The sequence below is a fragment of the Xenopus laevis genome, chromosome 5L (genome assembly GCF_017654675.1).
Source record: "Xenopus laevis strain J_2021 chromosome 5L, Xenopus_laevis_v10.1, whole genome shotgun sequence".
NCBI classification, from domain to species: domain Eukaryota; kingdom Metazoa; phylum Chordata; class Amphibia; order Anura; family Pipidae; genus Xenopus; species Xenopus laevis.
In genome coordinates this window covers 136,598,607-136,670,695 of record NC_054379.1, presented here as the reverse complement: position 1 = coordinate 136,670,695, position 72,089 = coordinate 136,598,607, and the positions used below count along the sequence as shown (strand labels likewise).

The 72,089-nt window shown below is 39.4% G+C and overlaps 2 protein-coding genes across 4 annotated transcripts in view; both read right to left on the bottom strand.

The window, feature by feature from the left end:
* Window positions 1-11,148, bottom strand: part of yeats2.L (YEATS domain containing 2 L homeolog) — a 29,190-nt gene extending 18,042 nt beyond the window's left edge. The window contains exons 1-10 of one of the 3 annotated variants that reach the window (XM_018261634.2): window positions 10,939-11,148; window positions 10,557-10,675; window positions 9,411-9,508; window positions 8,086-8,178; window positions 7,616-7,843; window positions 7,090-7,190; window positions 6,765-6,926; window positions 5,547-5,658; window positions 4,090-4,134; window positions 2,445-2,583 (exon numbers count right to left, since the gene is read on the bottom strand). In XM_018261634.2, the coding sequence (XP_018117123.1) occupies window positions 2,445-2,583; window positions 4,090-4,134; window positions 5,547-5,658; window positions 6,765-6,926; window positions 7,090-7,190; window positions 7,616-7,843; window positions 8,086-8,178; window positions 9,411-9,508; window positions 10,557-10,656 (1,078 nt within the window). In that variant the 5' untranslated portion in view covers window positions 10,657-10,675; window positions 10,939-11,148. 3 annotated transcript variants of the gene reach the window in all.
* A 16,018-nt stretch (window positions 11,149-27,166) lies between these two features.
* Window positions 27,167-58,692, bottom strand: klhl24.L (kelch like family member 24 L homeolog). The gene is made up of 7 exons (XM_018263903.2): window positions 58,371-58,692; window positions 38,352-39,320; window positions 37,131-37,315; window positions 34,127-34,245; window positions 32,108-32,296; window positions 31,619-31,807; window positions 27,167-27,688 (listed from the first exon to the last, which is right to left on the bottom strand). The coding sequence occupies exons 2-7, from the start codon at window positions 39,269-39,271 to the stop codon at window positions 27,488-27,490; spliced, it is 1,803 nt and encodes a 600-aa protein (XP_018119392.1). The 5' UTR covers window positions 39,272-39,320; window positions 58,371-58,692; the 3' UTR covers window positions 27,167-27,487.
* Window positions 58,693-72,089: the final 13,397 nt, after the last annotated feature.

Here is a 72,089-nt window from a genome sequence, read left to right as displayed (position 1 = left end):
GATAACAGTGGAATGTCTTTCATTTCCCAGGAACATCTTAGTACTGGGGTGTTTTTTGAACAAAGATGTTTAGTGAAGCAGTATTCAGTTGTATGAAATTAAATCAAATGTGAAAAACTGACTAAATTTTATAAATGTTGTCATTTTATTGGCAACACCAAATTGGTTGGATTAGCTTGTTAAGCCTTGAACTTCATAGGCAGGTGTGTCCAATCATGAGAAAAGTTATTTAAGGTGACCAATTGCAAGTTGTGCTTCTGTTTGACTCTCCTCTGAAGAGTGACAGCATGGGATCCTCAAAACCCTCAAAAGATCTGAAAACAAAGATTGTTCAGTATCAAGGTTTAGGGGAAGGCTATAAAAAGCTATCTCGGATGTTTAAACTATCAGTATCAACTGTAAGGAAAGTAATCAGGAAATGGAAGGCCACAGGCACAGTTGCTGTAAAACCCAGGTCTGGCAGGCCAAGAAAAATACAGGAGCGGCATATGCGGAGGATTGTGAGAATGGTTACAGACAACTCAAAGATCACCTCCACAGACCTGCAAGAACATCTTGCTGCTGATGGTGTATCTGTACATCGTTCTACAATTAAGCGCAATTTACACAAAGAACATCTGTATGGCAGGGTGATGAGAAAGAAGCCCTTTCTGTACTCACACCACAAACAGAGTCGCTTGTTTAGACAAGCCACAGTCATTTTGGAACAAAGTGCTTTGGACTGATGAGACAAAAATGTAGCTATTTGGCCATAACAAAAATATCAACAAATTCTTCAGGATAATGTTCAAGCATCAGTAAAAAAGTTACGCAGGGGTTGGATATTACAAAAAGACAATGACCCTAAACACACTTGGAAATCTACAAAGGCATTTCTGCAGAGAGAGAAGTACAATATTCGCCGTCACAGTCCCCCGACTTGAATATCATCGAAAATCTATGGGATGATTTGAAGCAGACTGTCCATGCTCAGCAGCCATCAAGTTTAACTGAACTGGAGAGATTTTGTATGGACAAATGGTCAAAAATACCGCCATTCCAGACACTCATCAAAGGCTATAGGAGGCATCTAAAGGGGGGTTACATTTACAAAAGGAGGCTCAACTAAGTATTGATGTAATATCTCTGTTGGGCTGCCCAAATGTATGCACCTGTCTAATTTTGTTATGATGCATATTGCATATTTTCTGTTAATCCAATAAACTTTATTTCACTGCTGAATTACTACTGTTTCCATAAGGCATGTTATATATTAAAAGTAAGTTGCTATATTGAAAGCTCAGTCAATGATAAACAAAACTCCAAAGAATTAAGAGGGGTTCCCAAAACAGTCACCTCCCATTCATTTCTATGGCATTTGCATGGAAACTGTATAAACTTCTGTTTGTGGATAAAAAAAAAACAGGGACAAAACTAGTATTACTCTTTTTTTCGAATGGTAGTTTATTGAAGAAACAAGACAAAATATTCCCAAACTATTTTTTTTTTTTTTGTGGAAGAAAAACCTGTGCCAGTGAGAATCTCAGTGTCCCATTCATTTTCAATGCGTCTAATAATCACTGGCTGGATAAAATGAATACATTTGTCAGAAAACATTCCCATTGACTTCTATACAACCTTGGTAGCTTTCACTTGTAGAGTCTTTTGTGGCAACTTTTCATGGCTTTATTCTTTAATAAACGACTATTCGAGGTTAGAAGATAAATATTCTCAAGTATATTCAAGTATATTCAAGTATATTCGTACGTGTCATTTCACTGCATTTTTTCTCGAATCATGATTTTTGATAAGTTGGCCCCTTAAACGAATACCAATTAAACAAAACTAATCTAATTATCAGAATTAGAGCAATCTGTATCAAAATCCCATAAGGTTACAGCACCATCTTGTGTATATAAGGGAAGCTGCACCCTCAGGGCTTGGCTGCTTGTTACCTATAGCTGGGTCTCTAGCTGTCTTGGCAGGCTTCTCTACCCATTCAAAAATTTCCTCTAACAAACTGCACATATGAAGAAGTCTTTCCCACCTTGCTGTATGCTGCTTTCCTTTATTGTTATACTTCGGGAAGTTAATATGGATTTTTTTTGAACCATGGACAATTGGTCTTGGACTAATATAGTACATGGACTATACTTGTGTATACACTTTTCTAGGATATATGAACTACCTGTACTTCACAAGCATACACAAACTAGGATTGTTAGGAAAATGTGCACATGCAGTAGCCATGCACCAGATGGCATTATCCATGTTTGTATAACCGCAACTTTTTTGCTAAACTATTACTGGACAAAGGACTTTTTTTGGCTGAAAACAATGTATATTAGCTGCGTCTATAGCACCTCAAACATGGAAATCAGTTGGTGAGAGAAAGCATACATTGTCTTTGCTCAAAAATAAATCCACACATAACCACACAAAAGGTGAACCAGTATCTTCTTTACCTTTATCTGCTGATTCATGTGTTGCTTTGTGAGGGGAGGAGGGTTTTAAAGATACATCTGATTGGCTACATTCATTAGATGACTGAGAGCCCAGGAAATCATCACCTAAAGAATGCCTGTAGATTTCAACTTCCACAACCTGGCAACACAGGAACAGTGCTCAACGTACATTGTACATATTCATTGTATGTTGGATACATTCTATTTTAAAGGACAAGGAAAGTTAAACTAAAGAAGTAGCTAGAAATGTTGTACATTATGTTTTGGACTTCTGTACCAGCCCCAGGCAACCAAATCCCTTTAACAGGGAAGATCTGTGTCTCCAAAGATGCCCCAGTAGCTCCCCATCTTTTTTTCTGCTGATTCACTGCACATGCTCTGTGCTTCTGTCACTTACTGAGCTTAGGGACCCACTCACAATATACAGTACACATAGAATAGAAATGTCACAATATAAGGCTGATTAGTAATTAATACAGATAATTACTACATGGCAGCACAGAAACCAGTGCAATTAGCATCAGAATTTAATAATCAGCCCTGTAGCATCAGCTTATATTACAGGCCAACCTCATTTTCTGCTTGATAATTTGTGACGACCCCTAAGCTTAGCTTCTCAACAGCTGCTCAGAGCCCACTGAGCATGTGAGTGTCGTGACCCCCTGTGACAAGTTTGAAGTCCTGGATCATTGTGGCTATTGAGAAGCTGAAACTTTAGACTGGTGCAATAAGTTCAGTATATAAAACATGACATTTTTAGCTCTATTCATTTATAGGGTTTAGTTCTCCTTTAACAGCCTACCACAACATTGACTATGCCCCCTTGATACTCTGCCTGCTTATTTCACAGGCCAAAGCTTGTATTGGAACAGTGTAACATACAGCAGCAGTGCTTTATTTGGCAAGATAGCTCATTGGCCAATAAGAGGATAGCTGTAAAGAGGCGGAGCACTGTTTGTTTATTTTCCATCAGTTCTGATCCTGAATCAGTAAGTGCATTTCTACATGTTGCTACTATTCTTTGAGATAACAATGGAGGATATGCCTGTCCCATAAAGGTCTGGCCACTAAACTTCTGCAATATACAATAACACAAGAACTTCCTCATAAAACATCTTAAGTTTGTGACAGCTCAGTAATGGTCTGGTAGTCTATCTATTCCATAGGCATTAAAATACAAGATATTTGAGATAAAGGATTGAGGGGTTAGTGGGACTTTAGGGTAATAATATCTGGACTATGTCATGCAAAATATGGTTATGTTTGTTTTTAGAGTTTTTGTAATAAGCACAAAATAAGCACAGATACCAACACTTTTATATAATATATATATTAACACTGAATTTTAGCTATTTATGTTATGTAAGAAATTATTCATATATTGAATGTTGCTGGTATTCAGCCTTACTATGAGTTAAATTTTGCACATGATGTCACAGGCACTTGCTCTTCATTGTGGGTGGAAATTATTTAAGGGAGAGTTTTCTATGTAATTTTACCTTGATAAAGGTCCCAGTCACTTTTTCAAGACACTGGAAACCTATCCACAGGTTTATTTTAAAATCATAATTTTATTCAGGTAATTAAAAAACATGCGCTGTATTTTAATACACAGCACAAAATATAAATGAACAAATAAACATACCGTTTCTGCACCCAGATTCTGCAGACCAGTGTACGTTCGATCCAACTGCAACACAAATGCAAATAAATAGGGTAATCTCTGCTTCTAGAAACAGTATCTATCAATTGTGTTCCCTAAAGCATTTAAAAACAAACAGTAGCTTAGCTATAGAGAAAGCAGACCCTGCAGCCACAGGGGAGATAGGGGAAAAGGAAGGGTTGAGTCTTCTTCACCCCTCTATTTTTTTTTATGCATTGCAGGTGACCAGAAATATTTTGCACTCCACAGGTGCACCTTCAGGTGATAAGGGGGGGGGGGGGTTTGCCTGAATTTATGCCACTGACCATGAACTAGCAAGCATAAGAAACTATTCCTCAGTCTGGAGGGACCCCTCCATTTTTGTCTCTATCCCCTTTTGTTTTCATGGGCTTGGGAAGTACTTTTTTTGTATGGTGAAATAAAATAGATATGTGATTTTATCTGTATAATTTGTGGAATAAATTGCTATTCATTACAGAGGGGTTAAAAATTGTCATATATATATATATATATTTTTTTTTTTTCACTATTCTTTTTTGTGGTCGCTCTGAACCAACTCTCTTCCTTCAATGTTCTATTTTCGACTCCAGCAGCGCTTTCTTATGGTTCTACTTACTTTTGATTTTCTCCCTTTCTAAACCCCCTTGAGTGGACGCATTCACTCCCGAATGGATACACTGCGCTACATAGTGTCTCACGTTTCCTGCTCTTCTTTATTCTATTATCTACATTTCCGTGTTATGAAACATTGTTTTGTATGGCGTTACACGTTAGATTGGTAAAGGCAAATACCTGAATTTTGTTTTACCCACCTTATGTGATCAGTTTATAGATGTTATTACGGCACTGTTTATTATTATTATTCAATTACATTTGCTTCAAACAGAAGATTTTTTTAATTTCCCTTAATTATTCTAGTATTATTTATTTATTTTATTTTTTATCCCACAAGTCTAATTTTTTCACGTATGTTTTTCTTTCCACGTATGATGTCACAGTCACATCACCTCCTCTGATTTCGGTTGTGTTCTTTTGTTTCCCGCCACACAAGGTATTTATTCCGTTTGTTTGATCCATTTTTCACTTTGAGAAATGCTGTTGTATCAGCCGAAACGTCCGCGATTGTCCACAAATAAAGAAACCATCTATCTCTTCTAAGACCTGCGAGTGCGATCTCCATTTTTCCCTTTACCTGACTTCACTATCGTGAGTGCCAGTTCTTCTTACTAATAAATATATATATATATATATATATATATATATATATATATATATATATATATATATTTATTATTAACTTTGTTTGCAATAACATTTTATAAGTATACTAGGTGTGGTTTGTGAAATGTTTCTGAGAGATTCTTATTGGTTAAAACATCTGGGAAGGAATGAGCAACTCAACAAGTAAAACGAGGGTGAAAAAGAATATTTATATGTACCTTTAAGTTATGGATTATATCGATCCTCTTGTTCTGGCTGTCCTTGAAATGAATCTGCACCCTTACAGGAAATTCTCCCCAGCCTCTTCGAGTTAAATGGAATGGAGGCTCACTGAAAAAAAACAACTTTCGAAATTCAATGCAAATTACATCCTTTGTCCAAAAAATCAAAACAAGTCTGAATGCAAAATCAACATTGATCAAATTTAAAAAATAATTAAAGGGATACTGTCATGGGAAAACATGTTTTTTTCAAAACACATCAGTTAATAGTGCTGCTCCAGCAGAATTCTGCACTGAAATCCATTTCTCAAAAGAGCAAATAATTTTTTTTTTTATATTAAGTTTTGAAATCTGACATGGGGCTAGATGTATTGTCAGTTTCCCAGCTGCCCCCAGTCATGTGACTTGTGCTCTGATAAACTTTAGTCACTCTTTACTGCTGTACTGCAAGTTGGAGTGATATCACCCCTCTCCCTTTCTCCACCCAGCAGCCAAACAAAAGAACAATGGGAAGGTAAACTGATAGCAGCTCCCTAACACAAGATAACAGCTGCCTGGTACATCTAAAAACAACACTTAATAGTAAAAGCCAAGTCCCACCGAGACGGATTCAGTTACATTAGATAGGATAAATAACAGCCTGACAGAAAGTAGTTCCATCCTAAAGAGCAGGCACAAGTCACATGACTGAGGCAGCTGGGAAACTGACAATATGTCTAGCCCAATGTCAGATTTCAAAATTGAATATAAAAAAATCTGTTTGTTTTGAAAAAAACATGTTTTCCCATGACAGTATCCCTTTAAATACAGGCTATAGAGAAACCCATTATCATGAAAGCTCTGAATTATGCGAAGGCGATATACCATAAACTCCATTTTAATAAAATAATTAAAAATTTTTTTTAATTATTTCCTTTTTCTCTGTAATAATTAAACAGTACCTTGGTATACTTGATCCCAGCTAAGATATAATTAATTCTTACTGGAGACAAAACATTCCTATTGGGTTTATTTAAATAAAACCTATGGTATGGAGATCCAAATTACAGAAAGACATAAGAGGTCCCACACCTTCATCATTTCATGCCCACAGCAAATTTACCTAAAAGATATTCAAGTGCAAAGCATCACAGTACATATGCTAAAAAAAAACAATTAGGTATTTACTCAAACTTTTACATAATTCATGTAAAGTAATAAAGTAATAGTTTATACCTGACTTCCACAAGGTCATTTGGTTTGTAGCTTGGGTGCAGAAAGAACCAGACCTTCTTTACAAAATGATCAATGCTTGGTTCTTTCCTAGAGCCTCTTACATATACCATCCATTTATGGGTTGACTGGTCATTTTCTTCTCTTTTGTCAGGTGGGATATACCTATAAAGAAAAATTTGAAACAAATGAATTATAGAACAATTTAATGGTAAAGAAGAACTAAACCCATCTTATGTGCAAAGGTCTCCCACCCCAATCACACAAGGCTAACGGGAAGGCAACATTGGAAAAAAAATTACAGATATAGCTGATATAGATCACTTACTTTGAAACATTGCCAACCACAATGGTTTTTTTGACAAATCGCCAGGGACCATCTTCAGTTTTTGCAACCTGCCGTTCCGTGTTTTCATTTAGAGATGAATCCTTCATAAATAAACATACATAATTAATTTTGCTGTGAGATATTAATTTTCATTTTCTTAACTTGTCTGGTATGGCTTTGGCTAAAACGTCAAAGTTCAGTGCTCATTATGCATTAATAAATATAGAAAATCTCTCTAGTATATGATATAAACTTCATGTCCTCAATCTTGGAGTTTTAGTCTATATATGAAGGGATCAAACCATTTTAAATGAATACAGTATAGTTTACATTGACATCAATGGAATGTGACTGCTACCTGTCATTTTCACCAATGTTATAGAGAGTAATGGTGAACAAAGCTCTACATAAATCAGACCAAAAAGAACATTTCATGCTTAATTAAAGCTACAGTAGCCTAGATGCCAACATAGAGAGTGTCAGGGCATAAGCCATGTAGAGATTACAATGAATTTACGACTGGTACCTTGATGGTATTCCCTTCAGGTCGAAGTGCCTTGTTTGCTGCTGGCCCTTTTACATCAAGGCTGACATCTTTATCCTCATTATTGGTACAAACAGAATCTGTTTCTGAATTGGCCACTGATGGAGTTTCTGATCGCTGATTAGCAGGTGATGAAGCTCTAGATGGAGATTCCAAAAACTTCTTAATAGAAGGATGGTTTAATACAGTTGCATCACACCCTGAGGATCCCTGAATAAAAGGGGAATAAAAAATATATTAATATACAAACCTTTTACCTACATGGCACTAATATTATAATTATATATATATATATATATATATATATATATATATATATATATATATATATATATATATATATATATATATATATATATATATATATATATATATATATGGGAGATGAGGGAGATAAATCGCTGAAGTCACTGAAATGCAATGGTTAAGCTTTCACAAAAGTCATGATTTACCTCCTGGTTTTTGTTAAGTGCCGCAGAAGCATAGTAATTAGCCACTATACACGCCCGTAGTTTATCCATCATACGCCTGGCCTCAGTAAGCCTCTGAAGAAAAAGGAGACAATTCCAAATTGAGCAGTTTTTAACTTTATTTTAGGCTAAACTGACAGGTTACTTACACAGCCATGTTTATTTTGAGAAAGAAGCGGAGTACTATCAGTAAGTGCAGGTAAAGTGTCTGTGGCCACCCAAAACTTCAAACAATTGTGACAAGACTTTGCCACAATTAGAGAAGTAGTGGATACCTTGATATTTATAGGATAACGCTATACAGCCATCCAATGAAGGATGTCACCTCCTATGCACAGTGTGCACTCAGTATGCCAGCAATGCAGCTAATGTTGTATATTATTAGGCACTTAAGGAATGCCTAATAATATACATATTCACAGCATTTACAACTGTACAAGCAACTAGACTGTACATTCTACCCAATGAATTAATATATACACAATCTGCAGGATGAACACCCGTGGGCTACAGCAAGGTTTCATTGTAGTGTCACTGCAGGATGAAAATAGGGAAATCACTAGCAAAGTGTTTTATTTCTCTACAAACAAGCACACACGTCTGGCAAAACTCCTGGCTACTGGGCAAAGCACATCTAACTTTAGTTATATAGCAATATTTAGGCATTTCTGTCACTGCAGAGTGCTTATTTCCAACTGTGTGTTACAATAATCATTAAAGGAGTGCATCCAGGAGTTCTAACTGGAGTATCGAAATGGCTCTCTGGTTGCAAAAAAGAAGACAGGATAGAATGAGCCAATGGATTGGAAAGGAGTCATATTTACCGCAAATATGCTACAAAGGTGGCATGTGTCCCTGCCACTTTCATAGCCAACACAACATGGTTTATTATAATTTCTTTGATCACAGTATAAAAGCAGGGCCTTCAGGGAATGCGTACTCTTGGCATTTTAAAGTGTTCTCACTTAGCAAGACTTAACGTTGTGTATGAATAGTAAAGGAGTGCTTTTTTATGGCTACAACCTGTGATACTGAGACATGGACAATCCATGGTGTATTCAACTTAACGGGAACATAATATTATGCAAAAAAAAGCCCCCCCAAGCTCACGAGTTTAACTGCATCTCTACAAACTCAGGCTGAACAGTGATAAGGAGAGTTTTATTACAATGGCTTTGGCTACACTGCGTTTCTTGTCAATGAGCAACCGCATGACCCAAAATGCAGCAACCTGTCTTTATGCAGCTTGCATGCTCTGGTTCCAACATGATTATAGGATACAATGCTCCCTCCAAATGATATCCAACCTGGTCGATAACTTCAATCTCATGTTCTTTATTCTTTAGCTCTGTGACAAACTGTTCTTTAATTATGGATTCTATCTTCAAGACGGTAGCATCCCGAGCTGAGTTAACAAAGAAATAAAATGAAAATCAATTAATATCTGTGGCACGATCAGAACTTAAATCGAATCCAATATATTTAATGGTAATATATTGACGCAAAATTAAAACTAATGATAACTAATCTTCTTCAATCAGTGATTAGCTTTTCAAAACCAACTGCAAGTAGAACAATGAATGCAGCAATCTGATTGGTTGCCATAGGTTACAGCCCATGGGCAAATTTGCCCAGTGTTGATAAATGACCCCCCAATGTTTTCTCCACCAACATTTTATGCAGGTGGAGAAAACACACTGAGGCTCATTTATAAACACTGGGAAATAACAACAATTAGCAACAAATTTTGGTGTGATTGCAGGCCAGGGCACAGACTAGGATGTACTTTCATAAAATAAAGCAAAAGATTTCATCTGGAATATCAACCAGAGCAAATTCATGCAAGATGTATGGGTAATATGGGTAAAGAAATTAGTCCAGCACCCACAGTTTTAAATAAAACAGCCTTTATTGGTGCAAGGGCATGGCAGCAACGTTTCAGACCGTATGGTCTTTTATCAAGCTTGATAAAAGACCATATGTATCAAGCTTAATAAAAGACCATACGGTCTGAAACGTTGCTGTCATGCCCTTGCACCAATAAAGGCTGTTTTATTTATAACTGCGGGTGCTGGACTAATTTCTTTGTCAGTATTGCCAGTGGAAAATGGCCATTGGAGGACGTGCACCCATCCAAGGAAGAAAGTGGAAGTCATGATGACTACTAGTCTGCTAATGGGTAATATGGGTAAAAATGCAACAGGAAAACAAAGTGGAATTATTGCCAATGCTCAGATGAACAACTATAAAGGGAATATGATTCAACTAAAAGGGAATATGTGAGCAGCTAGCATTCGATTCAGCGCTGCTGTTCCATATTGCAATAGACTGGGGGGGGGGCAGATTGTATATGTATCCAGGTTATAAGTGGGTGTGTGTGAATTGGGCTTGCATGGTATATAAACTGAGCCACAGATGAAGGAAAAGATGGCAAGAGAAACCAGGAAACATACCAGTAGTTTCTGCAGACTTCTGCCGCTTGTTCTGATGCACAACAGAAATGTCCTCATAGTCGGGATCTTTATCTTCAGTTGATCTCTTTATTCCAGACATGTTTCTTCACTGCACACCGCTAAAATGGATGTGATAGAGAAGCCTGTTAGCGCTTCCAACTAGAAACATTACACTGATGTTATGGAATATCTCACTACAGCAACGCAGGATTTGAGCTCATAGTCACTTCAGTATCAATAAAGGACTTCATAAAACTGTTGCTTCAATACAGCAAGTCTAAAATACCACATGCACACTGAATATTCAGGCTTTGGACTGGGAATTAGTAACAGGGATGCCGACATTTTACCCAACCCGCTCTAAAGTGTCAGGGGCATATACCTCCCAAGTGTCCCGATTTTACCTGCCTGTCCCGGATAGCAGGTGAAGATGTCCCGCAGTTCGGATCTTCCTTGCTTCTTCCGGGTTTTCTCGGCAGTTTCCGAAGGGGGAGCAGTTGATACCTTCGGCTCTTTCCGGCTTGCTTGCTTCTTCCGCTCACGCTGCAGATTGATTCTCTCCTTCCGGTGGGTGGTGCTTAGTCAGTGACGTCAGTCTTCTCAGCATCAGGACTTCACGCTAGCAGCCGATTGGATCGTCTCTCTGGAGGATGGGCCAGCAGCTTGATTGACGATCACTCCCTCGGTCCTCTGTCTGGCTTTCTATTCTGCTGCTGTGCTGTCTGTCAGGCTGTTCTGCTGCTGCTGCTGGTTGGATTAGCTCAGGCGCCTCAGCACTGTGAAGAGTGTCCTTGCTGCTGCTGCTGCTTTGTGATGATGACTGAAACTTTTCAGTAACTTCAAGACTGTCGTGAGCAAAACCAAGAGGGCCAGATTTTTGTATGGGTTTACAGTTAATGTCATTTTGAAAGGTAAAAAAAAAATAAGAAAAAAGGGCAACACGAGTTTGTTGATTAATTTCCCTTTTTTCTTACTTTTTTTTTCCCTTTCTAAATGACATTAACTGTTTGCTGACCTTGTTCTGGGCAGTGAAGCACAATTAATGGATAGTGTAAAAGGTGTTAAAGTGCAAAATAAAAAATGTTTCTAATATAGTTAGTTAGCCAAAAATGTAATGTATAAAGGCTGGAGTGACTGGATGTCTAACATAATAGCCAGAACACTACTTCCTGCTTTTCAGCTCTCTTGGTTTACACTGACTGGTTACCCTGGTTACCGGGCAGTAACCAATCAGAGACTTGAGGGGGGGTACATGGGTCATATCTGTTGCTTTTGAATCTGAGCTGAATGCTGAGGATCAATTACAAACTCACTGAACAGAAATGTACCATGTGGCCCCCCTTCAAGTCGCTGACTAACTCAGAGTTATAGAGCTGAAAAGCAGGAAGTAGTGTTCTGGCTATTATGTTACACATCCAGTCACTTCAGCCTTTATACATTACATTTTTGCCTAAGTAACTATATTAGAAATATTTTTATATTTTGCACAGCCTATCTATTTACACCGTTTGTTTTGTCGCTCTGAACTGTTCCTTTAAGGATCTCCCAGCATGCCAGGCACTTAAACTCTTTTGAGGCAGCCCTGATACAGATGTGGTGTAACTAATTGCCCCCACCCCCTCCCCCAAGTAACTTCAGCAAGAACAGCACTATAATGAATAAGCAGGGGGGGAGGTTCATTGTATATTCATTATAGTAATGCTCTTGCTCAAGTTACTAGGGGTAAAGGGTGGAGGAGGAGGGGGCAATTTTACACCACAGCTGTATCAGGGCTGCCTCAAATGAGTTGAAGTGCCTGGCAGTGCGCATTCCAAGATTGGCATATGACGAGTAACCTATTCTAAAGGACAGCTGGGTGTTTTACGAATAAATGCTAATTAAACATGTATGTATGAACATTTTTTTTTTCCAAAATGAATCGGTTAATAATGCTGCTCCAGCAGAATTCTGCACTGAAATCCATTCCTCAAAAGAGCAAACAGATTTTTTTATATTCAATTTTGAAATCTGACATGGGGCTAGACATTTTGTCAATTTCCCAGCTGCCCCTGGTTATGTGACTTGTGCCTGCACTTTAGGAGAGAAATGCTTTCTGGCAGGCAGGCACAAGTCACATGATTTGGGGCAGTTGGCAAATTGACAATATGTCTAGCCCCATGTCAGATTTCAAAATTGAATATAAAAAAATCTGTTTGCTCTTTTGAGAAATGGATTTCAGTGCAGAATTCTGCTGGAGCAGCACTATTAACTGATTAAATTTGAAAAAAAATGTTTTCCCATGACAGTATCCCTTTAAATATAACCTCAACCTGGGTCAAAGTGTACTTTTTTATATGTAGTTTGTAGTTATGGCCTCTATCTATAATAGTAGTTGGGCTGTTCTTAGTCTTGAATATGTGGTGTAGCAGAGTACAACTATGATATGCGAAGGTTTGTCAGCATGACTGACATATAGCATAGATATATAATTTGGCTTCCCCCACCCCAGATATATTAAAGAGTAAACACATGTTACCAGGCTGAGGTTATATTTGTCCGTTTAAATGGTTCCACCTACTGTTAATTTAGCAGTGACTATAATGGTTGGTATTGTTTTTCTTTCATCCCCCAATGATAGCTTTTACAGAGTAACTACTAACCACTCACTAACAGAAATGGCTGATTACTCAAGAGTTACCTATGAAAAAAGCTAAAAGGCTCTGTCTGTTTAAAGATAATTGGGGAAAGAGCACCCATTTCTGCAGAAGTCAAGGCGAGGCTCATCATATGCTTTCTGTGAGCTTTGTAGGGCTGACTTTACAGTGGGTCATGGTGGTTACAATGACGTAACAAGACATATTGCTACTGATAAACACATTGGGTCTGCAAAAGCTGTGACATGCTCCAAAGGATTAGCATCAATGTTCTCTGACCCAGGAGCTACAGAAAGTGTAACTAAAGCGGAAGTGTTGTTCACTGGTTTTCTAGTTGAACACAATATTTCCTTAGCCAGTAGTGATCACATCAGCCACTTATTCAAACAAATGTTTCCAGACTCTAAATAGATGCAAGCTCTGACCAAGCTCTGGGCAGCCAATGTATGCTATTGGCTGCCCATGTCATTTAGTCCATTTGATGGCTGAGCATGCAGCGAAAATGCTAACAGTAAATGTGGAAGACTTTATTATTGAAGTGTATTACCACTTCCAAAAAGAGTGGCTACTCTTCAGGATTACATGTCATTGTGAAACATGTTAAGACACGTTGGTTGTCATTGGAAAAGCAGTGGAACGGACACTGCTCACATGGGATGCACTTAAGTCCTATATCATCAGCACATTTGAGCAAGAACAAAGTGTTCATCTCGGTGCCAGAGAGAAAAGGATTCTCCAGACAATACAAGACCCCATTTCCAAGTTATACTTTTTATTTTTGCACTCTGTATTTCCAATATTCAATACATTTAATGTACTTCTGCAGACAGAAGCTCCGATGGTACATGTCTTGCATCCAGCCATGCTGACATTATATAGGGACCTGTTAGTGAGATTTGTGAAACCATCAGTAATTGCTGGGGTACAGGACATAACTGACATCGGTTATCATGATACAGCACTACATCTACCAGCAAATGAAATTATGCTTGGTTTGGAAACCATGAATTATGCAAGGAGAGAGAATCTGATTGACACGTTCAGGTTCAAATCATTTGTCAAGGAACCTGTACATTTTTATTTCATTGATTACATGAAAAAGGCAATGCCTCTGGAGGACCAGGTTCTTCAAAATATCTCCTTCTTAAATCCCAACACACGATTGTCCTCTACCTTAGAGGAACTGCAGACGCCAATATCAAGCTCCCAGGACATGGACAGGTTGTTCAAAGAATTTAGGGAGTATCAAACCAGCAGTCTTCCAGCATTTCCAAATGAGCGAATAGATGAATTCTGGCAGAAATTATCCCTTGTCCAAGATCCTGCGACTGGCCAGCCTCAGTACAGAATCCTTTGTAAACTTGCAAAGTTTATATGTCTGATTCCTCATAGCAATGCTACATGTAAGGTTATTTAGCACTGTCAGAAAAATAATAACTGACCAACGAAGTTCCTTGGAGAAAAATCCAATAACCTGGACCAAACGTCTATGAGGAAGCAACTACTGTACATTATGTGCGATTCTTGCTTCCAAAATGAATCTGTGCTCCCAAACAAAGTGTCACCAGTGGAAGCCTTCCCCTCACCTACTGAAAAGTGCTAAATCGGCCACTTACATCAGTTTGTCCAGTCGTAGACAGCCTTCCTCTTTATCTAGGTCAGATCCATCAGCGGCTGAAAGTAGTGAAAGTGTAGCTGGGCCTAGCAGTGAAGCAGTGACTTCTCTTGGAGAATCCACTAACTTGTTACTCACCTCTCTGCGCAGGTCCTGTCCACGGAGCTCACAGGCGCCATATTCTCCCAAGCGGTCTTTATTCCTGCTTTGATCGGCATCTTCTGGCGCATGGGCAGTAGTAGCATTTACCGATATGGATCTACTGTGCATGCGCCGAATGTCACGAAATGAAATCAGAAAACTTTGTGACTTTTGGCGCATGCGCAGTAGATCCGTACCAGTAAATGCTCCTACTGCGCATGCGCCAAAAACCCCGATCAAAGCAGGAAGAACGTTCACTTGGGAGAAGATGCTCCGTGGACAGGACCTGCGCAGAGAGGTAACAAGTTAGGGGCATTTGCCCAGCGGGACAGGTAGGCCAGGGGGGAGGAGGGAGGGGGGACAACACAGGGGAGGGGGGAGGGTTTTTGCGCCCAGGGAATTTCCTTCTCCTTTAAGGGCAGGAGGTATGCTTGTTAATTGAAAGCAGCCCCAGCCCCAGGGTTGATCAGGCTAGAGAGTCCTACTAACTACTGCCCCCCCCCCAAATGTATAAGTTAAAGAAGTGGGATCACTTTCCACAAAAATGAGAAACTTAAGGTGGTGTGCAGGGTGAACTGTAGTAATCACATGAAAGAAAGAAGGAAAAAGATTGACCCATACAGCTGCACCCTCCCACCTTTGTGTCCTGACCACTAGATCGAAAGAATTAAAACATAACTTTTAATATAATAATGTAAAAAGGAAAAGTACGTCCAGCAGAGAGATTTGCGCATGGGGGCTCCAAAAGTTTGGCACCTGATGCTCCAGTCCGAACCCTGACTGGATATATCAAAGTAAATACTGACTGTTTACTTAATGAAATGTGTGTCTGCGTACAGTCTGTGCATCTTTAGTTTCTGGGGACATTAAGTACACTGGTTTGGAATTATGTGGTGCAGGTATGGGATCCATTATCTGGAAACCCGTTATCCAGAAAGCTCCAAATTATGGGAAGGCCATCTCCCATAGACTCCATTATAATAAAAAAAACTATTTTTTTAATTATGATTTACTTTTTCTCTGTAATTACAAAACAGAACTTTATACTTTCTGGGCAATAAATAAGGGTTTCTGGATAACAGATCCCATTCTTGTACCACTATGACAGGCTTGGCTTCATGTTCTCATTAGTGATGGGCGAATTTATTCGGCAGGCGCAAATTTGCAGCGAATTTCCGCATTTCGGCAAATAAATTCGCAAATTTGCAGCGAAATTAGTGAAACGGGTGAAAAATTATATAAAACCAAATTTTGACGCCGGCGACAGTTCCGATGCTGGCGACAGTTTAGAGGGCGGTGACAATTAAACGGACGCCCAATAACTTAAATGCGCGTCAATTGTCTCCGGTGTCTAAATGGTCCAAGGCGTCAAAATTCGCTTTTCGATAATTTTTCAACCATTTCGTGGGATATTTGTGAATTTCGTGGTGAAACAAAAAGGGACATTTGCCCATCACTAGTTCTCATTTCTCCATAGTGGGGCAGTTTGTTCCAGTTCTGGAGGACTGAAGGAATGAGTACTGTCAAATATAAGAAAGTCGCACAATTTAACCTGAAGCAGTGTCGGACTGGTCCACCACGATACCAGGAAAACCCCGGGTGTCAGTGGGCCCTCATGCTGCTAAATATTTGGCCTATTTCATGGCCATTTCCTATTTCTATAAGAACAAAAAGGCTAAATAAATGGAATAATTGATTATAGTATGTAAAGAAAACAGAATAGGCAAATAGTGGTTGAGTAAGGAGAGAAAGAATAATAGTGCTGAGAGTGGGCCCCTGGCCTAAGTTTTTTTTGGTGGGCCACTGGTCTAAGGCTTTTGGGTGGGCCCCTGGTGTCCCAGTCCGACAATGACCAGAGCAATGCAAAAAAAAAAAAAAAAATTAATATCACAAAATGATGTTTTGTAAGTTGCTTTAAATCTTTATTGATATCATTCACTCAATGATCATATATACCATATACAGTATTTTTTTTTTTTTTTGCTCAAAGAAAGGTTTTATTAAGACAAATATTCCAACATATTTGTAGAATCAGTTACAGTTATACATGCACATAGGTAAGCTTTAGAACTTTTAAGAACTGTAAGCATAAATCCTTACCAAGATATTCCTAAATTCCCAACCACCTATTCCTAGCCTCCGACAGACATTTTTTATAGGGTTTTCCCTGTACCTTATGTCTCCCCTTTTATAACGTTACATCCCCATTATGTTGCACTTGGTTGTAATGAGTCGTTCCAGTGGTGCCAAATTTGTATATATTTAAGCATTTGACCTCTTGTGTCCAGTATAATTTGCTCGAGATTTGCCAAGTCATCCATGGCCTTTTTCCACTCTTGCATTGAGGGTGGGTTTAGGTCCTTCCAATGAAGCGTGAGCAGATGCCGTGCCGGAAACAATGCTTTAGTAATGAACTGCTCAGTGTGTATATCCAGTGAGTCGCTTAACTCAAGTGTTAGCAAACAGTTCCTAGCGTTACCCACGCCCCAGTCCGGAATGATTTTATTTAACCTTAGGATTTAACCTTAGCCAATAGTGTGGCTGTTTCCCCTGTACACTTGGGGCAAAGAGGGGAAGGCAATGCCTGCATGGCATATAATCTCTGTACCGTATAGTACGCTCTGTGTATTAAGTATAATTGGAGCAAACTATGTCTGTTAGAGTGGGCTACAAGCTTAGGGGTACGCAACACCCCTTCCCATTGGTCATGTGGTATTGGACCCAGATCAGTCTCCCACGCCCCTCGAGCACATATTTCACTGTCTATATATAGAGGCTTACTTAGCAGTTTGTATAGGGTGGATATTTTCCTTCTGTGGTTAGGTTCCACCAGGACTTTAATGATTGGGGAGTTTCCAACAGCTTGGCCTTGTTGTCTAAAGAACTCTGTCAAGGTTGTATTGACCCTATGATGTGCCAGCCGTTGTGTACAGGGGAGGTCCCTAGAGTCATGCAATTGTTGTAATGGTATAATTTGGCCATCCTCCCACACATCGGCTAGGGTTGTCAATTTAAGCCTGAGCCAGATTCCTAGGGGTGCCCCGGCCGCCAGCCCTGGAAACTCCAGGTTTGCCCAAATCGGGGTCTGCGGAGCCAGCATAGTGTAACCCACCAGTTTGTGTGCTATGCTTAAAATTCTGCTCTGTAACGTGGGTAGGGGTGTCCTAGTCTTGCGGGAGTCCTTCCCCAAGAGGAAGACCCAAGGTGTGTATGGGTTATTGGCTGCTTCAGCCCACAGTCTGTATAGTGGGGGGGATATGTCTTGATGAACTATTGGCATAATATGCACCAATTGAGCTGCAACAAAGTAGATATATAAGTCGGGGAGAGCCATGCCCCCCCCCCCTCCTCTCTAGGTCTCATAAGGGTGGCCATTCTCAACCTTCTACCTGTGTTACAACCCTACTTAATCTTCTGGCTAACACCTAACACATACATTTTCACATCAGCTGTGAGAAGTGAGATGGGGGGTCCTTCCCCGGCTTCGGGAGAAGGACTATAGCAGCTTCGTATAAGGATTGTGGAAGGTGGCCCTCTTTAATAGCATCATTATATAGTTTCAGTAACTGCGGAATCAGCTTTTTAGAGTGTCTTTTGAAGAGCTCAATTGGTAGGCCATCTGAGCCAGCTGCCTTACCCTGTGGAAAGGAGTCAACTGCTTCTTGAATTTCTATAGCTGTAAGGTCAGCATCGAGGTATTCCCTATAATCTTGCTGGGAGCTCAACTGTGTTTAGAACCGTTGCGATTTCTGCCTCAGAAACTTCAAGTTTACCAGTGTATGGGTTAGTATAAAAGTCTGTGAGCATGCTCCTAACCCTGCCAGGCTCTGTGTGTAAAATCCCTTGCTTGTCTTTTAGTGCCGGTATAGGGGGTGGGGTATTTTGTGCTTTTGCCAAGTGAGCCAACATGGGCCTTGCCTTCTCTCCCTGCTCATACACCTTTACCTTGCTGAAATAGTGATGGTTTAGTGCTTTGGTTATGAGGCTCTTTAGCCTCCTGAAGTAATTTGAGATTCTCAGGGGTGGGGCCATTGCTGCTTGAGTATCTACCCTTACTACCTGTGTAGGAACTGTTGTGGGAATGTTGGGATTTAAGGCCTGAAAGTCATCAATAATCCCTTTCACTGTTTTGAAATTGTCCAGTATATTTAACCAGACCGGGTTAATAGAGGGACGGGACCTTTCAGTTTTGTGTGGGGGTTGGAACTTAAGTTGCAGTGGGGCATGGTCGGAAATACCTTTGGGAAGGTAGTTAATGCCGGTCACATATGGGACCACTGTTGTAGTTATGAGGCCACATCAATTCTGGATAAGGCTTGGTGGGCAACTGTATGGCAAGAAAAAAGCTTCTTATCCGGGTTGGCTACTCTCCATATATCTATGAGTGCCAGTGATTGGGTTATCTTACTGAGTCCAGAAGTTTTCTGGGGGGGTCTGTTAGGGAGTTTCCATAACCTATCCAACTCGGGGGACATAACTTCATTAAAATCACCCGTGGCTATGACCATAGCATGAGGATACTGGGTAATCTGGTCCGCTAACACTTGCATGACTTGGGTCTCAAACAAGGAGGGGAGAATATAAATGTTGGATAAAAGTATTTCACACGAGTGGATATAGCCATGTAAAAAAATATACCGCCCCTTCGGGTCTGTCTTTATGCTTCCAAATCTGAAGGGGACACTTTTACCTATTAGTATGGAGACCCCTGATGAGTGAGTTGAGTATCCTGCATGGTAGGCCCACCCGACCCATGGCCTCCACAGAGCCAGTGTCTTGGAACCGGTTAGGTGGGTTTCTTGAAGAAAGGCTATGGTGGTTTGGTGCCTTTTTAGAAAATCCATAACTAACCTACGTTTTATTGGGTCATTGATAGTGATATTAATCCCCATTGTACCAGCAATCTAGCAACATCAGGCTATATATCAATTGCCATAATATGCATGTCAATAATTTCCTTTGAGCGATTCTTAAGGACAAAACAGATGATTTATCACATATTGTAAACTTGTGCATGAACGTTGCACCCTTAAACAACCCCTTATTTATCATACCCCCTTCCCCTTCCACCCTCTTCAAAACTGTGGGTAGAATTTATCCCGAAACACTCATTCCTGCCCTCACTTTGGGTTGGGGTCAGTCATGCCACTCCGCACACACCTTGCGGTTCTGATATTAAATTCGCCTTGTGGCTACTCAAGCTTAGATGATCTTGAGGCTTTACCTGATCCGCGACACGACCCTCCGCACCTCCATAAGGGTGATTATCCAGAACAAAATCCAGCAAATGCTAAAAAAAAGGTAGCTCCACCGAACTAGGAGCTGGAACTTGCTTCAGGTTTAACCAACATGAGGATTGTTAATCTCAAGGGGTTGCATGGTGGAAGTTGCCAAGCACTTTCTCATTCGGAACATCAGCATGGTTTGACTAGTGTCTCGAAACAACTGCTATGGTATGTCTTCCCCTTGTGTTACTAATATGGCTTGAGCAGCGCTTAAGTAGAAAGTGAGTGGTATTAAGGCAGTTCAATAAAATCCCCTTGGGCCTATTGTGTTATAACATATGCATCAGAACTTACATATTGGTTGTGGCTGCCGAGTGGGTCCGCCACAGTATTAGCCAGCTTTGTAATCCTTTCAGGGACGCGCACCTCGTGCATCCAGCCAGTGGGTGAGCTTATGTGGCGCAATGAAAAAATTAGTGCTCCCGTCGGCCTGGACCCGCAGCCGCCAGGGTACAGCATGGCGTAGGTGAGCCCTTCTGCACGTAGTTGATTTTTCCCACTGTGGAAACCGGCTCTCTGCCTCTGGACTTCCATGGAGTAGTCGGCGTATATTGAGATTGTGGAGGCTTGGTTGCGCAATGGGTCCTGCCCTCTGGCCAATGCTAGGATCTTGTCACGTGCATTCAGCAATTTTGCTATCAATGGCCTAGCGGGGGCCCCTGGGGGGACTGCCTGGTTGGGACCCGGTGCGCACGTTCTATGGTGAAGGTGGCAGAGAGTTGTGCTGCCCCAAACGTGTCTTTCAGCCATGCTTCAAGAAAGGCCTCAGGCGCAGTCCCCTCTGCCATCTCAGCAAACCCGACAAACCCGAGGTTACTGCGTCGCAGCCGATTTTCTAGGTCATCTTAATCTTAATTTCTTCCGTCCTCGTATTGATGAGGGTTGTGCAAGCTGTGTTAGCTGCTTTGATTTCTGACATCACGTCTCGTAGAGTAGGCTCACCCTCTGGCAATGTTTCATCTGGTGCTTGGGCCCTGTCATCAATTGACTCTGAACCATCACTGTCTGCCTCATTTACATGGTCTTTGCGCCTCGCTTGACGAGTCCCTGGCATATTTCTCCAGGCGGGCCGCCGCCTCCGAAGGACGTTTGTTTGCTTGGTTTTGATTCATAAGTTCTCTCTGCGGTAGCGCCTGACAGTTCCCGAGCTCCAGCTCCATTTTGCAACGGTTTTAGCAGGGTTATCAGGGTTTTAGGCTCCGTTTTCTGCGTGCTATCACATCAGCAGTCAGACCACGCCCCCAGTAATACCTCTTTATTGCACAAGCTGGACACCCTACAGCTCTTGCTTTTCTTAATGTCCCAACAAACTCAGTCAGAAAACCGTAGGGTTGCCAGTCTAGTGAGTACTACAGTGATTCCGGTGTTCCTCCATAAGGCCAAAAATGATATATTTCCCTTCTTTACTCTGTAGTTAACAAAGCTGTCAGTTTAATAATCTTACTAATTTCCAAATTTCCAAACTTTAGCTCTTTGGCTGTTGCTCTGCTACATTTTACAGCAGCAAATTCACATTTTTGATGTTCCAGAGCTAGTAGGCTTGGTATAGGTACAGCATGCTCCAAACAAATGAATTTAAAAATGTGTTAGAATGTTTACCTGAGGACTTTTGCAATTGCCATAAACTTTTTTCAACTTTTCAGGATATTAGCAGTTTTTTTTTTTTTACACCTGTAATATACTGACTTGGCGCCACAATGGCGCCACCCGCTGTTTGTTTCGGCCAACCGGCCAGTAGGCAGAAAAGTAAGTTATTGAGAAGAGGAGAAAGTCTTGAGATGTTACTTTGCTCAAAAAAATCCACTTTTGTGAGCAGACAAGAGCCATCTGATCTGTTATAAGCAGAGTCAAGTCAAAAGAGTTTCCTACTTTCACTAACTTATTTATCTGCTGACTATGGCTGTCAAGGCACGGATTGCTCTGGAAAGCTGATTTACACATTCCCCAAAGGATTCCCACCTCTTATGAGAAATGTTGGCTTAACATAGCATTATATAATTGGCAACTGACTTTGTGAATTAGACTGCCTGTGTGCTATATATAGCTTTATATATAAAGCTGCCATTACACAAAAAGATTTGCTTGATTGGCCAGATCTTTGCTTAATTTGGTGTTACGTAGGAGAACCACGCAGAACCGCTCCCAGAACACTACATATCCATAATCCAGTGCAGTATTAGATTAGGTTATTTTAAAGGTACTGGATCATATTAAAAATAGGGAGTCAGTCGGGGGGCCACGTCGGCAACCAGTCTTGTTTGCATCAACACACTGTTGCATATATATATATACAGTATATATATACAGGTATATATAAGGGATGCACCGAATCCAGGATTCGGTTCGGGATTCGGCCAAATCCTTCTGCACAGCCGAACCGAATCCTAATTTGCATATGCAAATTAGGGTCAGGGAGGGAAATGGCATGACTTTTTGTCAGAAAACAAGGAAGAAAAAAAATGTTTTCCCCTTCCCACCCCTAATTTGCATATGCAAGTTATTCAATTATGCATATGCAAATTAGGGTTCGGATTCGGTTCGGTATTCAGCCGAAGCTTTCACAAAGTATTTGGGGGTTCGGCCGAATCCAATATATATATATATATATATATATATATATATATATATATATATATATATATATATATATATATATATATATATATATATATATATATATATATATATATATATATATATAAACTAGACAACAAAAAACCGCACTCACAGGACTTGTTAGGTGAAAAATAAAAAATAATTTTTCACCTAACAATTCTTTTGAGTGTGTTTTTTTGTTGTCCAGTTTACAAAATTTTTTGTAAGCTGAACCCTGGCAGCTGCCTATTTTTAGTGCTCCAGCTTTATGAATGATTATATATATATACAGTATATATATATATATATCTCAATATCAATCAAAGGGTGAAAACAGGGTTTGCTGCAGGGGAACCCACAGCTCTCTAGTCACATTTATAGTATTTTTAGGGCAATAATTGTCACAGGGTGAACTCTATTTTGCTCAATAACAAAAAACGACCTAGAAAATAGAACATACAATGAGATACGCACTTTCAGTACTTTTTAAATGTAGCTTCGTGGGCCAAAGCCAGTGCCTGTGTACATACGGTAGATCCACAATCTCTGAAGGAGAAGAAAACATTTGTTTTTACTGTAAGAGTCAGACAGGAAAATAAACATTCTAATTAAGGATTGTTTGATTTCGGGCGCTGAACAAGTATTCTAACAGGCATTGTCTACATGAGGTGGTCCATTTCCTTTCCATAACAAGGAGATTCCAATTCCACATTTATATTTAGAAACGGCTGAGAAGCAGAGCAACAGCAGAGCATTTACCAGTCATACGTCAGTGTGACCTTCCCCATCGTTATAGGATCAGGGTTTGATCCAGTGTGATCTTTGGCAGTTAACTGAAACTCTAACCTACATGTAGAATTCCCACATTTTCTTGAAAAAAACAGCTTTCCTATATATTTATTGCTTTCCCTATCAATAACATTGACATCAATCATAATTTTTAACGGCCAATATATTCATATTCCAGTCTCTCATTCAAATCAATGCATGGTTGCTCAGGTAATTTGGACCCAAACAACCAAATTGCTGAAATTGCAAACTGGGGAGCTGCTAAATAAAAAATTAAATAACTCAAAAACTACAAATGAAAACCAATTGCAAATTGTCTCGGATTATCACTCTCTACATCATAAGTTAATTTAAAGGCGAACAAACCCTTTAAGCATTTTTTTCACTGGCTGAAATACACTGGAAAAGAGATGCTGAATTTGATATAAGCCTTATTTTCTCGTCTTATCTCCTGCCTAGTTGAGGCCTATGGCATAGGGCCCTAAATAATAGGCACTGAAGTGGGTCACTTCCCATAAACAGCAACGGAAGAACTGAGTAGCCCTCCACCTAAACCTGATACCTGGAAGATTTTTAGCAATATATTTTATTTAGAAAAAAAGAAAATCTGGGGTATATAGTTCTAATTAGAAGCAACTTATCTGGCCACTGAGTTGAGGGGCAGCTGGGCAGGCAGGGAAAGTAAGGAAACTTACATTTTGGGGGTGACTGGGTATTTGAAACACATGGCACAGTTTGTCAGTTATTTAAATGACACATATCAATGAGGATTAGTTCCCCTGTATGAGCTGTTTGCTGTGAGTGATGGCTGCTATTTTCCAGGAGGATAGAACTTGTTAGTCTGGCTTTGTACATAGATACTCTGCAGTCAAATTTGCTTAACTGAATCTGTCCCTCAGGAAAACAGCACCCACCTCACTACATGCAAATCTTCTGCCGACAGTTGGAAAGGATTTAACCCTTTTACTGTCAGGAATGCAAAGCCATGTCTGTCGCCAAACTGTGTGGCATTGAATGAGATGTTGCCAAAACTAGTGTTTCTCTGGGTAATGGCCGCTAAATAACTTTTTACGCATTTTTTCTTAGAGTGACGTCCACCAGAAGCAATATAAAATAATAACGCCATTTATTTTACACAGCTTTTTACACCGTTTTTTTTGGGCAAATTTAGTTGTACACAGCATAATAAATATGCCCCTTAGTGACATTTCAGTAGATGGGAGGCCTAAATCACATTGCCCAAAATAAGCTTTAGTGAATCTTGTGTCTGGTCACAGTCCAAGTATTGCTGAACTACAGCTCCCAGTAGCCTCTAACCTCCAGAACTAAACTGTTGTACAACCGTCTAATCGTCAGCGACAGGGGTTTTATTTCATCAGTTTCAAACAATAAGTTATTATTTGTAGTTTGGATGCAGCTCACCGCATTAAAAGTTCTATGTACATTACATTTAGCAAATATAATATGCATCGCCCCTTTAATAGATCTCTAGCAATTCTGTCAGACAAAAGTGAAACATTAGTGAAAAGACATGACCCAGGGAACTGCAAATATTGCAAAGCACCAGTCACACATAACAGGAGCAACAATGCACGCTATAAAGTACAAATTTAAAAAAAAAAAAAAGATTTTACTGAACATTTCAAACAAGTCTTAAAAATTATTAAAGTTTGTATTTATTTATTTATTCGTGGTCCTAAAGACATTCTATTCTACAGCAGGCTACCAGGGTCCTTTCACTGGTGCTGAACTGCTATTCCCAGCATCCAATCAACAGCTTAAGGGCTGCCCATCACTAGCGTTCAAAGGTGTATTTCTATGAACTACAGTAGCAGCAGTAACCCACAGTGACCAATCAGCAGGTAGCATTAATTTATCTGCTCTTTAAAAGCAGCATCTGATTGTCTGCTGTGGGTTATTAGATCTGCAGCAAACTCTGCATCAGTTATTACATCCCCCCTGTGTTACATTAGGCAGATTTGTTGTACATGGCTAGCTATTAGTTCTGGTATTAAGGTCAAACCTGAATGTATAGGCCCTAAAATAAACAGTATTCCCTAGATAGCAAAGTTCACTGGCCTAGGTATCCACTGAGCACCCAGAAGGATCCTGTCACTAAATTATGGAGGACATATATGGGCCAGTCTTGTATGCTCTGCAACCAATAGGCCCACAGGGCAAATGGATGTAAAGCATACATATATATATATATATATATCCATACATACAATTGCTGCCTTTCTATTGTTTCAATTGTTTGTACATAGAGCACCAGCCATAGCTCCTCTTCAATTCATCATCTGCCAATGCACCAGACACTGGCCAATATTGATTAATAGGATGTGAGGCCCCTAGGCTACATTTCCACAAGTCCCCCTTCTAAGCTACTCCCACCCCCAAAAGTTTAGAAATATATAACAATTAATGATTGTCACAGATGCACCTAGACACAAAGAGCCCATGATCTACCTTTTTTCAATTATTATTTCCTTTTTGGATCAGTACCTGCTGGGAGAAGATTAGGCAGCCAGACAAGACGAGGCACGTGTGTGTGTGATGTGCGTCTGAGCTCTCTAAGACACGTTGGGTTTGGCTCGTGCCACCTTAGAGAGCTCAGACGTACAGTACACCATACATAAGTATCCCAGGTATCATGCACCTGTCCTCAAATAAGAGGTATGGGATCTGTTATCCAGAATGTGTGAGACTTAGGGTTTTCCGGATAAGGCTCTTTCAGTAATTTGGATCTTCATAGCTTAAGTCGACTAGAAAATCATGTAACTATTACATAAACCCAATAGACTGGTTCTGCTTCCAATAAGGATTAATTATATCTTAGTTGGGATGAACTACAAGCTACTGTTTTATTATTACAGAGAAAAAGAAAATTATTTTAAAAAATTTGGATTATTTGGTTAAAATTGAGTCTGTGGAAGTTGGCCTTCCCGTAATTTGGCGCTTTATGGATAACGGGTTTCCAGATTACGGGCCTGTAATCGAAAATTTCGATGGGCCCCTAATCACTCTGGACCCCTAACCTGGGCTATAGCCTAGGGTAGCCCATTCTTTAATCCGTCTCTGATTTTAAGGTAAGTAAATCTTTACTTACACTTTGTAGGGCTTTTTTGTGCAATTTACATATAGGAAGAAATACGGGGGGGGTGAGAACTTATAACATCCAAAACTCCGACCATATATAGATATATAGGCTTGATAAAGGGCCCAGTGTGGCCCGAAACATTGCCAAACTCTTTTTGATGTCTACTTTGAGCCAATAAAAACACTTTTCCTAGCACTACAAATTGGATCAGTGTGCTACAGTTTCCTTGGACTTCGACCATATATAGATGTGACAAAACTGTGCCTTCCTCAAACACAAGAAAAAAATAGAGAATGCTGCATCTGCTCAGTGTTGGACTGAAGTTCTTTTGGCGCACTGGGGAACTGGACTTCTAAGGTTACGCCTCACAGTTTGCCAAATAAGAACTCCACAGCTCCCAGTGAGGAACTGTCCTGTCGCTCTTTGATAAATATGCCCCTCTATGTATTATACCAGCAAAAGGTTTTTAAGGAGTCCATATGCCATTCTCTGACCCCAGACTGAACGAAAGAAGATATTAACCTACACCATACAATAAAAAAACCAAATACAAACAACATTAATATTGCTTATATAAAAGTAAGAGTTAAAGAAAATTATATTACAGATATCAAACAAGTCCTTCTCCACCTCAAGAATGCGACTGTGTTCTCGCCAATCAAAAAGATGTATGGCTATCCAGGACTCGTGAGTCTACGGCTGTGTGGCCATTCCAAAGGGGTGGAAGCAAATTTTATCTAACCCGACATCAAAATGATCTAGGTAATAATGGTTCACATTTTGAAGGCTTTTTCATTGAATCTGTGGATTGTCACACAGCCATGGTAGGAAACAGGTCTGGGCATAGCAGCTACTCCAGTGATGATGCTGGTAGCAGGATCGTAGCACAAAATGGTGTCCGTAGCTTCTCCGTTCTCGCCTCTTCCTCCCAGTATGAAGATTTTGCCATTGCACACAGACATGCCACAATTCTCCTGCAATGAAATCCTCAGAGTCAATATGGCATCTCTGAATAAAGCAGGTTCAGATAAATATATTGCTCCCCCAAAGTGTCAGGCTATATAGTACCAAGGCATCATCCAAAATTGCACCCAAGCTAAGTTACCTTGCAAAAACTAGCAAACTAGCAAAAACCAACAGGCCTCACATTTAATGCCCTTAAAACTGGCTATACAAGCTCAGATTTGGTTTGGTAATTTGGTGGATTTTGACCATGCTGCCTGACCATTTGGGCATGTATGGCTAGTTAAAGGGGGCATTCAGATAATCTTGTAATCCCACCAGGATTGATAATTATCATTCCAAATGGAATATCTCAATTACCTGGCCAAAAGGAAGCGAAGAGGAGCTCACATCTAGATTTGTTTTGATTATTTGAGCTGTCTGTCCAAACAGAATAGAACACTGGAATATCGGCCATATCATACAGGTTGACTCGTGTACAGGTATGGGATCTGGTATCTGGAATTTGGAAAGAACCTCACGGGACACAGGTCTGCATGAAGTTTTCAGTGATTTATTGAAGCGGAGTGCACTGCAACGTTTCGTGGTCACCCCCTTTGTCAAGCATACGGATTACAACTCGCATATGCATATAAATAGGTGATAAATAATTACATACAGCTGACTTGATTAATTAACCAATCAGTAGTGCTTTAAAATCTCAGCAGTGATTAAAAATGCAAGTAAAACAAACTCCTTGTACTAAACCAATATGTGAAAAAACCAGTGAACATATTCCAATAAAAGTCCTTAATAGGTTAATGAAAACAGGGCTGGTCCAGCAGAAATCCACATAGCCTTTGATAAAGAAAAAAAATTAATACATAACTGCGAATAAAACACATTACCCATCATTCAAAAGTTACTATTACAAACTAAAAAACGCTTACCCTATGTGCAGAAAACAGGAGTCTAGGATAGCTGACCCTGATAATAAATTACGTAGAAAAGTAGAAAATTTATCTGCAAATAAATAGATAGTTTGTTTTACTTGCATTTTTAATCACTGCTGAGATTTTAAAGCACTACTGATTGGTTAATTAATCAAGTCAGCTGTATGTAATTATTTATCACCTATTTATATGCATATGCGAGTTGTAATCCGTATGCTTGACAAAGGGGGTGACCCCGAAACGTTGCAGTGCACTCCGCTTCAATAAATCACTGGAAACTTCATGCAGACCTGTGTGCCGTGAGGTTCTTTCCACATTGCTGCTTTGGGGGGTTGCCGAGCCTCCACCCACGTGCACCAGGCACATCTTCACTTATCTACAAGGTGGGTGTGCTAATCCACACTACATTGCCTGGATCTGGTATCTGGAAACACGTTATCCAGAAAGCTCCAAATTACGGGAAAGCCATCTCCCATAGACTCCATTATAATATAATAACTCAAATTTTTAAAAATTATTTCCTTATGCTCTGTAATAATAAAACAGTACCTTGTACTTGATCCCAACTACGTTATAATTCATCCTTATTTTATGCAAAACAATCCTATTGGGTTAATTTAATATTTAAATGTTTTTTAAGTTTCTTAATTTGGAGATCCAAATTACAGAACGATCCCTTATCTGGAAAACCAGAGGTCTCGAACAATCTGGATAACAAGTCCCATACCTGTATGACCACCTTTAGTCTGACCCTGTAATCCACATGATTTTACACATTCCGTGTCTCTTTTTTTTTTTTTATGCAAGTATTTTGCCTAGTGAACAGCACAGAATTGTAAACTGTCTCTAAAATAAGCTTAAAACAAATTCCATAGACGTCAGGATTTTAATAAATATTTAAGAACCCACGACTCTGCTATACCATCAGCACTCTTTAATAAGAGACAAAGTGCAACTGCACAAAACAAAATATTTTAGCTATAAGTTGAAACCCTTGTTTCCTAGAAAGAATGCACAGATTGTGATTTGCACAACTCCATGGGATATGAGGGGGAGTATTTTATGTAAAAAATGCAAGATGTTGTTGATGGTTCTAAACAAAAGCAAGATTACTGAGTCTGTTTCCTCACAGCTCAGCATGCCCAGTTACGAAAAATACAGGCACAAATGTAATACAGTCCAGGACGATAAAAACGGAGCCAGTTATAATTTTATATATTAGAGCCAGTCTCTAATATATTACAGCCTAGACTTCATGGAATGTATGAAAAAGTGGCTAGTATTAACAGTGTATAAAGGGATCCTTTCTGAAACAGACATTGTTTAAAGAAGTGGTAAGAGTTCTTTTGCAGCCAGTGGGCTAGACACATACAGTAAACAATCCTTGTCTTAAAGGAGAAATAAAGCTTAACAACGAAGCAAATGCTACACAATCCCTCATATGTAATAAAAGGCACTAGGTTTGCCCAGAGGCAGTAACCCACAGCAACCAATAAAATGTTTGCTTTTAAACAGGTATGGGTCCTGGGCAAATTTAATGCCATTTATTACATAACCCCCATTATGTTTTGAGGTACGGTACTATCCCATGGCAACCACAGCCCTTTAGACGTAAAGATCTGTGCCTCCAAAGATGCTTGTAGTAGCTCCCCATCTTCTTTTTTGCGGATTCTTTGAGCTGCTGCCAGTTACATGAGCTAAGGGACCGACTCACAATATACTGTATATTTATAGACACAATACATGGCTCATTAGTAATTAGAGACAACTCAAAAACCAGGGCAACTTGCATGAGATTTTAATAATCAGCCTTTTGGAATCATTTATATGATATGCAAACCTCATTTTGTGATTGATGATTTGCTTAACTCTAAGCTTTTCAACAGCTGCCCAAACCACACTGAGCATGTGCAGTGTCACTGACACTTCTAACAAAATCCAATCATTACTCTGATTCTAAGGGGCAAATTCACTAAGATTCGTAGTTGCGCCAGCGTCCGCTTCGCCGCACTTCGCTAGGCGTATATTCGCCAGCGCTACGCAAATTCACTAAAATCCGAAGTTGCGCTCAGGGGAAGCGTAAGGTTGCGAAGTTGCGCTAGCGTTAATTCGCCAAGCATAGCGAAGTTACGCTAGCGATGCTTAATTTGCATACGGCGCCAAATTGAAGTTACAATGGAGGTATATGTAGCAGCACTACACAAGCCTGGGAAACCTTCAAAACAGCAAATAAAATTTTTATTTTGCCCTACACATGTGCCCACTGTATAGTTAAGGTGCCATAAGTTAGGAAATGTAGGGGGGAAGGAGGGTAGCCCCCAAAAAAAAAAAAAATTCGATCTTTTTCAGCCTATCACCCATAAAAAAAGAAAAAACGCCAAAAATTTTTTAACTTTTTTTGAAGCAATCCCTATCTACTCTATTGCACTTCGCCTGGTCTGAGGTGGCGAAGGAAGTCTGGCGTAAAAGGTAGCGTTCAGAAAAATTTGCACGTCAGTGAATTTGCGTAGTTATGTCCATTGCGCAAATTCGCCAGGCGTAAGGGTGCGAAGTAACACTAGCGAATTTACGCCAGCGTCCGTTAATGAATCTGTGAATTAACGAAAATGCACTATGCTAGTGAATTAACGCTAGTGTTAGGCGCTTCGTCCTTTAGTGAATTTGCCCCTAAACCTTTAGGCAGGTGCATTAAGTTCATTTTATACAATATGGTATTTCTAATCATATTTGGTTTTAGGGTTTAGTTCACTTTTAAGGTCATCTATGAGAAACTTGACCCTTACAAATGGAATAGTCACTTGTACTGTGCCATCCTTCAGCCAAACTGAAATGCCCCATGTCCTCAGGTCGCCTAACTCATCTAGATGATTAGTTGAATGGGTTTGTGTACATGGACAGCAGATGGAGCTCTGCGGGTTACCTAGATAGGACGTTAATTTTCTATTCCAACACTTCAAAGGTAAAGGCGACCTTGATTTGAAAAAGGAAGGATATTACATCACTGTTTACCTGTCTGGTGAATGTGTTCTGAACATGGATCCAATAATCCTCCACTGGGTCATAGCAGTAAATTGATTTGGTAAGCCCTCCAGCAACATAGATGAGGTTATTTAAGGACACCGCTGTAATGCACCTCTTTGCTATAGGAATGGAAGCTCGTAGCAGCCAGGTGTTATTGTCTGGATCATAACACTGGACCTGGGGACCAAAAATAATCATACGTCCAGGTCATACTTACAGGATAAGGAAAGCCAAAATACATGCTGCTCAATAAAGTTCCCTTCACCTCTGTCTGATGAAATGCCATGGTTATTTTCCTGCAAATCACTGTAAATGTCAGGTACTACTCTTCTTTGCAATATGCACAAACCCTCTAATCCCTGATGTTGGTGGAATGGCCAGTCAAGCTTACTTACACTTGCTAACCAAGGTTTTTATATGTATTATTATTATTTTTAACACGTGGTACCTAAATATGTATACATTAAGGCCATGTACCTTGTCTGAGCAGGTGTTGTCATCAGGTCCTCCGCCAATCACAAACAGTTTACCAAGGCAACTTGCCACTGCTGGGGAACTCACTGCTTCTTTTAGTGGAGCCACATCTGTCCACCGATTAGAGAAAGAATCATAACTTTCCACACTGCTCAGCCTGTTCTGTCCATCGTAACCTCCCACAACGTACACCTGCAAAAACAGTGACATTTTAAACTAAATATTATAATGCATACCTATAATAACTGCTCCATAGTAACTCAATAACAGGGTAAATGGAAAGATGAATCTTGTGTTCATTTAATTCATCAAAATGTGCCAGTACCACCTACAATATACCGTATACACTCCATTTAAATAAAATATTGGTCTGGGCTACTATTTCAATTCTTTAGAAAATATTTGCCCCAAAACCAACAAGGTTCCTTTCTGGTATTGAAAAGACTGTGGGGCAAATTCACTAAGATTCGTAGTTGCGCCAGGCGTAACTTCGCCGCACTTCGCCAGGCGTAGTTTCGCCAGTGCTTCGCAAATTCACTAAAATCCGAAGTTGCGCTCAGGGGTAGTGTAAGGTTGCGAAGTTGCGCTAGCGTTGATTCGCTAAGCGAAGCGAAGTTACGCTAGCGATGGTTAACTTGCATACGGCGCCAAATTCAAATTTCAATGGAGGAATACGTATCAGCACTACAAATGCCTGGGAAACCTTCAAAACATCAAATAAAATTTTTATTTTGCCCTACACATGTGCCCACTGTCTAGGTAAGTTGCCATGAGTCAGGAAATGTAGGGGGGAAGGAGGGGAGCCCCAAAAATGTTTTCGATCTTTTTCAGCCTATCTCCCATAATGTAGAAAACACGCCAGCGTTTTTTGGGACTTAGAAAAAATTTTGTCTTTTTTTGAAGCAATCCCTATCTACTCTATTGCGCTTCGCCTGGTCTGAGGTGGCGAAGGAAGTCTAGCGTAAAAGGTAGCGTTCAGTACACTGCGCGCGTTAGTGAATTTGCGTAGTTACGTCCGTAGCGATAATTCGCCAGGCGTAAGGGTGCGAAGTAACACTAGCGAATCTACGCCAGCGTGCGTTAGTGAATTTGCGCAGTAACGAAAATGCCAAACGCTAGCGTTCGGCGCTTAGTGAATTTGCCCCTTTGTCTGGTTGACTGTGTGGGAAAAACCCCAAAACTGGCTTTATTTTTAAATAAATTTGCTTTATATTTATGAACCCTGAACAGAAGATTTCAGAGCTCATTGTTCTATCCTTAACCCTTCAACCCACAGTTACAATACTTTTCATTGTTAGTTTTTCATGACCACATTATAAAGGAATATGGCTCTCTTTATAATATACTTTACCATAATCCTCATCGTTGGTCAGAAGTTGCAACTTTTTAAATTTGTTTTATTTGACCTCCCCCCTCGGTCATAGGTGGTGTCTTGGTATGAAATGTAGGTCAATATTCCATATAATTAATCTATTTTTAAGAACTGGAAACTGAGCAGGCCCATGCTCTTATACAGAAACTGATTGTATCACATACAATATTTCTACTTGGATAGTGCAAACCTCACCTGTACATGATTTGCTTAATCAGATTGAGTTTCTTCCTAAACCTAAATTGTTTTTATCTTGCACCAATCTTCCTTATCATATCTCATAGCCTTATATATTATTAGTTATGCAGATAAATTCCAAGGATCAAGCTCGTTCACATAACTGTAAGCAAACTCATGGTTAACTTATCCAGTAAGGGCAAGAAATCTGTAATGGCTTAGAGGTTATGGAATTGGATGGGTTCCAAAATGATTATTATTGTTTTTGCAGTTCATCTTGGAATACATTGGGTTACAAAATTACCCTAAAACTTTATTAAAATCATTATTAAATTCCAGAATCTATATCAAATGTCCATCAATGTGAACAAAATGTTCAAGAGCACTGTGCAATCCCACCGCTTAATTTTTCTGAGCCAAGGCAAGATACAATAGGACCTGTGTCAGAAAATGTTCTTATGCAAATAATTTACCTTGCCAAGCAGAACTGCCATTTTGTGACGCCATCTCCCCTTATTTAGAGAAGCAACTCTGATCCAGATATTCAGCTGAGAGTTGTAAAGCCAGACATCGCGACTGTTGATTCTGCCACCTGCATAGGGGAGGAAATATTACCTTCTATCCACCCATGTTTTGTGTCTTCTAATATATGAGTAGCAATGTGTAAATCCCCTTGGGTACACTGTTTTGTTGGCCAGAGGTTAAATGGCTCTATCACTATCTTTGCCATTGGCCCTTATGCTATAAACCTTAAAAGTCATCTTAGCTGCTGATGTCCCAACATACTTTGTGCACCAAAAGTTCGATTCATGCAAAGTACTTTTTCCATGAACCCCACAACTGACTCTATCTAAGTTCCTGAACTACTTCATTTTAAATTAACTAATAAGAGATCCTCTGCTCTTAGTAGTGAGCACAACTTTCACTTTTTTGCTGCAGTTCAATAATGTAATATATATGAATCCAGGATGCTATTCTTAACTTTGTAAAACATCTATACTGATATGGAAATAATAAGAGCACGCCCCTGTCTTTTACTTTCTTGTTGTGATGCTGAATGTCATATTTTCACAATACAAATGTATTTGGGTGTCATATACACAGCATATTTTAGGCACAAGCTGTACTTTATCAAGTGTTGCAGCAGGGAACTAACATAATAAAATGTTGTTATGGAACAGAAATTACATTTTGTGCTAAAAGCAAGGCAAGGGGTCACCATAGCCCTATGGACTTCAATCTTTCTTTGCTTCTACACCAAAGCATCACAAGACGGAAGAATAAAAAAAAATCTAAATTTCTTTAAAATATATTCATTTACAATAGTGTAGTCTGCCTCTGTATTAACCTGCCTCTGGAAAGGCTCAAAGTAGCACGTTACCTGTTTCCTATGGTGATGGAACCTGCAAAAACTCTACTCTCTACTAAGTCAGAGAGATATTATTTTCAATGGAGTAAATTAAATTTAAATGTATTAAGCTAGTGAAACCCCATTATTTCAATAGCATTATTTTGAAGTCTACAAAATGAATAGGAAAATATAATTGGCTAGTATTTTCCCAAAAGATCTTTATCCTCCCAAGAAATATAATTGTACAATGTCTGATTTCCGAATGAATTTCAGTAATATTTTTGTAGATGCAGATGTAGAAATTCTTTATTAATAGGGTGATAGAAGTCAAATTTCAAGTGATTTTAGTACTTTGATGCTTTATAAATAGGGTAATTTATGCTTTGAATCATCATCCAGCACAAAGAGAATGTTAATGTGCTGTGAATCATGGTCAGACAGTGTCAATATAACAATTCAAGAACTTTGGGTTCAACATATATGTACAACCAACATTAGTATCATAGTTGCTAGGGTGGCTCCACCACAAACCCTATTACCCGACGCTGTCCAACTGGCAGCCCGCCATTGTGTGGTCCCCAACAGGCCTGGACTGGCAATCTGTGGGTTCTGGCAAATGCCAGAGGGGCTGCTATAAGGTCCAAAAGAAAGTCAGTATTTAGTGGGCTGATGGGGACTGTTTGGGCCTCTATGTGGGCTGATTGGGCCTCTGTGTACCTGAAATGCCAGGGCCTATTTTAATTCTCAGTCCGGACCTGGTCCCCAACATGAAAATCTGCCTGCTGTCACTGCTTACCTTGTGTAAGATTTTTACTGAGATTAACTGGCCCCTGCATTGTTTAAACCTTAAATTCAGACAACAATTTGGCCCTCCACCACATAGGGAAGAAAAATTCTGGCCCTCAGTACTACAGAAGTTGGACAGCACTGCTATAGCATACCTCAAAATATTTTAAAAACGGAAAGACGGTGTTGCGTGTAACAGCAGTTTTTTTGAACATGTCCATTTTATGGCCACACACCCTAAACTTATGCCCATTTTATAAAAATTTGGCAGGTTATGGAATGTTTTAATACATTTCTGGGAGTTCTAGGGCCATGTTGTATGTGTTAATACAGTTTTGCTAATGAAAGTGAATTGCTGTTTAAGCTGAAAACTTCAGTTCTTCCAACAGACCCGCTTATTTTAAGTTGTTGCAAATCTAGCTAAGTGGCTGTGCCAAGTGTTCTGGGTTCTCGGCCAAGAGCCTCTTATTTAAGTAAATTTCAGAAACTTTTTAACTTTGCTTGTAGGAGATCAAAGAGAAACTCAGGATATTTCACTAACAATCTAGGACTCTGGGTTAAGCTGTCAAAATCATGACTGTCCACAAACAAAACTGTCAGTTTGGAGGTATGCTATAGCAGAGGTCAGATTTGTAGGCAGTCTGCATAACAGGTCATGTTGGATTGCGGCATGGTTATGGCCAAAAAACAACCATCTTCTTGCGTGTGTTTAGATTCATTATGGGAGCCCTCACAAGAAAAGCCCTTCTGTATCCCCATGGAAATGCTGGCAAATTAAGGACATTAAGGGGCAGATTTATCAAGGGTCGAATTTCGAGGGGTTAAAACCCTCAAAATTCGACCATCGAATTGAAATCCTTCGAATTCAAATATCGAATTAGAAGGATTTAGCACTAAAATAGCATTCGATTGATCGAATAAAAATAGTTTCGAACGATTTTTAGCGATCGATCGAAGGATTTTTATTCAATGCCAAAAACTTTAAAAAATGCACTGGAAGGTCCCCATAGGCCATACAGCAATTCGGTAGCTTTAATTTGGCGAAGTATTGAAATTGAACGATTTTTAAAGAGACAGTACTTCAACTATAGAATGGTCGAATATTCCAACGATTTTTACTTCGAATCAAAGTCAACGTAAATTCGAAGTCGTAGTATCCTATTCGATGGTCGAAGTATCCAAAAAATTACTTCAAAATTCTAACTTTTTGGACTTCGAAAATTTACTCGAGCTTAGTAAATCTGCCCCTTAGTGAACAGAAAAGAAAACGTACTATAGATAAGGTTGTTTCTCTCAGGATTAGTTTAGAGGCTAATATCCTATCACACAGCTCACATTACCTGAAACAAGAATATCATTTCTGAGGGCGCACACGGCATATTCTGATTTAGTAAACTCTGGTAGTTTTGCAAGCGACTTCCATTCTCCTGTGACTGGATCATAGCATTCTGTATAAGGAAGATTAAAGCCCCCAACTCGCTCACACCCTCCTACCACCACAATCACCTCAGAGTATCCTGTGGACCTAAGAAAAAAAAAAAAATACATAATTATATTCAAAAGGCTCTTCTCTTGTATATGCATAATGAAGAACATTTCTCTATACTAACAATCCTGGCATTGACAGCTAATCACTTCTTGTGATCAGGAGAACACCCTGTGCCCTATTTGGACCAATATATGAGGGGGTCTAAACAGGCTTTTTTTCACAAAAAACTGTAAAACGAAATCATTGTATGTAAAGAATCCAGATCATCAACCACACTACAATATCTTGAACATATTGAGGGTTCCCAGTACTAAGGCAAATAAAAGACTGAAAAAAATATAGAATTTATTGTGCAATAAATGTTTTAGTGCATGCAAGGGTCAATATTATAAATGATGCAATCACTAGTATTTTGCAATTCCAGTCAATATAACATGTTGTGCAATACCTTCAGTGTTTACCAATTTCGTACTCTTTTACCTCTAGGGATTTTGAATTTAACAGTAGAATTAGCAGAACAAGAACAAATAACTAAACATTTGTAGGTATAGGATCCCCTGAAGTCAGGAACATTTATTGTGAAATAGTTCTCGCTTTCTGTCCAGATGTTCATTATAATGTGACAATAACATGAAAAAATATACATAGGATACATGTTAGGGTCATGCCTTTAACAGCATCCATGCAGTTGTTGCTAAACAGAAGCCATAATAATATCTGTATTAACAAGCAATGCTTAAAGGCAATTCAAATGGGTCTATGATATAAAGCACTGCGTATCTTGACAGCGCTATATAAATAAATGATGATGATGATATAAAAGCTAAAATATATTAATAGTAATGGATCAAAACTACAAAAAAGCAAGAAATCACCGTACCAAACATAGTGAGCCCTAGCCCCATAATTTATACCAACCAATCAGATGTTTGCTTTTACTGTTAGTCCGTTAAAACTAAAAGTGCATGTTGGTTGCTACCAATTACAGGGTTAGGGGCTTAGCTGAAATAGGATACAGAAGTGACTTTTTGGGTGACTCTTTGCACATGGAACAGTGCTGAGCGATTCTAACCTGCGAGGCCTGGTCCTTGAGGACATCATCTCATTTCCAAGGATGTGATACCTTCTGGCTTCATGAAGCAGTTGGTAACAATCTGGTGCATTCTGAATGATCTGATCGACCTCCACAGTCTGCACAAAGTAGTTAGGATGCAGCAATGGGAGTCGGACGTGGGTCAGAAGTTCTTGCAACATGGGTCTTCTGACATCTACATGATGATAAACCCAACGCATGACGGCTTCAAATACCATCTCCTCCTTGCTGACAACGAGCTCATCGGTGCAAATATAATCAATGAGCTCGGCTTTTCCCAGCTCCAGAAATTCCTCATGCTGAACCACATCTTCAAAAGCTTGTTGAGCAAAACTTTTACACTTGGTGAAGAGGGTTTTGAGAGAGTGAGTGTCTGCAAAATGTTGGATACCCAGGCAATTGCAAGGGTCCAGCTGCTCTTCCAAGAACTTGGCACAGGCATCCCGTAATACACTGATCTGAAACAAGCTGGAGGTTTCAAAGAGATACTGGACATTCTCAGTTGTGATTTTCACTCTGCCAGTGTATACATACTGCAGAAAACAGTCCATGGCCTCGGAGAAAATCCCATTGATCTCTACCAACATTTCACGACTTTCTCTATGATCATTGCAAAACATGGCCCTGAAGTAGATACTGCAAGCAGAAAGGATGGCTCTGTGGCAAGGGAACTCCCTGCCCTCTACGCAGATAATGACATCAGTAAACAGGCGATTTTCTCTAAACTCATTAAAGACCTGCAGAATGCTCTCAGAGTGAGAGGAGCCAGAGTTGAAGTCAAACACCTCATGACCAGTAAGCTGTTTCTGGTCCATCTCAAAGACCTTACGCTTAGTTGCTGGGGATTCACGTACCCCACCCTCCTCTCTGTTCATTCTTCGCCCTAAGATGAGAACCATTGTTCAGTCGGAAGGCTACGACGTAGCTGAGCAAGTCTTCAGCCTATGCCTACAAAACAAAAAAATATCACAAATTAAAGCGCACCCAATATTACCCACCACAGCAGATTCAGAAATGCTCTTAAGTTCACTTAAATGACCTTATGGAGAAGGAAAAAGAGCAGAATGACATTCACTGAGGGTTAGCTATGCTGCCATTGTCCCTTGACAGGTGGTTTCCAAGGTAAAAGAGATTGGTATTATCATATATTTATAAAGCACTGTACAATAAATGGTTACCGAACCAAATCCTAATTTGCATATGCAAAAATACCAAACACCAAACCAAATGCATATGCAAATTAGGATTTGGTTTGGTATTTGGCCGAATCTTTTGTGAAGGATTCGGGGGTTCGGCCGAATCCTAAATAGTGGATTCGGTGCATCCCTAGTTCAATAGGGCACTTTATTTTCAGTGCAACTGAAGGGGAAAACATTTTTTTACTTCCTTGTTTTGGGACAAAACGTCATGCGATTCGGCTAAATCCAAATCCTGTTGAAAAAGGCCGAATCTCCAACCAAATCCTGGATTCGGTGCATCCCTATATTGAACACGTGTTGGCATGCAGAGGTAAAGTAAATATTATCTACTATAGATCACAGAGTGTGCCAGCACTACAGGTATGGACTCTATTATCTGGGACATTGGGACCTGGTGTTTTGGATATAATCGGTATTACCTTAATTTAAACACCATTCCTAGGCTCATAAAAATATGAACCTTGTTACCTTATTTTACCCTGTAACATTTTGCCTGACCCCACTTTTAACAGCTGCCCATCCATTGGCTTCATGAGAGATGTGATCTCATCTGCACTTATTAATAGGACATGTGCTGGCAGAATCTTCTGGCTGGGTTTCCCAGTTACTGTATGGCAGGAGCAGATTGCAACGTGTTACCTCTCACAAGTATACTGCCGTGCCCCGGTGCGTGCAAACCTGCAGGCTGAAATGTAGTCACTGACTGGTGATCCAGAGCCAAAATCAGTTAAAGGGGAACTGTCATTATGTTGTAAAGATCTGTATCCTTACCCAATATAACCCCAACCTCCCAGCCTCACCCCTCCTTCAGCACATCTTTCACATAAGACAGACCTTTCAGATGCGATTCCTTATTAATAGAAGAACATATGTTGGCAGTTAGATGTGTTTGGACACTTTGATGCCATCAGCTGCACCTCTGCATTTATAAACTTCCTGGCAGACACGGCAATCATTGTTGACAGTACAATACACTCAGGCCTGCTATTGTGTTACACCTTTTACAGGGAAAATGTGCTTACCTTTTGAAGGCAGAGAAATCAGTACATATTTATCACTGGGGGTGAACTGCACCTTTACTTGCTGTTTAAAGGTAAAATATTTGGAATTTAAACATAGGATTTACTTACACTATATTTTTATTTTTGGTAAAATATAAAAAATGTTTCTGTAAATGTTTCTGTGGGGCCTTGACAAACACACTTTGCATTGCTCTAATAGAACCGTCCAACCTATGAAGCTTCAGCTCTTGTTGCACTGCAACCCTCAGAGACCCCCAATAAGGCTGTCTGAGAAAGATGGGTGTATTGTATTACATTAAAAGCAATATGAAACATTCAGGAAAAAAAACACTAAAATGTGTAAAATGCATTGCTTTTCTTTTTTTATCACCAGTTACACATCCCCATAGTGCAGTGTAGCAGAGCAACATAAAGCACTGGCAACTGTACAATAAGGCCCTGGGCACACACAGCTTTTTTACATTGCAACCATCCAGGGGATAAAAACAAAGACAAAATACCCCTCGCCTGTCACCTCTCCTAATACTACTGTATGTAGAGCACCCTGTCTAACACACACGGAGGTATATTAATCAAAGAGTGAAGTTAGACATCACCACAGTCCTCTAGAGCAGGGGTCCCCAATCTTTTTTACCCATGAGCCACATTCAAATGTAAAAAAGAGTTTAGGAGCAACATAAGCATAAAAAAGTTCATTGGTAGCCAAATAAGGGCTGTGATTGGCTATTTGGTAGCCCCTATGTGGACTGGCAGCCTATGTGAGGCTCTGCTTGGCACTATACTTGGTTTTATGCGATTAAAACTAAAAAATTAGCACCTGGTTTGAGGCCACTGAGAGCAACATCCAAGGGGTTGAAGAGCAACATGTTGCTCACGAGCTACTGGTTGGGGATCACTGCTCTAGAGTGAAATTCCTCCTCTCTCTCCATTAATTTCTATGGGATTTTAAAGGGTGAACTTTCACTCATTGATAAATACTCTTTTAAAAATCCCATAGAAATGAATGGAGAGTGGCGGAATTTCACTCAAGAGGACTGTGGCAATTTCTGACTTCACTTTTTGATAAATATAACCCATGGAGGGCAAACAGGCCCCTTTAAGAAGGGGTTGGATTGCTTTTTAGCAAGTGAGGGAATACAAGGTTATGGGAGAGCTCATAGTGCAAGTTGATCCAGGGACTAGTCCGATTGCCATTTTGGAGTCAGGAAGGAATTTTTCCCCATCTGAGGCAAATTGGAGAGGCTTCAGATGGTTTTTTTTTGCCTTCCTCTGGATCAACTAGCAGTTAGGCAGATAAAAAAAAAAACTAAAATGTTGAACTTGATGGACGTGTGTCTTTTTTCGACCTTACTTACTGTGTTACTATGTAAGATACTGAAGAACGACGAGAGCAATATCACCGCTCCAGGTTCATTCTTCAGTTACCTGCTGTGACAACACACAGAGGTGTCATAGCAAATATAAACAAAGGGTGACCTGGATACAGACATGTTCTGACTCATATATACAGTATGTCCCATTCCCTGCCACACTTTATAATAAGGTTAACCTTTAGCACTGCTGCTATTTTCCAACTTAGAGCATTACCTGCAAGAGACACAGTCTACTAGGGCCTATTTAATAATGCAGGTCAGACAAACAAGGGGTCCCTTCAGCGTTAATCCTGGGGCTGACACCGCCCCTCTCCTGCTCCTCGATTTAAACTTTAGCGTTAGTCTGGGTCAAGGGGTGGACACATCATTAATGCAGGGAGTGCAACAGCCATACGGAAATTCGGCTCTTAAAATTACCAAAGGCAAATTTCTGCTCACTGTCTCCTGAGGCAAGCTTCTCATGGCAGACCCTGTGTCACTTACCATGCGCAGGGCAAGGTGCAAAACACACACGCAAAGCAACGTGTTTCAGAATGAAGTGCAGAGACCTGCGTCTGCTCCATGAATACATTGCTGTCTGCAATTGAAAGTGCTGTATTCATGAGGGGCAGGCGAGTGGAAGTCAGAAGGTGTGATTTCATAAATAAGTAAATGACCTCTATAGCCTAAATTTAGACCTCAACCCACCAAAACAAAAATCCTCGAACGATCGGACTTCCCCATCTCCCGACCTGCCACTAACCATTCAGATCAAATAAAGTAGTAAAAGAACAGATCAGCCGATGTCCTGTCCCTGACAGTAATCGTACGAAAGTTATGTCCGACAAAGCTGGTGACAGTCTCCCACTGAAAATCGTCCGATCGGCAATACATGCAGAGATATTATCGGCAGGCGACAGAAATCTTTTAACCTGGGCGATCGACCAAACTACTGATCTCCGTGGGACAAAAAATGTCGGGACTCTCCACGCCGTCCGAAAATAGAACGAATCGAGGATTTGTACAATCGGATCTTTGCGCCTATGGCCAGCTTTAGGCTTAGTTACTACTGATGAAAAAACACATTGGCACTCTTTAAAAATTCATATATTTTTGCAGTTTCACAGTAACAAAACACACAAAAACACACAAATGTTGTCAATATGATTACTACTCCATTATTGCACAGTGTACTCACTTTTTAATAAAATTGTGGCAAATTTTTATTTTGGGTGAAAGAACTGTAGTAAATATACTCAGAGTTCTTTTTATTTGAACATGCAAATTACACTGCTGGTATTTGGCCGAAGCTTTTGGAGGATACAGTATTTAACTGAAACCGAAAGTATGGATTTAGTGCATGCTTATTCTGTCGCTATTTTATTGACCAGGAACATGTGTTCAGTGATGAAAACAAATTGCACTACTGCATTATTGGAACTGGCATTGAAAGGGAACAGCAAACTTAGATTTGCGGTGAGAAAACAAAATATTCAGCCGATTCCAATCCATCATGACAGATTTTGTTTGTTCTGTTTTGTTCATAAGCCTACTCAATAGCACAGAACGAACTCTATTGTAAAAAAAACCTCCTGCAACACAAGTAAATAGACTTTTGTCTCGCCAGGTCTTACACCCTCCAACAGCTCCTAGATAGATCTTTAAAAGCACATTCTATTTGTTCAGTCAATAATGGAAGCGAAACAGATTAACCCATATGGTTCCAGAACATGCTCTCCTCCAAAATGTAGGCATGCTGCCTCACAGCCAGAGCAGGGTGAAAATACTGTCTGGGGTGGTTCCCAGAAGACTTTCTATTGAAGAATATATAATTATATTGTAACAACGTTAATTGGGAGACAGCTTGATCTCTTTTTGGGGAGGGTCTAATCCTATAGTTTTTGTAGAACAGTTTTGTAAGTAAAAGGACGAATCAGAATCACAGTTTGGAACAAACTTCTATCTCCCCAGTCATTGCAAGTTTTGTAATCGCTTTTCACATCTCTCAACCCCCATATGAAGTATTGTGCTTTGGCTTTTCACTCTGTCTCCTTTGATGAATGACCAATCAGTTTCTGGGGTCCAAATTCATTTACAACCAGATTTCATTGAGGGGTGATTATCAGTGGAGTTGCGCATGGATGCTAAATTCAGGGCCAGGCCAGGCAACCCAGTCATCCACAACGTCCCCCAACAGCACTAGCTTCTTCTGCATACCCCTTCTTTCCGTACTGGATGATCTGATTACTTTACTTCTTATAGTATGGAGGTAGGGTTGCCACCTGTTCGGTTTTGACCAGAACAGTTCAGTTAGGTTCTTAGGGTTGTCAGTTGGGTTTCTACTTTGTGAAACCCAAACAACAATCTGACCAATAACCACTTCTGATGTGTTGGCCCCCTCCCCACAAAGGCAAAAACAAAACCTGAAAATTCATGACCCCACCCTCATATGTCACTACTCTGCCCCTGATGTCATCATCCCGCCCTCTTGTTTGGGTTTTGCCAAGGTCAATGTTGGAGGAGGTTAAAAATGGAAGCTTTTCTGGCCTGCTGCTGGAAGCATACCTCAGTTAAATGAAAGAGAAAATAGAAAAATATGAGTGTCTGTGCTTTGCTACTGTATATTCCAAACAGATCGTAGATATAATTGTGGTGCATCTCATGATAAATGCACATTAAATGCTTAGAGGAATCTATATCATCTTTGTTTAAATTATTCAATATTTAGAGAGATATATTAAATAGTTCAAAAACATAAGGGAGCTTGCAGACTGACAAGCACAAGCCAAGTGCATATGGCAAGTAGGCAGATATAGTAAACTATGCAGTATTTTTAATTCCTGAGGCAACACATTCGTAATTTTGACTCATTTTCAACTTTTATTAGTAATCACTGCTTTACATTTAGTAAGCTTATTAAATGTACATGTTCAGTGGCCATATTTTATTAAAATGACGATGTACATTGTACAAAGAAGTCTATGGAAGCCTTTAGCAGATGGGGGGCATAAAATCCCATCTAGCTAAAAGTGTTTCTGCTAGCCTCACATTCTATCTCCAATCTGGTTGTCAGGATGACTGACTTTAGGCAACTGGTATCATTTTGAATATGGAAAGGCACATTATTTGGAAAGGAATAATATGGAAAGGAACAATTTTAACTATATTAATTGTGTTAGTTCTGAGGTGAGCTCTCCCTTTAATTGCCAATTATTCATCGGTATAGAACAACCTCTTTTTGGTAGCATGCTTGCAGTATATGGGCTCTTATATTGTTCCTTGGCTGTTAATATAATTGTTCAGGCAGTTTGTATTTGGGTAAGTTGTTTTTATCCTTCTGTGATTACTATTCCCACGCTTACAGCCAATATTCCAGTGGTTTCGAGGGAGCAGAAATGACTGACAATAACAAACAAGGATATTTTAGGCAAGCGAAACAACAAATCAGAGAGGGCAATAATTGATGTTTCTATTAAGATGCAGAGAAGGAAAAGACAGAAAGCATAATTATAAACATTAAATAAGCCTCCACCCAAAATCAGTTTGTTTGTTTTTTTGCATAATGAAAGAAGCATGTAATTGCTATTAAAAACAGAGCCAAAGAACAGAAAGGGATAAACAAACACTGATTTCAATTTCATATTCATTTTTTCAAAACTTTAAAACCATTGAAAATTTATAGTTAATGTATGGTGGAAAGTTGCTTAGAATAATATTTTCTTTCACTATCTCAAAAACTGTTTTTGGGTGGTTACGATAACATATCAAAAGGATATGCTACTGTGAAAAGAATGTCATTTAAAACTAAATGTGACAAAAGATATTTTTAAATTTGCTGACACCTCAGTCCTTTAAAGCTGCATTCCTCCAATCAACGGCACAGCTAATAGTGCTGCGTTACTACACAGGAATCATTGCAGTCTGCAGATGAATTAAATAAAATATTTAATTAGTACAATACCAAACTGAAACTTTATTTTATTTAGTGCCTAATATTCTTTTAATATTAGTTTCTTTAAATCAATAAATATATATTTGGTTGTTGCTATGTCTTCCTCCAAACAGTTGAAACAGTGAAAGTACTACCATTTTCCAACATCCTGGTTCTTCAGCACAGTAATTGAAATGACCCATTCCCTGTATGTTGAACTCCTCCATATAGGTAAACACGAAGCACTGCTTATAGCGGAGTGATGGGAGGGGCTTGACAAAACATATATTATTAGGCAAAACAAGTGTCCTCCCACTGAAAGGATTTATACCACTGCTCTCTGATCCCAGTGCTGGCCTGTGCTCTATGGTGCGACATTGCGCTTAACTTGTAACTAGTACAACTTTATAATAAGGAAAGTAATTTGATTTCTAGGAGAATGGTGTCTCCTTGTCTCACTTAGGGTATAGGGTTAACTACTGAAGATATAGTGCTGACTAAATAAGTGACTTGTGGGTTCAGCACTGATGGTTTTAGTCTGCAGCGTTAAGATCACATTTTTTGTTTTATGATTTGTTGTAGGCAACAAGGCAGATAATTACACAGATAATTATTGATAATTATAGATGTCTGTTTTTCTCTGAAGTAGAGTCATGTGTGAAGTGACTTGGTAACTCTTCAGAAATATGTTAAAATGCCCATACATGGCCAACTTGGCAACGCTTGATAAGTGCCAGAACCTACTGGCTTGTTAAAAGTCCAAAATGATGACCATCAGATATCTGATGATCTGAGTTCTTCACATATTGACTAGGCAGGTGGATCCTTCTGTTGGCCAGAGTACCACAAGTGCCTTGGATGTGGACCAAGTGTGGGTGTGTAAAGGCCCCAAGAGATCATCATAGTTTGGGTCATCACACAGGGCTGCCAATTTGCTGGAAAACATATTCAGCCTTCCTATATCTTTTTATCTTTCTTTTCTATTGATAATATTGTCATCAAGCAAAGGAGGCCAGATGAGACAAAGATGACCTCTTTGAATTGGAAGAACAAGGATTTTCACCAAAGGCAATGTAAAGGATTTGTGACCCCGACCCCCCAGTGAAAAGGGGGCTATAGAATTCTCTATCTGGTGATGTGAGGACTCATTACTCTAGTGGGTTTAAAGGGGAAGGAAACCTCGTCGGCGCTAACCCCCCTCCCCCCTCCCGTGTATTGCCCCCCATCCCTCCTCCCCCCTGGCCTACCCCTCCCGCTGGGCAAATGCCCCTAACTTGTTACCTACCCTTCTGCGCAGGTCCAGTCCAGGGAGTTCACAGGCGACATCTTCTTCCACGCGATCTTCTTCCTCCTTTAACCGGCGTTTCGGCGCATGCGCAGTAGGAGCATTGCGCCGGTACGGATCTACTGCGCATGCGCCAAAAGTCACGCGCATGCGCAGTAGATCGTACCGGCAATCTACGCCAATTCGCCAGTCTCTCGGCACTATGCCAGATCTCAATGAATCCTGAAAAATTAAGTAAAGAGGTTTGGCAATCACAGAGCTAAGCTCGCTAATTACCCTGGGATGAATACCATCTGGCCCTGGACTTTTGTTAATCTTAACATGTTCAAGTCTCTTTTGAATTTCTTCATGTGTGAACCATGCATCATTAGTTGTATTACTAGAATTGGGAGTGTTAAGAAGGAAACCTTCACTTACTGGTTCCTCATTTGTGTAGACAGATGAAAAATACGAGTTCAGAATCTGCGCTTTTATTTTGTTTTCATCAACCAGCTGACCCCCCTCTGATAGTAAGGGTCCCACCCCTTCCTGCTTCATTTTTTTACTATTAACATATTTAAAAAATAATTTTGGATTTTTTTTACATTAGTCTATCTCACCGCTCAACATCAGCTGCTCCCATATGCATGTCCCTTCACTGGCTCCCAATTGCCTCTAGAATCAAATTCAAATTACTTACACTCACATTCAAGGCCCTTAACAATGAAGCCCCTCCCTATATTTCATCTCTGATCTCCAAATACACTCCTTCACGCAACTGTCGATCTGCTTCTGACCTTCGCCTCGCTTCTCCTCTCATCACTTCTGCCCATTCTAGTCTTCAAGACTTCTCTCTACCTTATGCTTTTCTCTGGAACTCTCTGCCTCGAGCTGTCAGACTTTCTCCTTCTTTCCAAACTTTCAAAGGCTCCTTAAAGACCCACCTGTTTAAAAAAGCTTCTTCAAAGTACCTTAATTAATCAATCATTGCTGTATCATAAATCACAAATTGTTTCTAAAATCCTAATGTCTCAATTGTACCCGAACCTTTAGTTTGTAAACTCTAACTTGTAGGGCCCTCTAATCCTATTGTACTCTGTAAATCCTTGTTTGTTATCCACCATTTATTCCCTGTTTGTTAAAACTAAGATAAAGCACTGCATATCTTGTCAGCGCTATATAAATAAATTATGATGATGATGATGATAAATGTATTGAGGATATAATGCAATGTTTCCTGTACTAGGCAAAGGCACTACTAGCAAGAACTATGGAGGTTTCTTTGCCTTTCTCTGGATCAGTGTCTATTTTCAATTCTCATATTATACAGGTTTTCTCTTGTCTACAGAAGAAAGGCTTGCAGCCCTTTTCTGGCCTGTATATTCCTGCACTGATTCAGGCTGGCTTTCCCTGATCACTATACATCCAAACCAGTTTATCTGAGATATTTAACCTTAATCTGTGGTTATCCTCTTTACTAAAATCAAGATTATTCACTTATGTGCTCAAGGCATTTCAGGTGTGTCGCTCTGTATGCTTCAGCCTTGTTATCAGACATTTGACTGGTAAGCTGATTTCGGGAACAATGGTAGATTAATGTCATTAGTATATATCTATATCTATACTGTATATTTAGGGACTAAAGGATACTCATATAATCCGAAAATATAGTGCAAAACGATACTGGATTGTATAGTACAGTCTTTTCTAGCAAGTACTAGAAGAGTAAAAAAGTGAATAGTTCTTCTGTCTTCAAAATATAAAGGAGTAATAAGAAATTTTGAGGAGGGCTATTAAAATATTTTAGGTTTAAGTAATATCATTACTATTTAATTTTCTTTTGGCGTATTACTTGCCCACAGCCAGAAAGGGTTAACAAAAAGGCTGAGCTACGAATCTAACTCAAACCACCCAGAATTTACCCTATAGAACAGTGATCCCCAACCAGTAGCTCGTGTGCAACATGTTGCTCTCCAACCCCTTAGATGTTGCTTCCAGTGGCCTCAAAGCAGGTGCTTATTTTTGAATTCCAGGCTTGGAGGCAAGTTTTGGTTATATAAAAACCAGGTGCACTGCCAAACAGAACCTCACAGTAGGTTGACAATCCACAAAGGGGCTACCAAATGGCCAATCACAGTACATATTTGACACCCCAAGAACATTTTTCACGCTAGTGTTGCTCCCCAACTCCTTTTACTTCTGAATGTTGCTCACGGGTTCCAAAGGGTGGGAATCCCTGCTATAGAATGACCTTACTCTTTCAGTTACATTAATATTATTAACAAAATGTATTTATAAAGTTCAAACATATTCCACAGTGCTGTACAATAAGAACATTTAGGGGGTCATTCATCATAGGTTGAATTTTAAAGCTATGTGAGCTTTTTTAGACCTCGAATGAACTCATAACTTGAATGGTTTCTAATTTAAGAAAAAACTTGGTTGGAAAAAAGTCGATTCAGCAATTTAGGGGTAAACAACCCGAAAACTCGAGTTTTAAGAGAAAAAAAAACTGTAATCCCAAATTTTTCAATGAGACCCACCAAAAAAACCTTGAACATCAGGAAGACTATTAACATCTTCAAATGCTTCAAGGGACTTCTGCCACTGACTCATCCATGACCTTTACATGTTTTAGATGGTGTATTTTCAGATTCAATATATTTCCAGGGTCGGGGTATAATACATTTAGAAAATGTTTTTTTATTGTTTTTTTTTTTTAAACTCTAAAAATGTGTTGTTGTTTTTTACCTGAAAAATTGATTTTTGACCTAAAATAACCTTGGAAAACACTTAACCCTTAATAAATCTGCCCACAATGTGTTTTTTTCACATTCAGTTTAATATCAACATGAATTCAATAAACTGCTTTGCAGGAGGTGTTTCTGCTGTTTAAACACAGAGACCTGGGGTACAGTATATGTTTGCCTTAAGGCTAACAGCAGCTGTACTACCTACAGCAAAATGTCTAGCTGAAGCGTTGGCTCCAACCAAACCATGGCTCCTCTGTATTTTGTCTTGTGCTTATACTTCCTTAGCCAAAGGCATTAACAGTCGCTTTGAAAGAAGCTGAAATATAATTATTTTAATTACAATTGTTGAACTCAGCTCACAACTAGCAAGCCATAAAACTTGCTTTGCTTTACACATATTTTTACAAGGCTTTTCCACTGTTTCCACTGTGTAGAACTGCCCTAATAGTGGTCTTATACTGCTGAAAAGTTGGGGCTTATTAAAAGCAGGACGACAGTAGCTTGGACATCCCAAGTTAAACAGTTTTGATCCGTTTCTTTTTGGAAAGTACCCTAAATTCACCATAATGACATCCCCATGGCATCAAAAGAAAACTATAGTCCTGAGCAATGTAGGCCTCTATAAAAATATATTGTATAAAACCAGGTGATCTCTGAGGGAGCACACAGCCACACAGAGGCCCAAACAGTCCCTACCAGCCCACTAAATACTGAATTTCTATGGCACCTTATAGCAGCCCCTCTGGCATTTGCCAGAACCCACAGATAGCCAGTCCGGGCCTGCTCCAGGTAAAAAAAACGAAAAGGACAATCTTTTCTGATATCCATATTACAGTTTGGTAAGATTATTTAATAGGTCATTTAATATGAGATAAACTTTCTGTTGGTTAAGAATTCATTTTTCACTTTAAATGACAGTCCATCCATTGATTGAACCTTCTTGAGCACAAGACAAATTCTGGAATAAACATGTTTCTCTGGAGCTCACAACAGTGTGTACTATGGTTATCACGCTCTAGTGCACCTTGTTCTCGCTCTGGTCACTGCTAATTAAACCAACAAATAACTATATTTCCTAGTAGAACACTACAAATAAAGGTTGAGCACTACAGGAAGTAAATATGTACATAATGGAAACGTTTTTGTTTTCACAGTGCTTGATGGGATCTTTTTCCTAGAAACGCCAAAATACTTGAAGTTATCTGGCAGCACACTGCGTACAAATACCACAGGGATCTAGTTAGCTGGAAACCTTATGCCTTTAAAAAAAATACATAAACAAGTAGAAGGCAAAGGCAGCAGCAATATGTTTTTCTGTGTACTTAAAGTAGAAATAAATAGACAAAGTACTTGTTTTTCTCCTGAGAATGTGCTGAATAGGGAGGAGAATAGGGAGCAGACGCCCCCAAAGAACATGAAGTCTAACCTAATTGACTTCCAGCACAAAGAACACTGGAGATCAATGATTGTGCCCTCCCAGTTGAATCAACATTGGCAATACATGAAGAACCTTATATACAGCTGCTCAGTGGGCCTAATGTACTATGCGGGCCTAACACTGGGCACAGAACATGATTGTCAATACAGGTATGGGACCTGTTCTCAAAAATGCTCAGAACCTGTGGTTTTCCAGATATCTTCATACCATAAAGGGGTTGTTCACCTTTGAGATAACTTTAAGTATGATGTAGAGAGTGATATTCTGAGAAAATTTGCAATTGGTTTTCATTTTTTTTATTATTTGTGGTTTTTGAGTTATTTAGCTTTTTATTCAGCAGCTCTTCAATTTGCATCTTAATCTGGTAACTAGGGTCCACATTACCCTAGCAACCATGCATTGATTTGAATAAGAGACTGGAATATGAATAGGAGAGGCATGAATAGAAGGATCAGTAATAAAAAGTAACAATAACAATACATTTGTAGCCTTACAGAGCATTTGTTTTTTAGAAGGGAGTCAACGACGACCCATTTGAAAGCTGCAAATAAGAAGAAAAAGGCAAATAACTATAAAAAAATAAATAATGAAAACCAATTGAAAAGTTGCTTAGAATTGGCCGTTCTAAAACATAATAAAAGTTACCTTAAAGGTGAACCACCCCTTTAAGTCTACTAGAAAATCATGTAAACATTAAATAAATCCAAATGGTTTTGCTTCCAATAAAGATTAATTATATCTTAGTTGGATAAAGTACAAGCTACTGTTTTATTATTACAGGGGCAAAGGATATAATTTTTAAAAATTTAGATTATTTGGATAAAATGGAGTCTATGGGAGATGGCCTTTCTGTAATTCGGAGCTTTCTGGAAAACAGGTTTTTCGGATAATGAATCCCATCCCATTCTATTGCAAGTAACACGTTTTTTTTCGGCTATTACTTGTAACTGATTTTCTCTGATCAGATTTTCAAAATCAGCAAGTCAAAATCCAGTTGAAGTGCACCTTGTTTTTTATGTCAGACTGTTTACTTTTGTTCTAAAAAAGGAGCCCCGGCATGTTCCATCGTGTATGCCTTGTATGTTTTTCAGTGCACTACAAGGAAGTTTCTGGGAAAACATTGGTACCTCTAGGGCAGTTGCAAAAGTGTAGTTTTCTACTGGGAAAAATAATTGACTATGACTATTTAGCAAGGAAGAGCAATTAGAAGTGGCAACTTCCCAGTGTCATAACCCAAAAGGGGTATTTTTAATAGTGATCCAAAGAGGGGTAATTGTAAAACATCCAAGGGTTGTAGAAGTATATGTGAGTTGTAGTGCATACATTTTTTTTATATATATATATATATATATATATATATATATATATATATATATATATATATATATATATATATATATATATATAAAGTGTTCTGTTTTGCAAAAAATAATAGCAGCCAATTTATTTCAAGTCAGATTTCCAATGGCATTTGAACAGAAAAAAGCACACAGCACAACATACACAATCATAATCACAAAATCTATATTTAAACAAAAACAGAGCCAGAGCAGGACAAAGAGATTATAGCACATCAATCATTAACATCAAAATAATGGCTGCTGGGCATGTCATGTCAACACAAGTACATTTAAAGGGGTGGTTCACCTTTAAGTTAACTTTTAGTATATTACAGAACTGTCAATTCTAAGCAACTTTTTAGTACCGTAGTTCTTCATTATTTTTTTTTTATATGGTTTTCCAATTATTTGCCTTCTTCTTCTGACTCCTTCCAGCTTTCAAATGTGGTGCACTAACCCTAAAAACAAATGCTCTGTAAGGGTTGTGGCTTCACTGTAGATTTTGTCAGGGTAGTAGGGCATTTTGCTGTGAGCTCTGTGACAACTTAGTTGGCTGCCTCTCCATGCAGTTTCCACACAAACACATTTTCTCTTCTTTCATTATAGCAGGCATATGTCTAGTATAATAGTGCCTTTATTAAAATCTATAATAGTAAATATATTAACTCTGCCATCAATGTTATTTACATCCTGCACTTTTCAGTGAACAACAGATGGCAGACAGAAGCGTCAATGCTACTGATGGAAGTCAACTCCAAACCATCACAAGAGGAGACAGATGGATAGGAGAAAATATATTTTTGTTGCTAGGTACTATTCCAATTGTTCCCTGCAGTCTGATTTCGAGGTCAGACTAAGAACTGATGTCCTCGCCTCCCTGACACTCTTTTGTACAGTTTATCTTCACAAACATTGCCATGGGAGCAGTACAAAGAGAAATAAGAGGCCTAGCAACAGTTATTGGTTATTAGAGAAAGGGAATGAGGACATATTTCCCCTTCAGGGTGACTTTCTGAACTGGGCTGCTTAATTTTTTTCTCTGCAAGCTCCGCACACTCTAAAAGCTGCCAGATCAGTTTGCTTTTGGCAGGGCCCGAGAAGGCAACAAAGGCCAACACAGCAGATGTAAACAACGTATGAAGGAAACAAGGCCAAGTTAGAGTGTGCAACACACAATGCCAGCAAAGCAAAACAGTCATCTCTAAGTACATGCTAAAACTTTGAGTTCTTCTGTCGGCAAGAAATTGTATAGTGGTCTTAATGTAAAATGCATTATTTGCAGGCTTATTTAAAACTAATCCACACATGTTTTAAAAGTAAAAAACTCTTTATAATCAGCAAAAACATCCCATACCGCATCTGCATTCAAATACAAAAAGAGAAACTTTCCCTTTAAGTTAACTAAAATACAATCGTAATACTGTCTTATGACACAGAACATCAGGCAATAAATAAGCAGAAATTGAGTTGGCTGAGCGGAATGGAATAAACGTTACCATAGTAAAAATAACCTAGAGCAGCTCCATGTAAGTATTTACAATGGCTGCAACCTTTTGCAAAAAGTATTTCGTTTAATAAGCCTTAACATCCTTGTGGTGATAGCCTCTCCTTCAGGTATGTGTTTAATTCTTGGAAATAGTCCATTAAGTATCTCACCAGGTAAATAAACATTCATTATTAATAATAATAAAGAAAAAGAAGTGGAGATGCAAGTTTAATCCTGCCACTGCAGGCTAATCCAGGGGACAACAAAGATCTAACGCTCTCGTGCTTACAAATTGGATTTCGAATTAAAGAGCTTGGTTTGCTGCTTTGATATGTCATAGGTTAAAAGAAGGTATGTTTATTTGAAATGGGACTTTGGAATTAGGGCATTTGATACCAAATCACACTTTACATCTACTTTGTCTCTTTACCCCTACAGCTCCATGTAGAAATGTCCAGTAGTGGGAGCATAGAGAGCTAAGACACACGTTTCAGCTCACTACTGGGCACTTCTAGGACAGGATCAAATGGGTGATTTTCTTGCCGCATTCAAAGTCTCAAAAAAATTACTTTTAAGGGAACCACAGAGTTTCATTTGAGACATGTTCTTTTAAGCACTGCAGCTAGTGTTTCCCCAGTGACACTGTTGTTGCTAGAGGAATGTCAGCCTCTTCTGTTGGCCATAAGCCAGTGCTGGAGATGAGCCAGGCCCAGAGGCAGGCAGCTATAGAAGTCAGTATGATATTCAGCCTAATGCAATGAGCCTTGCCAGGACCTCAGCTGTCACCTCTCAAGTTTACCTTGCATGCCCTGGTGTGTCCCCCTACTACTAAAATGCTGTAAGATACTCTGCAAGGGAAGGTTGTTCCTCACCCTAGCAAGAACAAGCACTCTCACAAGCCTACATTTTTTATTTCAAATGAAAAAGCATAAGACCAAAACAGATAAAGAAGTCACAAATATGACCCTGACAACCACTCATGGTATGAGATTAGTGTATATCTATTTTCATACACACTGGCACACTGATCATCACTCAATAAACCCCCACAACAGCACTGCAGATGTACAAGAAGTGATCCTTCAAAGATATTACACACACCTAATTTGTACAGGTGATTTAAACCTGGCGGGACTGACTACACTTTGACACTTGTATGGGTCCATGTACATCATGCAGTTTAACGGGTAGGAGGGACCTATATTGGGTACCTTATAAGAATGAAGGACAATTAGCACTTAGAACTTAGAGAGGTATACATTTAAGATTGCTTTGGTTCTAGTAACCAGATCAGCAGCTAGCATTCACCGCACAGGAGCCTTCTGAAAGCATCTGATTGCTTACATGTTCTTTTGCAAACTGTATGTCTATAAATTCCTGACCCCTAAATTCCTCATACATGTACAAACATTTTTAAAACTGCATCATGTTTGCTATCAGCTCTGTTGTGTTCAGCCATCTTTCATCTGTTGTCTTCACAAACCCCCACCCATTCAATGGAACATTTTATAGACTGCCTCCAAAGGCCTTACCTAAAAAAAATCCAGGTACAGTATTTAAAATAAAAATATCCCCCTTGTTTTACAAATACTGCTGCAGATTAAGAGAACACATTTTAATGCTTTTTGGACATTTTTATTTCATGATATTCTGGGCCCTTTAACTGTGCAAATTATTGTGTGATATTATCCATTGGGCTACCCAATATATGTAAATATGTTATCAAAATATATATAACATCTGTACACATCATACAGCACCTGGAATTTCAATAAAACAAATAGTTAATAACAATGGAGATTAGTTCATAAACTATCGGGTCATGTGGCCAGCCATACCCCCATACCAAGTTAAATATTTGATGTGACTAACCATTTAGTTGGAAAAGTAGTACTGCAGTTATTTCTGCACCATTTGCATGACGATCTAAAGCTGGTCATCCATGGGTAGATAATGGTTGCCAACTGTGCAACGTATTGGCCCATGTATGAGATAGTCATGCTCAACCGATATCTGGCCAAAAATCAACCAGATATGTATCCCTGTTGATATCTAATGGGTTTATTTAATGTTTAAATGATTTTCTAGTATACTTAGGGTCAGGGCACACAGGCAGATTCAGGGAGATTAGTCGCCCCGCGACAAATCTCCTCTTCTTCAGGGTGACTAATCTCCCCGAACTGCCTACCTGCCGGCTAAAATTTAAATCGCCGGCGGGATGGCACTCGGCGTGATTCGGTTTCCGACTAATCTCCCTGAATCTGCCTGTGTGCCCTGACTCTAAAGGTATGAAGATCCAAATTACAGAAAGATCAATTATCCAAAAAAAAAAAACAGGTCCCAAGCAATCTGGATAACAGTTTAAGAAGAAGGGTTGAAATTGCTGTGGACTTGGTTCCTGCTCTTGTGTATGAGGGAAAACTGACAGCTAGTCCAACCAGATATATATTGGGCAGATTTAAAAATATTGTCAGACGAAGACAGCATTGGCCCATTGAAATGGTCCTCTGCCAATGAGTCTGCATAGGCCCCTATGATAATCCACTCATTGTCCCTGGGGATAAATGATTGTATCAGGCTGATTTGGCCCACATCAATAAAAGATGCCCAAACATGGCAGCCTCACCAAACAGATGTTTTTGTGTATGGCCATATTTAAGGACTGAGCAGCTAGCACTCACAACTACAGACTCAAGCCCACAGAGATAACATAGATAGACAAAGATATACTATAAGACTGCATTCATTTACCTTGAGTTTAGTTTTAGAGTTAACATTTCCTAAAACAACAAAACAATTAAAGCAATTGCCTTGAAATATTACTAGGGATGCACCGAATCCACTATTTTGAGTCGGCTGAACCCCCGAATCCTTCGTGAAAGATTAGTCCGAATACCGAATCCGAACCCTAATTTGCATATGCAAATTAGTGATGGGAAGGGGAAAACATTTTTTACTTCCTTGTTTTCTGACAAAAAGTCACGCGATTTCCCTCCCCGCCCCTGATTTGCATATGCAAATTCGGATTCGGTTCGGCTGGGCACAAGGATTCGGACGAAACCGAATCCTGCTGAAAAATGCTGAATCTGGCCGAATCTCAAACCGAATCCTGGATTTGGTGCATCCCTAAATATTACACCTCTGAAGATCCACCAAAGCTTGAACTAAAGTTAAAAAAACATAGATATAGCAATTTACAAATGTACCTTTAAGAATGACTGACTCTACTAGAGTTACGAAACAGTTCCCTCCTGCTGTGATGCACGCAAAGGAGAACAGAGAACATAAACAATGCAAGCCGGCTCACGTGATTTTTGTGTGCAGCTGTTTTCTTCTGTACAGACGTTAGAAGGTGAGGGAGTAAAGGTGATTTGGTTCACAGTTTTATTCGTTAGCGCTTTCAGGCTATTTGTTCCTCAAGGGAAACAAGTTTTTGTGATGAGCCTGACACTGACTTTCTTCCATGGAGCATTAACGTTTATGATTCAGGGAATATAAATCATAACAAAGAGACTTTGCAGGAATAATTTCCTTTATTGCGCATATAGAATATTACTGTTTCTGCCATCAGAAATTAACTATAAAAGGGTCCTGAGAAGACAGATTCAGCCCTCCTGTGCCACCTCCATGTGTAATACAGTGACAGGCAGATATCACTACAAAAGACTAGTGCACAGCAGCACTACCAACAGTTTCTCACAAAATCAACAACCATTATTAATCATTATTATTATTTCCAAAAATCCCAACATCAAAGGTAGACAGCTGGGCACAAACCTTAACCCATAAGGGGAGATTAAGTTAGATTTAGAACCTGCCACTTATCAGGAGTTGCTGAACTATAACTCACACATTCCCAAAAGTGCACAGCACTACCGACAGTTTCCTACAAAATCAATAACCATTATTAATCATTAATATTCCCAAAAATCCCAACGTCAAAGGTGGACAATGCCATTAGGGTAGATTAAGTTAGCTTTAGAACCTGGCAGTTAGCAGCAGCTGCTGAACTATAACTCACAGCTTCCCAAAAGCTGTCATGGGAGTTGTAGTTCAGCAACTGCCAAAAGAGAGACAAAATCCTTAAGCCATTAAATACCGACCTTCTGTTAAGTACAGCATTCCATCTAACATATGTATACATCAATTCTAAGCTGAGTAAATGTATGCAATTAATGATCTACTCTAATTAATGATTTCATTATCTACTCACCTAAAATGCCTGCAGGCTGCTCTTTTCACCTGGACAGTGATCCACTATAGAGACCCAGAATCAAGCAGTATATTAAAGTTGCAGGCCAGGACCCAATGTGATGCTAAACTTTAGACCTGCACAATCTCCTCTACTTGAAAACAAAGACAGGAGAACACATGACTCTACAGATCCAAAACATATGACGTTGCCTCGCAGCAGCCAATGAGCGGGCCGCTAAGGGATTTTGGGAAGTGTAGTTTCTAAGGCACAGATGGTACGTCACCACCTTTGAGTGAATCCTTGATCCTGTACATAAGCAGTGTGTGTGTTGTGCTGCTTGTCTGTCAGCCCTGCGGCTCTGTTCTCTCATAGACACGGACAACCCTCGTCTCCTGTCTGGAGGCGGGAGTTATTCTTAAAGCAATATTACAACTACGAACTCTTTCATATGAACAATTAGTGAATTTACTGTGGCCAGGGACTTAAAGGACATGGACCCCTGGCAAGTAAGGGCAGATGGGACTCCATGTGGTGGGTGGTCAGCCTGCAGCACGTGCATAGGGTCTTATCAACATTCCTGGGGTTAACTTATTTGTAAACACTGGACAAATTTGCACCTGGGCAGTAACCCAATTAGAAACCAATTAGATGATTGCTTCTGTCACCTGCAGGTGGCGAACGTAAGATAATCGCTGATTGGTTGCTATGGGATACTGGCCAGGGCCAAATTTGGCCAGAGTTTATAATTGAGCCCAGTGTCGGACTGGTCCATTTGGGATACCAGGAAATATCCGGGTGGGCCCAGGTGTTAGTGGGCCTCTTGTCTATAAACATTTGGCCTATTTCATGGTCATTCCCTATTTCTTTATGGGGAAAAATGCATAATAATGGAAGAATATAGTAAGTAGATATAAAAGACGAGGAGAATAAAGAGGTTGAGGGAGGAGAGGGGGAATAATAGTTTGGAAAGTGGGCCCACGGTCCTAAGGTTTTCTGGCAGGCCCCTGGCATCAAAGTCACTGATTGAGTTTTTTTGTCACTTTTGATAATATTGGCATCAAGAATTATTTTTAGTGGCTATTACATCCAGCAACCGTTGGACTACAACTCCAGCAGCTAACAAAAGCAGAAGGGATGCTGGGAGTTGTTGGGTGTTGGTTTGTTGGGTGTTGGTTTGGGCAGTCTCTCTCTCTCTCTCTCTCTCTCTCTTTAAAAGCCGCAAAAGCTAATGGCGGGGGAGGACCTAGCACTCAGGCTGAAACCATTGCCAAGGTCAGGAGAACCTTGAACAAAGTATTTTCATACTGTGACCAGAGATAAACAGTTAGGGGCCACCCTAGCATCTTATTGGGCAGTGTATGGGGGCCCTCTGAAAGTCATCCATATTGGTGGATTTAAAAATCCCGTTGGATTGAGAACCGCATAGGTTTGCTCCGGGCCTCTATCCAACCACCTGTATTTTTCTCTTTGTGCTCCGATGGGGCCCACAATCGGATCAGCCTATTTTTGCCCAGCTTAAGGTGGGCATATTGGGTAGAGATCTGCTCGTTTGGCGACGTCGCCAAAAAAGCGGATCTCCCTATGTATGGCCGGCTTTACTCTGTACTGTCTTCATGTGATGCACATGGGCCATCCCTTCACAGGGGTATGAACCCAGTTGTATTAATTTTGGCTAGCTTATCACTTAGTATATCAGCTCCGAATTGCCGGGGACAAAAATGAATGGGAGAAAAAAGGTTCCCACAGAACCCTGCCAAAATAACTTAGGGGAGCATCTGATAGAAAAAGTGTATAACTACATCATAACTTCACCCCTGACAGATATGTGCCACAGACCTCTATAGCATAAAGCATGTTTTAAAAAGAAAAAAAAAACTTAGGGGTCAATTTACTAAAATGTGGATTTCTTTTTTTTTCACGAATCGTATATTTCTCTAAAAATTCATGCTACTTTTAATTTCTCTAAAACTCAAAAAATTCAAGATTTGTTAATTTTACACACCAACAAAAACTCTACTACAAAATTGATTCAAGTAAGAGTAGTCGAGGTTCCATAGAAGTCAATGGGAGCTGCGCTAATCATATTGGTTTTTTTTTTAATCAATTAGACTGTTTGGTTTTCTGATATTTATTAGCTAGTAATTGTCTGAAAAACTTTTTTGATCTTTTAATAATTTCAATGGCAATTGTGATTTTAGAGAAACAGAGGTTACTTGTGGTTTGTGCCTCTTACTGTTTGTGGGTCACAGGTTTGAGGACCTCCTTAAATAAACAAAAAATTTGCTCAGCATTAATTCAGTCACATACCCGGCAAGAATATGCGCAATTATTGGTGACTGCTAAATGTAGACATGTAATAATTTAGGCATTCTGTAGCACAGAATGCATCAAACTAAAACAAATACAGTGGTCATGGTGGCTGAAAGACCTGGCTACAGTTTGTTAGAAGGAGAATGCGTGGCACTGTTAGATACTGTAAATCTCCCACTAATCCAGTCATTATAAGCCGGTCATTATACCTTTAATTTCTTGAAGGTTTATCAAATGCCAAGTAACTTTACCAGTTAGGTTACTCTTTCCTAGCAGCTCTTCTTGCTGACGCAAACTGTAACTGCTCCTTTTCCTTGGAACCTACTTCTGGACACCTAATAAGCATCTTGGGTTGCTGAAGTGCCACAAAACTAAAGCCTTTACTAGGTGATATTAGGAAACTTCAATTATAGTGTTAGCTTGCCTTTAATATCTTCTTTCATTCTTCAAGGTGCCCCCAGGGAGGCCTGGAAGACCAGAAGAAGATGGCGGACTGGTGCTTACCAAACAATACTCCCAACGATTCCTTGATAATGCTGTGTATTCCTGGAGGTTTACTTGGTCCTAATAACACGAAGTGGCAGGTTTGCCGATATTAAAGGGGTGGTTCACCTTTAAGTTAACTTTTAGGTTGTTCTAGAATGGCTAATTCTGAGCAATTTTTCAGTTATCTTTCCTTTTTCTTTCTTATAGTTTTTGAATGATTTGCCTTCTTTTTCTGGCTCTTTCCAGCTTTCAAATGGGGGGTCACTGACGTCATCTAAAGAACATATGTTCTGTAAGGCTACAAATTTATCATTATGCCTACTTTTGTTCAGCCCCTCTCCTATTCATATCCCAGTCTTGTGTTCAAATCAATGCATGGTTGCTAGGGTAATTTGGACCTTAGCAAAAAGAATGCTAACATTTCAAACTGGAGAGCTACTGAATAAAAAGCTAAATAACTCAAAAACCAAGAATTATAAATTTTTTTAAATCTATTGTAGAGTGTCTCAGAATATCACTCTCTAAATCACACATAAAGTTAATTTAAAGTTGAATAATCTCTTTAAAGTTTTAAACTTTAAACTATTTTTGTTTCCTATGATGGTCACACATTGCACCAAAATATTTAACAAAAGCTTGTTCCTCTAGCACTAATCTGAAACAAAATGCAGCCAAAGGAAGGAGTTGGTGTGTTAAAGTCCTGTAAGACGTGCTGGGAGATCCTCCAGCGATCTTACCTCCTGTCGCGTCTGGGTTGCGGTGAAGCATCTGAAGCTGACGTCACAAATCTTCCAACTGATGCCAGCGTCACTGCACCAGCATCGTGACGCCAAACGTCAAGACATCCTCATTCGGCGCGAAATTCAAATTTTGGCACCGAAGATTTCCTTTAAAAAGCCTAATCTCCATTTTAACAGTGCCCAAGCTGGCTTCTGTTTTCAGATCCTGCCTAAGCTTTATTCTGTCTTTGAATTCCCGGTTTTGACTCCTGCCTGACTATTTGACTTTGATTCCTGCTGCCTGCCTTGACCCTTTTGCCTGTTCTTCGACTACGTCTTGCCTAAATCCTTGCTGGTACCTAGCGTTTGGACTTGTTACTTTATTACGCACTACTCCTTGTAGATGCCGCAGCAGAAAGCCCGGGTCCCCAAAAGGGCATCGGTGAACACCAGAATCCACAGGGATGCCCTGTGCATCCGAGTGTACCCAACATATTTCAAGATTCCAGATAATGTGAACACTACAAGTCCTAGGTTAGCCCGTTTTCAGGAAGCACAATTGTAAGGGCATTGAGGCAATTGTACCCTTAAAGGGGTTGTTCACCTTTGAGTTAACTTTTAATATGATGTAGAGCATGATATTCTGAGACAATTTGCAATTCTATAACATACTAAAAGTTAACATAATCGGTTGGTTCACTTTTAAGTTAACTTTTAGTATGTTACAGAATGGCCATTGCTTAGCAACTTTTCAATTGGTCTTCATTATTTATTTTTTACAGTTTATGAATTATTTGCCTCTTTCCAGCTTTCAAATGCAGGTCACTGACCCCATTTGATAAGCAAATGCTCTGTAAAGCTACAAATTCATTAGTATTACTGCTTTTTATTACTTATCTTTCTATTCAGGCCCTCTCCTATTCATATTCCAGTCTCTTATTCAAATTAATGAATGGTTGCTGGAGTAAGTTGGACCCTAGCAACCAGATTGTTGAAATTGCAAACTGGAGAGCTGCTGAATAAAAAGCCAAATAACTCAAAAATCAAAAATTAAAACCAATTGCAAATTGTCTCAAAATATCACAGTCTGCATGTTACTACTACCTATCGTAGATCACTTAGTGGAGGCTTATCCGATTGGGTTGAAGCTTTCTTACAACCATTGGTAGTACAACAACCAGCTTACCTTAAAGACACAGGACATCTACTTAATCTATTGAGTACTTTATCTTGGGAAAGAGGTTACCATTGGGTAACTTTTGACGTCAAGTCTCTTTATTCATCTATTCCTCACGGTAAAGGCATTCACACCAATGTGTAAATGTTGAACACCCAAATTATACATATACAATTATAAACTTTTTTCACTTTAACACTTGAATTTTTACTTACTTAATCACAAATTTTTTTGTCTAAAAATCAGTTCTTTCTCCAAAAACTCTGGAGACCACCATGGGGGCTTCCTATGTTCCCTCTTATGCCAATCTCTTTGGCAATCAGAACCCTCACCTTGATAATATTATTTGTTATGGTCTCTATATATATAACTTTATTATGATTTGGAGGAGTCCCAAATCATATCTAAAAACACTCAGCCTTCAGCCTTGTGCTTATATATGGTCATGGAGCTCCTCGGTAACTTATAATATCCTTATATTTTACAAGAGGAGGTCCATTATTCCCTGCATTTTAATGAATAAATTAATTAATGCTTTACATTGAATTGCTGCTAAGAAAAAAACACTCAGTTTTTCCATCATCAAGTTTTGTGAGCACACAGCTGAACACTTTCACCAGCTAGCACCTTCGGAGAAGGGCAATTGGAACTGTCCTTTAGACTTCCCCCCCAAAAATAGACTACACTATGACTTCTCATACTCCTTTAATACTCACTAATTTTCTTGAACATGGTTTTTTAATCGCCTAATTTACTACATTAGTTGTAAAACATTAGAGCACCTACACATGGTCGATTATCACCTTTGTCTTAAATATCCTTTTCACCTGCCTGTGGTATTTCACACCACCTGTTTGTTTTATGATGAGTCAAGAACAGTTTTAGTATGCCAGGCCTGTCTGTCGCCAGCTGGTTCTCTGAGCACTTGCAAGTTCATGTTCAGTCTTCATTGCCGTTGACCTTTGCCATAGTCTTCTGTAAGGAGTTTGTCTTTGCATTATAATTGGGCTTTAGTATCACAGTAAGGTCTTCCATTGAGCAATCTGGGGTACAGAATCCGATGTGATGCTCTTTAATATTTTGTCCTGATTTGTCATATATTTCTAAACTTTTTAAACTTCTCCAGTTATTCCTATAGTCTCTTCTGTTTCTGTTCAGACAAATTCCTTCAAACACAAAACAGCCTATTCAGCGCCGGATTTCGATGACGGACGCCCCTAGGCCGCGCGATCCGACCAGGGGGCCGTGCGGTCCTAGCGCCCACCTCCCCTTCCCAGCGTGCCGGCGAAAAAACGCCGGCGCAGCTGCCGTAATTGAATGGGGATGCACACGGGCCTATGCGGCCTTGCCGCAAATCCTGGCCTGAGCCTATTATCTGGTTCACATCAAGATGAACACCTTTCACAAGGAGTAAATAAAGGAGTTGTTCAAATTTAAGTTAACTTTTAATATGTTGTAGAATGGCTAATTATAATCAACTTTTCAATTGGGTTTTTTATAGTTTTTAAATTTCTTCTTCTTCTGACTTTTTCTTCTGATATTTTTCGAATATTGAAGTAGAAGGATTTAACGCTAATTGTTCGATCGAACAAACCAACGAAAAATCGTTCGATCGAATGATTAAATCCTTCGAATCGTTCGATTCGAAGGATTTTAATCCATCGATCGAAGGATTTTTGTTCGACCAAAAAAAGATTGCTAAGCCTATGGGGACCTTCCCCATAGGCTAACATTGACTTTGGTAGCTTTTAGGTAGCGATCTAGGGGGTCGAAGTTTTTTCTTAAAGAGACAGTACTTTGACTATCGAATGGTCGAATAGTCGAACGATTTTTAGTTCGAATCGTTCGATTCGAAGTCGTAGTCGAAGGTCGAAGTAGCCCATTCGATGGTCGAAGTAGCCAAAAAAAACACTCAGAAATTCTACGTTTTTTTCCCTCTATTACTTCACTCGAGCTAAGTAAATGGGCCCCTTATTGTTATTGCTACTTTTTATTTATCTTGTTATTGATCTTATCTTTCTATTCAGACCCTCTCCTATTCATATTCCAGTCTCTTATTCAAATCAATGCATGGTTGCTAGGGTAATTTGGATTGCTGAATAAATAGAAATATAACTTAAAAGCCACAAATAATAAAAAAGGATAACCAATTGAAATTGTCTCAGAATATCATGTCTACCTCATATTAAAAGCTCATTTAAAGGTGAACAATCAAATGCACTCTTGGAGCAGGACTAAGTTCAAACATGCACCCATTAGACATGCTTTTGCTTTGTAACAGCTGTAACATACTCACCATTCGCATATCCTGGTTTGGGAGCTCACTGCCCAGAACCCATCACTTCAGATATAAACACGCAGTACAATGGTATCCATGCACAGAAATATATACAATAGTTCTCGCATACCAGCACCTTGCAACTGCCTTGTGAAGTATGGTAAAAACACACACATATTTATATATAAATATATGTTAATATGTGTGTTATATACATATTTATTGATAAAACAAAATAAATAATTATAATAATTTAATTTAAAATAATAATATATAATATTGATAATAATAACATTACTTTTATCCACTATAACATAGGGTGGTACACATCTGTTTGCTTTGCAGTTTTTGGTTATTATATAACTATAGGTATAGGATCTGTTATTCGGAAACCTGTTATACAGAAAGCTCCAAATTACATGAAGCTTGTCTTCCATAGACCTCATTTAACATTTTAAAACATATTTCCTTTTTTCTGTAATCATAAAACCGTACCTTGTACTTCATCTCAACTAAGATATAATTAATCCTTATTGGCGGCAAAACAATCATATTGTGTTTATTTAATGTTTACATTATTTTTAGCAGACTTAAGGTATAAAATGTCAAATTATGGAATGATCCCTTATCCGGAAAACCCTGGTTCTGGATAACAGGTTCCATACTGGAATTGCTTAGACTACTGCTTATATTAAAGGTTTATTTCCTGAACGGCACATATCTTTGTCAAACTTTTGTCTAGGCCTTTGAATAGTTACACTTTTATAGCGCTTCTGACTGGGGTTAGGGCAAATGTGAGAGCCTTCCGTGATGTTTCTACGCTGCTTTCATTTTACTAAAGTTTAGTAACATAGAAGCAGTGTAGAAACATCACGGAAATCTCTCACATTTGCCCTACCCCAGTCAGAAGCGCCATAAAAGTGTAACTATTTATGTGTTTAGTGTCTGGAGAAGGTTACAGTTACAATGCAAATTAGTAAACTGGTTGACAAAAAATAACACTGTGTTAAGTAAGCTTCATTCTTCTTCTTTTTTTTTTTTAAAGGTAAAGTTTTATTGCTTTTACAAAACCAAAACAACAATGTCATTACTGTTTTTAGCAATACTGCATGCAGATGATGTCAGGTCAAACATAGGTTTTAAGTAGCCATATAGTTCTATCACAAAATAAAGTAGTTATCATTATGCAAGTAGTAATAGGTAGCATTGTATAGCGGTTCACAACAATTCTAAAGGGGCCAGTTATTCATCAAGGGAATCTTGGTCACACCAGTCCCCCCAAATTTTATCAAACTTGTCATGTGCCCCTCTAGTTTCATAAGTTAGTTTTACTAGGGGAAGAGCTCCATCTACTAGGTTTCTCCAAAAGGCCACAGAGGGGTGAGATCTTCCCATCCAGTGCATGACCACCGTTTTTTATAGCATGGAACATGAGAGTTCACAATCAAATCCTGGCTGCAGTAGTGGGTAATATCTCGTCTATTATTCCCAGCAAGTAGACTGCTGGGTCCACTATCTGTGGCGTGCCCAGTTCGTCTGCAAGGGTCTTCACTTTCGACCAGAATTCCTGCACTGGAGGGCAGGAACAAGCCATGTGGATAAAATCTGCCCCAGAGGATTTGCATTGTGGACAGCAGTCATCTTGCCTCTTGCCAAATTTCTTTAGCTTGAGAGGTGTTCTATAGTTTTGGCGGATGAATTTGTATTAAGGTTCATTCTTCTTATGACGAAATCCTCTCTGTATAGATGTAACTTCAAATAATATGACAAAAGTGAAGTAAAGGATCATTTTCATCAGCAAGGTAGCCAAACCGGTTGTACATGGTATAGGAAATCTCTACTTAGCTGTTCAGTTATTGTGCAACTCAGCTCTTTGTTCCACTATTAAAAACATGTTTACCCTGTGTCATATGCTGTAGGCTTTCAGCCCTTTGACTGCTGAAGAATCCAAAACTTTTGTTTCATTGGTAGAACCTGTCATGCACATGTCGTTCTCTACAACTCAGTGAAAGGCTAAGGAGCAAACACTTGATAATAATGCAAAGAGTGTTAGGCAGGTGGGAACAGAGCTGGGCCGCCAGGGCCCACTGTGTTTGACACACTTTTGCTCTTTATTCACTTATCAAATGCACCATATTGTAGGTCAACTCTAGTTTTTTATATTTTAATCATATATTAATAATAAAACATTATATCAATGATATTATACCAAACAGCAGAGGTGTTATTTCAGTGCTCTATAAATCCATGGCTCCTCCCCCTAATGCGTTTCACACCACGGGATTCTTCATCAGAGGCCTCCTGGACCTGCACAATTAATCCACACTGTTAGCTATGTTCTATAATAATTGTAAATAGCAATAATAAACTGTTAATTAACACCTCGTGCTTGCCTTTTTTTAGGTTAAAAGACTTCTAACCCTATGGGATGGTACAATAAATTCAGCATATATAATAAAGCATTTCTAACTATATTTTATTTACTTATTTAAAGCTCTAGTGTTTCCTTTTCAATATGACCGTTCTTCACATGCTAAAATTTAATTTGTTGGTATTTTATATGCAGGTCCTCAGTTATAGAAGGGAAGCTGTTTCCTTTTTCTTGTGTGGAAGTACTCTGCTGGCTGTTCAGTCACTTCACCAGACACAGAGATGGCACGCACTGAGCAAAAAATGACCCCAGGTAAATTTTTAAAAAATGATGACAAAACAGAAAAGTGTCAGGTTTCTAGTGGAACATTAAGGAATGAAGCATGGTGGATATTTTCCAATTTAATTTTATGATTTACAGCAAATATTTCTGATTTGATTCTGCTTTAGTAAATGAAGTAAATTCAGCACATTTTAGAGAGCTATTGTAAAGATAAGGAGTTCGTATCCTTGCTCTACATATATTGCTAGGTAAACAGTCCATAGTAAACATAGGTATGGTTACCCAGCAAATATACTTAAGAATGAATACACAGACAGCAGACAAACAAGACTAAGATTGCGTAGATTGAGTAACAAACTGAGTCTTGGTTGAAGAGATACAAAGTTTGTGCTGATCTGTTAGAAATATTAACAATATATCATAGGACAGAATTTTGGAAGAACTAAAGCTTAACTAAATATGTAGGCTAGAAATGTTTTACATTATCTCTTGGACTTCTGTACCAGTCCTAAGCAACCACAGGCCTTTAGCAGTAAAGATCAGTGTTTCCAAAGATGCCCCAGTAGCTCCCCATCTTCTTTTCTGCTGATTCACTGCACATGCTCTGTGCTGCTGTCACTTACTGAGCTTAGGGACCCACTGACAATATACAATACACATAGAATAGAAATGTCACAATATAAGGCTGATTACTAATTAATACAGATAAGTACTACATGGCAGCACAGAAACCAGTGCTAATATCAGAATTTAATAATCAGTCTTGTAGCATCAGCTTATATTACAGACAAACCTTATGAGCCCTAAATGTTCTATGCCGTTATCGGTTGTCACTGCAACAAAAATATTTCCATCTAACCAATGAATCCTATAATTAAATAACCAGACTGAACACCACAACTTGTGGAAAGGACCAGAGGTCACAGCTTTATTAAACATTTAGCATATTAAGTCCCCTCCACCAAATGCGGCCTAGTTGACATCACATGTAATTTTTTAAAAGCATCCACCAAGAAGGATCCCAGAGCCTTTTGCCCTGCTCTCCCTGATTTTTCTCAGTGTGCTCCATGATGGTCTATACCGCGTTTCTGCGCCACCCTGACTGTACGATCACAGTCTGCTAGCCGACCCTCTGGTACTTACTCTGTCGTGCCGCATTCTGCTGCTTTGAGTTCTGATGTACATTCCGCCACTCCTGCTTGTGACCTCTGTTCTCTTGAAGATCTGAACCTGTACAGCTTAAAGTGATATTGACACTTAAAAAGTACTTTTTAAAATATTAATGTACATTAAAAGTTACCTATAGGTCATGTTGATCATTTTTTTGCTGAGAGGTTTGTTTTTGTAAGCAATTGTTAGTTGAAGTTCCTAAACCTGACTTTTTTGCCAACCTGACCGTCCCACCTCAGCCTGTCAGTTAGAGATTCTAATGCTAACGGACTCCTGCTGCACAAATATGTCAGCCCTCTCATACAGGAACATGGGGCATCAGACAGGTAATGTAAAAGCATGGTACAAATACTTAATGTCAAAGTTATAAGTAGATTTCAAATGCTATATTATGATAGATGTAAAAAAGTTTAATTTCTGGTGTCAGTAAGGGGTCGGGGTGGTGGGAAAAACACAAAATAAAAGGTTATCTGGCCCCTTCCTCCCCACTACCTCACTTTTAAAGTTTTTATCTCCTCCCCTCTCATACCTGACCTGAGCCAATCGGAGGGAGTTCAAAACAACCAACTAGAGAGATCCCACCTCCTCCCACTGGCAGTCAGCAACACCTAGCCCCAAGAACAATAGGTATCATGGGCCTCCATTTAAGGAATTGCAGCCGTCTTTTTCTGCTTGATAATTTGCAACAACCCCTAAATTTAGCTTCTCAACAGCTACTCAAAGCCCACTGAGAATGTTAGTGTCACAGACACTTTCCAAGTTGGTGACAAGTTTGAAGACCTGGATCATTGCTGCTATTGAGAAGCTTTAGGCTGGTGCAATAAATTAATTATATAAAATATGGCATTCTTCATATTAATTTTTAGGGTTTAGTTCTCCTTTATACTAACACTATTGCCTAGGTCAGCATTCGGGGTTAGAGGTTTCTTCAGATCTCGACTACAAAAGACAGCCTCAACTTTTGGTAAGTAGCTTCACCTCGGAACCATGAGTGGGTGCCAGGAATTTGATCATCGCTTGATTATTGGGAACCTAAGGTCATGCAGCAAAGTTTGTGGGCCTCTCTGATTGTGCTGAATTGATGCTGAACTGGCTATTCTTGACGTGGCAGCAGTTGGAACTGGACAATGCAAGGCCAAGGCAAGGCAAGCCAAGCACCTGGTCGAACATCCCCTGAACAATTGAGTGCACAACTCACACACCATCACTGGGAGACAGGCTATAACTAGAGCCAAACAGAAGAGGTATGTTCCCAGCGCCCCCCACAGTTGCACCCTAGGCATGTGCCTCTTCCTACCCCTTCTTCCGGCTAGGGTTACCACCTTTCTTGTTTGGGGAAAACAGACAAGGGGGAAGGGCAGTTGACGTTGGTGGCAGGCCGATGATGTCGGGGAAGGAGCTGATGACGTGCAGATCAGCGATTGGCTCGTTGCCATTTCATTAACTTCAATATCCTGTCCGGATTTCCTAATTTGGACAGGCACAGGCACTTTTCATCCGGACAGCCCTTCCAAAAACTGGGCTGTCCGGGTGAAATCAGGACAGGTGGCAACCCTAGTAACGTCTGGCCCTGCTGTGGGCCCATACAATACTGTTCGTTATTGATTCAGCCCTCTCCTGTACTTGTATTTGAGTTTCTTTAAGCCAGGGGTCCCCAACCTATTTTATCCATGAACCACACTCAAAAAAAAAGAGTTGGGGAGCAACAGAAGCATGAAAAAAGTTCTTTAGTTGCCAAATAAGGGCTGTGATTGGCTATTGGGTAGCTCCTATGCAAACTGGTAACCTACAGGAGGCTCTTTTTGGCAGTTGTGCTGGTTTTTATGCAACCAAAACTTGCCTCCAAGTCTGGAATTCAAAAATAAGCACCTGCTTTGAGGCCACTGGGAGTAACATCCATGGGGTTGGAGAGCAACATGTTGCTCGTGAGCCACTGGTTGGAGACCACTGCTTTAAGCCCTTAAATACCAAGATTTGGGAGCTGAATCTACAAGGGAAGGTCCCATAACCCAGATATATGGTAGTTAAAACTTCAATCTCAGCATATTTGGTGCTGTTTTTCATGTAAAAGCAGGAAGTTGTAGTGTTTAGGGAGCGTGTCCATATGTAGGTACAAGATATAATACTGTACATCTGTTTCAGTTCTCAGCTTATGTTCACCTGTGTAGGTAATCAGCTAGCTTATCCGTCTATAATTAAACATCTGTGTATGTGTTTAGTTAGTGCTCATAAAAGCAGGGTATTTTTGGATGGTTTATTTTCCTTTGCTTTGTGCTGCAGCTGTACCTTAATAAAAAGCAGTCACAACGTTTTGCACATAAGGTGACTGTGTGATTTCTGGCTTGAAAGAACGTGTTATAACAATAAACCCAGCAAAATAAATCTGGATTTTTACATCACTTATACGTTACTGCATTCACATACCCGCACCCACGCATTCCATGGCTCTCCTACCTGGGCCTACACCTTAAAATCAATGTTTAATATGATATAGATTATAATATTATTTATATTTACTTTATTTAGGGATACAGTAAATAAAAAAATATATAAATATCATAATTTTAAATTTCTAACCCATTTTCAAAACAACCAGTATCCCCCTCTTAGCATCTGTCTCTCATTCTCTCTTCATGCAGGAATTGGATCTCCTGCATTAAGAGAGAATGAAGAGAGCGACAGATGCTGATAGGGAGATACTGAAGAGTAACTTGATAATCTCTGAAACAGTACAGAATGTTTATTTGATTATATTTACATGTGTGGGATCCATTATCCGGAAACCCGGTATGTAGAAATTTTTGAATTATTGGAAGGCCATCTCTTATAGACCCAACAAATAATCCAAATTTTTAAAAATGATTTCCTTTTTCACTGTAACAGCATTGTACTGGATCCAAACTAAGATATAATTAATCCTTATTGGAGCTAGGACAATCTAATT

Bases quoted from the DNA above. Each gene is read 5' to 3' on its own strand.
- klhl24.L (XM_018263903.2), bottom strand. From the start codon at position 39,271: ATGGTTCTCATCTTAGGGCGAAGAATGAACAGAGAGGAGGGTGGGGTA. The intron at 31,808-32,107 runs GTACATGGCCTT...TTTGGTCCCCAG, and splicing joins ACAACACCTGCTCAGACAAG to GTCCAGTGTTATGATCCAGA. The intron at 27,689-31,618 runs GTAAACAGTGAT...ATTTCATTGCAG, and splicing joins AGAACACATTCACCAGACAG to GAGAATTGTGGCATGTCTGT.